The 67,336-nt window shown below is 38.7% G+C and overlaps 3 protein-coding genes across 17 annotated transcripts in view; 2 read left to right on the forward strand and 1 right to left on the reverse strand.

Moving 5' to 3' along the window:
- PHF20L1 (PHD finger protein 20 like 1) overlaps positions 1-721 on the reverse strand; it is a gene marked incomplete at its 3' end in the record, with an annotated part of 57,262 nt that extends 56,541 nt beyond the window's left edge. For 8 of the 9 annotated variants that reach the window (XR_013773616.1, XM_079300683.1, XM_079300681.1 and 5 more), the window contains exon 1: positions 603-721. Of the gene's footprint in view, positions 10-602 lie in introns of all 9 variants that reach the window. The other variant, XM_079300679.1, reaches the window with a different exon arrangement.
- Positions 722-13,177: 12,456 nt separating this feature from the next.
- TMEM71 (transmembrane protein 71) lies at positions 13,178-23,350 on the forward strand. 5 transcript variants are annotated; one of them, XM_079302800.1, is made up of 9 exons: positions 13,178-13,241; positions 16,312-16,369; positions 17,430-17,639; positions 18,448-18,617; positions 19,115-19,294; positions 19,813-19,888; positions 20,377-20,426; positions 20,611-21,878; positions 23,114-23,350. In XM_079302800.1, the coding sequence occupies exons 1-8, from the start codon at positions 13,229-13,231 to the stop codon at positions 20,685-20,687; spliced, it is 834 nt and encodes a 277-aa protein (XP_079158926.1). In that variant the 5' UTR covers positions 13,178-13,228; the 3' UTR covers positions 20,688-21,878; positions 23,114-23,350. The 5 variants fall into 5 exon arrangements, with proteins under 5 accessions (XP_079158926.1, XP_079158927.1, XP_079158928.1 ...); XM_079302801.1 differs by lacking the exon at positions 23,114-23,350 and having other exon boundaries at positions 20,611-20,683; positions 21,852-22,725; XM_079302802.1 differs by lacking the exon at positions 23,114-23,350 and having other exon boundaries at positions 18,490-18,617; positions 20,611-22,725.
- Positions 23,351-26,970: 3,620 nt separating this feature from the next.
- Positions 26,971-60,541, forward strand: DNAAF11 (dynein axonemal assembly factor 11). 3 transcript variants are annotated; one of them, XM_079300691.1, is made up of 12 exons: positions 26,971-27,087; positions 30,524-30,691; positions 32,615-32,692; positions 34,474-34,646; positions 35,668-35,867; positions 36,966-37,151; positions 39,809-39,886; positions 42,568-42,633; positions 44,254-44,323; positions 45,069-45,164; positions 51,284-51,369; positions 60,257-60,541. In XM_079300691.1, exons 1-12 carry the CDS (start codon positions 27,078-27,080, stop codon positions 60,441-60,443), a joined length of 1,398 nt encoding a protein of 465 aa, XP_079156817.1. In that variant the 5' UTR covers positions 26,971-27,077; the 3' UTR covers positions 60,444-60,541. The 3 variants fall into 3 exon arrangements, with proteins under 3 accessions (XP_079156817.1, XP_079156818.1, XP_079156816.1); XM_079300690.1 differs by lacking the exon at positions 26,971-27,087 and adding an exon at positions 30,117-30,296; XM_079300692.1 differs by lacking the exons at positions 26,971-27,087; positions 51,284-51,369; positions 60,257-60,541 and adding exons at positions 30,106-30,296; positions 49,593-49,829.
- Positions 60,542-67,336: the final 6,795 nt, after the last annotated feature.

Consider the following 67,336-nt stretch of genomic DNA (forward strand, 5'->3'; position numbering starts at 1 on the left):
AAACATGGCCTAAAAGACAAGTAAGACGGAATTAGCAAAAAAGAAAAAAAAAAAAAAAAAAAGCAAAAACCCATCTTGAGACTTTCTAGGCACTCTGGAGTCGCTGAGTTTCAGTCACAACTGCCTTCTAATTTTATATTGTAGCTCAGTCACTATCCAAAAATAAAAAACAAACCAAAAAACCCCCCAAAAAAGCGCCTATCTGTGCACCTACTGCCGCGACTTTCTGCGGTGCCCCCGGTAGCAGCCCAAGCGCACTGGCCGAGCGGGAGCGCCGGGAGCGGGGCCGGAGGCTGCGTGCCCCGCACTGCGGGGGCAGCGGCAGCCCCGTTCTGCGGCGGGGCTCCGCCGGCAGCGCCGGCAGCGCGGACGCACAAAGGGCGCAGCCCGGCCGGGCGGGCAGCGGGAGGGCCGCGGCCCGGCGGGCGCTCGCACGGCCGGGGGAGGCCCCGCCGGACCCCCGGCCGCGGGCGGGGCCCGGCGCGAGAGGAGCCGCGGGCGCCGCCCCGCCAGGCCCGGCCGCCGTGCGGGGAACGGCGGAGCCGCGCCGCCCGCGCTCCCTCCGCGCTCCCTCCCCGCCGCCCCGCGCCGCCGGCCCTTACCGCCCGCTCGGCTCGCACGGGGCCCGGCGCGGCTGCCGCGGGCGCTCCGGCACGGCCGCCCCTCACCGCCCCATCCTGCCCGCGCCCCGCGCGCGTCACCGCCGCGCGACGCGCCCCGCCCCCGGCACGTGACCGCGCGGGGCGGCGCGCGAGCCAGACAAAGAGCGGCGGGCCCGGCCTGGGCGGCGGGACCGGACACGGGGACACGGGCACTGCCATTGCCCTCGCTCTCACCCGCACCGCCACGGAACGCGGGAGAGACCCAGCGTGGCGAAAGGGACGCCTTCAATTCGTATGGGGAAAGGCCGAGGGAGCTGGGGCTGCTCGGCCCCAGGTCAGACGGCTGAGGGGCGCCTCGTCCAGGAGTACCTGAAGGAAGGTGTCAAAAGGATGGATCAGGCTCTGCTCAGTGGTGTCAAGTAATAGGACAAAAGGGAATGGGTAGAAACTGATGCAGAAGAAGTTTCAGCTGATAAGAACTTTGTTGTGCAGTGACCGTGCACTGAAAGATTGCCTACAGAGGGTGTGGAGTCTCTCCACTAATGCAAGTGGACACAACCCTGTGCAATGCGTTCTAGAATGACCCTGCTTAGGCAGGAGCAGATGAGCCACTGCTGTCCCTTCCTGCCTGACCAGTTCTGTGACTGGCACCTGTGATTCTGTGAGAGGGTGAAAAAGACTCAGGGCAGTCACCGAGATGACCCTGGAGGTGCCACAGCCTATGGCTGGTGGCCGCAGGACAGCCCCAGCCAGGCAGCAGCCTCACAAGTGGCCTGTCTTTGCCTCTGTTTTTTAACCCATGAGATCAGCTTCACCCGACCCACGGATTTTCTTGCTTTTATTCATCCCAGCCTCCCCCCATGATGCTGAGAGCAGAGTGAGGGAGCAGCTGGGTGGGTGCTTGGCAGCTGGTGTGACCAGCCCACTGCTCTCCCTGTGACACCCAGTGCTGTGGTGACTGCTCTGTTTGCTGCTTGCTGTGCTGCTTATCACTGTGTTCTGTTCTGCCTGAGAGACCTATGATAAAGGCAATGACCAAAGCAAAAAAAAAAAAAAAAAAAAAAAAAAAAAAGCCAAGTCTGGCATTTGGCCCCTGCACTGCTGCCATCCCAGGGCTCTGGGAACAATCTCGTGGAGTCTTTTCTTCTCCAGAACACAAGTTCCCAACCTTGTAATGGCAAGATCAGCATCATCACATCCCCATGGATGTGATCAGTAAAACAAATGTCAAGTTTCCACCAGTTAATAAAAAGGCTTTCCTAGGCATAGTGTATTTCTGGAAACTGCATTATCAGGATCACAGTCAACATGTGAGTCCTTTCCATTATGTGACCTTTAAGAACTTTTTTAAGTGCATTGAGTTTGTGTGGCAAGACTTTGGTAGTGAGGGGCTTCTGTGAGAAGCTTCCAGAAGCTTCCCCCGCGTCCACCAGAGCCCAAGCTAGCTAGGTCTAAGACAGATCTACCACTGGCCAATGCTCAGGCCATCAGTGACTGTTTTGCCTCTGATGGTAACTGGTGAATGATCTCAGGAGTAATCCTTAGGAGTGACCTCTCCTCTTGCCCTAGAAGTCTTTTGTTATGTTTACTCTCCCCGGTCCAGTTGGGAAGGGCAGTGACAGAGTGGCTTTGGTGGGCACCTGGTGTCCAGCCAAGGTCACTAAACAGCAGCAGGACAGACAGAACACTTTGTATGGTAGCCCTTGGACCTGTCCAGAGAGTACCAGCTGTGAGAAGCATGCTCTGTGCTCACCTGGAGCCTCTGGCAGAAAACACCTGGAAAGACCCAAGGCTCACCTCTGGGGTTCTGGAGCTGAGGGTATCAAGGGTCTGAGATGTACTAGATGTTCAAAGGAAGGGGCACCTCTACACATAGTGCCACTGAAACTACATGGAATAAGGAGGTGGGATTGATCACAGTGATGTCAGAGGAGGAACTCCCAGTGCCTTTAAATGCTGAAAGAGGTCACCATTGAGCCAGGAGGCAGAGATTTCACAGCATCATCTGAGGAAGTGACTCAAGCCCAAAAGTATAATAAATAGCAGAAAGTGAAAGACAATGTTCTCTGTTTACCAATACTTCCTGTTGTGTTGTGCAAAACCATCTGATGTGGAAAACCATCTAGGTGGAGCACAAGCCATGGACCAGATTAATTGATTGGACCTGTATGGATGTCTGGGGCATGTCCCACAGACTAAGGGAATGGCATCTGTGCATCTGTCACTGGACAGGAAGGGGATCTTGGTTGATGATGTTGATAACACACCAGTGAGGTGGCTGTTGCTGAATAACACTTCCACAGTGTCAGGACTCCTTTTTTGTCTCGCCACTCATCTTCCCCAGCAAGTAGGCAAGGGGTGGGCAAGAGGCTGGGAGGGGCAGAACTAGGACAGTTGACCTGAACTGGCCAAAGGGATATTCCATGCCATGAGACACTGACCTCAGAAAGAAAGCCTGGGGCAGAAGAAAAAGAAGAATGGTGGGACACTTTTCTTCCAAGGTGACCATTGCTGGGAAATAGAGGGATATAGGTCTGCTGGTGAAAACTACTGAGTCCTTACTTTTGAATTGCTTTGGGGGGGTTTTGTGTTGGGTTGTTTGGTTTAGGCATTTTTGCTTTTCTTCATTTATTAAATTGTCCTCATCCAGGTCTGCAAACATTTCTAGGGGTGCTGGTTGACAGTGACTGAACATGAGCCAGCAGTATGGCAAAAAAGAGCAATGGCATCCTGGCTTGTGTCAGAAATAGTGTGGCCAGCAGGCCACTGAGGGGCTGGAGTGTGTCTAGGGAAGAGCAGTGGAGCTGGGGAAGGGTCTGGAGCACAAGTCTGATGAGGAGCAGCTGAGGGAGCTGGGACTTCAGCCTGGAGGAAAGGAGGCTCAGGGAGGACCTTATCACTCTTTACAACTCCCTGAAAGGAGGCTGTAGCCAGGTTGGGGTTGGTCTTTTCTCCTAGGCAACAAGTGATAGGACTTGGAAAAGGCTTCAAGGTGTGCCAGGGGATGTTTAGATTAGATAGCAGGAAAAAATTGTTTACAGAAAGAGTGGTCAGGCATTGGAACAGGCTGTACAGGGAATCACCATTCCTCAAAAGTGTTCAAAAACACGTGGATGTGGAAGTGGGGGGCATGGGTTGGTGGTGAACAGAATGGTGCTGGGTTAATGGTTGGACTCAATTATCTTAGAGTTCTCTTCCAACCTTAATGATTCTATGAGTCTCACTTTTGTTCTTCCCATTCTCTTCCTGTGCCACTGCCAGGGGAGTGAGCGAGTGGCTGTGTGGGCGTTTGGCTGCTGTTCAAGGTCAATCCATCTGCTTCATTTAGTCCCCAGGAGGCTGCCTCCCACTTGAGGAGTCTTTATAGACAGACTGTTCAGTAGGATATTTTAGAGTATTTGCTATGATATTTTTTTTCCACCCTAGATTTTCCCTTGTTACCATTTTCTGGAAGGTGGTGGCAAACAGAAGAGACTGAAGAAAGAAAAAGACTTGAAGAAAAACAAAGGAAACAAAATGAGAAAACAAAGAAAAAGGACAGGAAAGGAAACAAGTTGGGTTTGGTTGTTTGTTTGTGGTTTTTTTTGGTTTTTTTTTTAAGTAAAAAAGTTGCTATTGCATTCATTTGAATTCTCCAGGTCTTACTACCTTTGTACTTTGGGTGCAAGCTTTGGTTTAGAGGGTTTGCTACAGGATAGTGAAGGTTGTTGTGTAAGTAATGAGCTCTCTTTGAGTGGCAATGAATGTGCAGCACCAGGATAGTTAGAAAACTGGAGGTACTTCTGTCCAAAGGGAGGGAGTGGGAGAAGATAAGAGGCTGTGAGGATGGGGCTGGGTACATGGGCGTCAGTGAATCATGTTCTTGACTGCTGAAGGCTGAGTTATGCTGAGGTGTGAGATGGGCTCAGAGCAGTGTGTGGCACCTTGAGCATCCCCTCGCTGCTGAGGCTGTTGGGAGAGGGAGGCAGAGCTGGCAGGAGCTGTCAGAGGCACAGCAAGCCACAGGTATTGATTAATATGGACTCAAAGCACATCTGCACACACACAAGAGCACAGGAGGACAAGTCCATATAATCCTTAGCCCTGGCAGCTCCCAGGAGCAATCAGCCCATCAAAGGCCCATTTCCTCAATGTCAGAGGAGCACAGGGGCAAATGGCAGGTGGGAACCAAATTTAAGACTTGCAGGAAGGGACACCTGATGCAGGGTGCCATGTGTGACTCCTACCACACTGCTTCAGAACAGCACAAGTCCTCTTGTGGTCCAGCAGTCCAGGGCAGCATTTCCTATCATCACTATTACCAAAACATTTAGGAAAACAAGGAGCCCCAGCCACTGTCCCCATTTCTTTGCTGCCATTTCATGTATACCCATCCCTGCCCTGCTGTAGCCCACAGGCACCCACAGCCTCTGCTGGCCCTGGCTTGCCTCCATAGCTCTCCCATGGCCCTAGCATCCCATTTCAACTATATTATTCCACCATAAAGTCAACAAGGAACAATTCAGGCCAGGACCTTTTTCATATTCATTTAGCACAAGACCATATCTGATATTTAGTCTTGTTTCCTAGGAAAACAGGGCCTACATGGCTGCATTGCCTGTCTGCCTTCCATTTTCCCTTTCTTCACTTACTCTATCTTACTTCAAGCTTGACATAGAGAGGGAGACATCACATTATCCCAACCTTTTTTGTTAAAGTGCTGAACTGGACAGGGGAGGGTGACCTCTTCATGATGAAAAGACTCAGTGGTTATTTTCATTTAGACACCAGAGCATGACAAGACAGAGATGCAGGAAAAGAGATTTCAATATTTATGCTCCACACAATATTTGGTGTTTAATCTTGTCACGAAGCATGTCTTCAGCTTTGTCATGAATATACAGGCCATAAATTGGAAACCAAACTGGATGGGAGATTTCATATTGCCAGTCAGTGACTCACTGAGAATTGGAGGGGGGAAGAGAGGATTTCATAATCAGCTGAGCATGAGCTCATGATGGCTGTTGATGCTGAAAAGACTAATGCAGTCCTTGCAAAGCACATGCACATGGAAACACAGAGTAGGAGTAGAGGTGACATTATTGCTGCACTTGGCACCAATACGTTGTTATTAAAATAACTTACTGTTCAGAAAACCCATCCAAAACCTGGAAGGGTTCAGGAAAGGTCTGGGAGAGTGATCAAACACCTGGGAAAATAAAGATATTATGGTGAGAAACCCAGACAGCAGTTTATTTATTTTGCCATTTGTTTTTGCTTGTGGGCGATTGGGTTAGGCCATTAAAGAACTACTTTAAATGTCAGATATTGCAATTGTGAGGTGACATTCAATAGAATAAAACTTCATTGTTGTTTTTACCCTTATTGTAGTAGAAAGGAATATTTAAAATTACTGCTGATGCTTGTATTCAAATGGTGTCTGCACAGCCTCAGTCTGGCAAATGTACAGCAGCACCTCTGCCCTGCTCTATCCATCTGCACAGGCAGCTTGGTTGTGGCCTGGCTTTGTTCTGTCATCATCTGTCCTTTTCCTGCCACTTCCTTGGTCTATTTTGGTTCCATATCTGACATCAAGCTGCTATGGCCCCCTCTTCAGTTTCTCTGCCCTTCTTCTTTCATCCCAGAAACTCCCTCCCTTCCAGAAATTCCTCCTTCCTTCTGTGAAGATTTCCATTATCTCACCAAACACTTCTCTTTTCCTTTTAAAGCCCTAAATTTTCCAGATGCTGGGAAATACCCTAAAGTGAACGAATTTTGAAGCATCTGGCCCTGAATGAAAAAAGAAAGTCACTAACATCCATTGCCATGGATACCATACAAAATAGTAACCCTGTGGGTTTGGGACATCCATCATTTTCTAGTTTTGAAAGATACTGAAACTGGACATTTTTTTACTGAATTGCTCACTGGTTCTTTGCAGAACCTTTAATTCTGTCAGTGGTTTCTGTCAGAGGACTGGCTGTTTGCCCACAGGTACTGTGTTTCACTGCATTGCTGGAGAGGTGACATGAAGCTGTAAAGCAGGAGTAAGGTTCCCTACTGGCAGTATTTTAAGGGTGAAGTACAGTAAGGTGAGAATGCTAAGGAGTGAGACCTGGTGAATCCAGGTAGGTAATGAAATTTGCATTTAGCAGGTAGTTCTGACATTAGTAAAAGGGTCCCAACTCCATGCAAAGAAAGAGAAAGAAGAGCAAACAGTGGCATTTGATGGGGTTAAAGGAAAGCCTTGAGGCAGAAGTTGCTGCTCACCAGAGTGGTGCTTCCTGATGCTCTGCATGGCTGGGAGGGAGCAGCTCCCTGTTTTGGATGCAGGCAGCTCTGCTGTGTCATGTTACAGCCTCACTAAACCACTTTCTGTGTATCATTTGATATTTCTTGGGGGTGCACAGAACATTCACCATGCTGTGAATATTGTTTTGCAATGAATGGTAGAACTCTTGAGATGTAATTGTGCTTTTGCCTCAGAAACAGTGCTGTGCAATGTGTCACTTACTTTTGTCTTTCATATTGCAGCCATATGTCTTGGATTGTGTTTTGGTTTTGGAGGAGATTCTGTAGATTGGAATACCTCAGTAAATATTTTACTGAATTTTCTTTTAAAGCCTTGATGAGAGCAGTGCTGAACAAAAGCTGTAGTAATAATACCTACTCAATGCACTGATTTCCTAGATTATTTCCATATGAGATTGAAATGCAGCATGAACTTTCTGGTGGATCAACAGAGCAGAATTTGCAACTTGTGCTGAAGGAGAACAGAATTCCAAAAATCATGTGTCCCACCTGGTGGAGTCCAGGAGTGAGAATGAAAAATACAGATCACCTCTGTCAGCAAGCAATACCAATTACTTTGTAAAACTAGTGTGATGTTTTCCTCTCTCCTTTGTGGTCCTGTGTAAACTGGGGTGTCCTTAGGGGCTGAAGGATGGCTGTTGATTGTGAGATTAGCCCTTTGTGCCCAACCCTGCCTGCAAAATGCCTGTAATGCATTTGTTCACAGGAGCACATGTTCATGGTGGGAGTCACTTGTTTCTTGGTACTTGGCCATTGGGTCTGTGCTGGGATCAAATGGGCTGGTTCCTGGAAATCTATCAGAGTTCTGCTCTCTGTCCTTAATTGCCTTGTAGGCCACATTCAAATCCTTGATCTTTATGCAATGCTGGACAGCATCCAGGCTGTAAAACCACTCTGCCTCTAGTGTGTCATGATCTTCCACTGGATACTGAGGCTGCCTCTGCTGTTGCCTCTCCCTAGCCATTGGAGTAATGCAGGACATCACTTTGGATGTAGCTGGAAATGTGAGTTGGGCGTGGGCAAGGCTGGAAAAATTGCAAACAATTCCAGAAAGGCCTGTGGACTCCCAGTACAAGCTTCACACATTTAGACTTTGCTTAAATACTGGTATACAGGCAGAAAGGGACTCAGTCAATGTCAGACTACAGAGAGACAACTGGTAATGTTGCTATCTAAAGACAGACGTTTTAAAGAACATTATTAGAGTAACACTTCAGTTATTACTGGTCTTCATTTATGCCTCACTCAGTAGGATTTATTATAGTAATGACCATGATACCAGAATGATCAGTATTTTGCCACTACTGTTGTCTCAGGAACCAGTGGTACCAATGCCTCTCAGCTACAGATTTTCAGAGTATGTAAAGCATGCTGTGATCCTTTATAATCATAAATAGCCAATAAATAAATCATAAGTAGCCAATAGCCTTCACTGTACATTGGTACAAGACCCTCTGTTCCATGTAGATCACATCAGGGTTGTCACAGAATCCACACAAGTTCCCAGGTACAGTGGGCAGCAGTGCATGGCCACCTCCAGAGGAATTCAATCTGTATTTTGAGACTCAAAATGTCACAAGAAAATCCCCAATCACAGATGAGATTTTATGTGTCTAGTTAGAGCACCAAGAAGGTCCCTAAAGCCATGTGTCTCTGTGTGCCTGTTCAGCTTTTAACCACCCAGATGCTGCTATGCAGGTGGTCTGTCCAGCATCATCTGCAGTGACATGGGAGACAGGAATATGGGCAATTGAGTCTTCTCCATGTCTTATGGGTTATTCCTGGGTTGGTCACATAGTGATGGGTTTTAACATGGCTTTTTACATGGTTTTAGAGCTGAGAGTCAGCAGTGTCCCCACACTGTCCTACCTGCTTTAGTCCCTGTCCTTTCCCTCTCAGCCCTCTGTCCTAAAATGTGTCATGTAGATTTGTGCTGGGACTGTGATGACCTGGGAGCTTAGGAACCATGGGTGTACACCATTCACAGGTCACCTCAAACCTGTTCCCACTCATTCTCTGCTCAGACCAGTGATCTGTCCATTAATATTTCTATTCTCTGCAAATAAGATGCTGCTGGAGCACAACTGGCCAGCAGCTGACTGTGCCCTGGCTGCTTGTAGTCAGAGCAGACACTGCAGAGTGCTGACTCATGAACTTTTGTCATTCTTTATAAAATTGAGTAAGACAGCTTTTTGTATAGATCTGTGTGTTTGTTGCTTTTTTTAGTGTTCCTACCGTCTTGTTTAGAACTCATCTGAGTTCTATAAGAAACATTGACTAAATTCTGCTTTGGCTGATAGATTTGAACCCCTTCCTTTTGTTTTCTTTCTTTGTTAAATAGGTTTTAAAGCAGTATTTTCAGATGCAGGGTGGGAGAGTTACAGATTCTAATGGAAGTACTTCTTGTATTTTTCCCATGCCTATTTTTACACTGCTCTTGTATCACGATGTGGCATTTTCCCATGTCTACAGCAGGTTTAGATACCAAGGAAATTTCTCTATGGTACAATATAATCAAGAAGCAAGAAGATACAACACAGACTGGTCATGGCTTTGTAGAGAGAAACATCATCGTACACACAGGCTTACTTGATTTAGATCTATTTAAAACATTTCTTTGTTTATCTGGACTGTGTCTGTGGAATAATACAGAAGTAGCTGACATAGCATTATTGCAGATAAGCTCTTGGGATCTAAGCAATATGGGTATATCAGCAAGCTCAGAGCTAATTCCAAATTTTACAGGCTTATTCATTGTACTCCACCATGCAAACAAGAAATATCCTTTTTTGACTGTTTTGCAGGAACAATTCAGCTAAAATAATGAATGTGGGGGGCAAAAATCAATCCTGGAACTCAGAAAGTCTCTGATAGAGTGTGATGGGATTTCCATGATAACATTAAAAATTTATTTGTTCCAGTTTAAGGCAAATTAATCTTTGTTCAGGCTAATTAATCTTTGTTCATACAGCTGACCTGATAATGTTATTAAAATCATATACAATGTGACAATTTTGTAACCTGCACTGAAATTCTAATAATGCAGGATCAGCCTTTTCTTAAAATTGAAATAAAATGTCTAGGTTGGTGAGTTTTGTTTTTTTTTTTAATTACTGGAGTCCCTCAGATATTGCTAAGTGTTTCTGCTGCATAAAGGAATGCACTCTAGCTTGAAATGTTGCCATTCACAAAGGTGAATTAAAACAGATCTTAGTTTGTCCTGCAGCAAACTGCAGGCAAGGAGAGATTCATAGGCCTTCATTTTCACCCAGTGAAGCTGCTCAGAGATTTTCATGACCAGCACTTCCCCTGCTGGATTTTTAAAAATTTTTAAATTAATTTTCAGATATCTCAGAGTATTTTTTGTTACTTTTGAGTACTATGTAAACAATATTGACACAGACCTGTGATACAGGAAAAATGGCCTGATTTGATGCTTACTGAGCTGATGGACAATTACAGGTTGTCAGGTTTCCAGGAGGTTCAAAGAGAGTTGCAGAAGCATCACATTACTCTCAATTACATTCAATCAATAAGCACTCTGCTCGCTCCACCATGGCCACTCAATTCACTCTACCAGGAAAATACCCTTCCTGAAAATTGTGTGCTTAGCATAACAGTACACTGTGTTGAGATGGCAAAGTTATAGTGTAATAGGTGTAAAAGCTCCTCTGCACACTCACAGAGGAGCTCAGAGGGATAGCAGTGAGTGGGGGGGAGCTCAAAGAATTCCCTGCACCCAGCTGTTCCTGTTCCAGGAGCCATCAGCCCATCAAAATCCTCTGATCAGCCAGGGGAGCCTGGGGGCACAGAGACAGGTGGGAACCTGAAATGAGGATTTCAGAGGAAGAGACACTCTGTCTGCTGGGCCTATCCCAGGGCTGTCCCAGAGGAGTCTCAGCCCTTGTGGCCAGGAATGGAACCCACCCAGATGAGTCAACACCAGAGCACCTTGGGCTTGGGAGGAGCTGCTGCCTGGGGTGTGGGACACATGTGGGCTGGGGTGTGTCAGTGGGTGCTGAGGACCTGGGGAATCCCAGCCAGCTGTGCCTGTGTGTGTGAGGGTCTGCACCACCAAACTGTGGCCCTGAGGGCTCAAATGCCCAGGTGCATGCAACTGGTGAGACTGGGATCTAGGGGCAGCTGTTGGGCAGAGTTCCTGAGCCCAGCTGCTGGAGGGGTGTGTACAGATGTGTGTATCTAGTGCACCTCTGCACCGTTCAGCCAGAGGGGTGAGAAGGATGAATGAGGCTGTTGGTGCTGTGTGGGTGCTCTCTCTGTCCCTGCTGTCAGTCTTGCCAGCTGTGTGTGTCTGCATCCATGTGGTTATAAATGCACTCTGTCCCTCCCAGGGGTACCTGCTCAGCCCCAATGCTGGAGGGACACCAGGCATGGAGCTGTCCCAGCCCCACCTCTCTTGGACTGTCAGACCCTGCACATTGTTGCATCAAAAGCAGAGTGAGCCTGGGAGAGGGTGTACAAATGTGGGTGGTATTTAGTATTGTAATTTCTAACTTCCTTCCTTTTGTGGGCTGAATAGTAATGTGTGCCACAGGCATTAAACTACTGCAAGTAAGCTTGCTGGTATACTCATTTTGTAAAATTTGAAACCAGGCTTTAGGATTTTATTGTTGAGACTGGGCTTGTGGTGCAGTGGGAGACTTGAGGAGCAACAGGGTGAAGAATAAAAAAAAGCTGTATATAAACCCTTGTGTGTGTGTCTGTGTTAACTATAGTCTAGCACTTGTCTATAAAATATTGGCCAATGCACAAAGTTTATGCATCAAAAGCTTGTGGAACAGTGAGTTTCAGATACAAATAGCAGTGATTAAAAAAAACAACAAAACACATCCAAGCCTGAATATGATATAGACACAATATGTTTTATACAGACAAACATGAAATGCCAATGTCCTTCAGAAAAGCAGTTCAAGCTTGGAATTAACTGCTTCCTGCTGAGAAGAATAAGAAAAGAGACCAAAAATATGCCCAAGGAGTAAATTTGTGTGTGTACAGAAATTCTTCTGTAGGTGACCTAGTTTTAAAGACAATTGGGAATTTATATTCATTGCCCATAGAGAGGCAGGGTGGCCAGGGAAATGCTGCTGCATCCATGGAAATAGTGCTGGACTAAATTTCCTCATTGACATAATTCCACTAAATTAAAAGAACTGATATGAAGATGGACTATGTCGCTATTTTCATGTTTGAGCAAAAGAATCATAAAATGTTCATTTTAGTTTAACTTACAAACAGAAGGTCTTTTGCAACATCCTAATTGCCTAATTCCTATTTTTGTTTCTTTTTCTGAGAGGTTAGGTTTCTACATTCCTTTTATCAGTGGAAGTATTTTTCCTTCTCCAGGGGGATAAGACCCCACAAACTATCATTAAATCAATTGTATTTTACTAGATCTATGCTTACATTTTTGTCAGTGATAAATATATCAGGAGAGAAAACTACTTCATCATTTTATCTATTTGGAGATGAAGTTTTACCCCCAAGGCTGTACAATTCAGTGTCAAGCAGCTACTTTTGTGTGTAGTAGTTCTGCAGCCAAATCCTTTTGATTGCCAGGATATCTTATTCAGGCTCCATTTCTCTTATGTGGATTTGACTTTATTTTTTACACTTTAACATATGATGAATGGATACCTTACACAGTATGAAACATTTAGCATGCAACAACGAATGTGTTTACAAATGGCTTTATTCCTTTCTCTTTTCAATGGAATTCATATTAACATTACAGGGCATATATTTGCAATGTTTGGAGCTGTGAAAGGTAGCTCTGAACTCTCACCAAATGTATCTTCTGTACAATAGTGCTTTTGCAAAATGTATTGTTATTATTTTTTTGGTAACTAGATCATTTTCTTACATCAAAGCCTGTCAGGCACACAAGTATTTCAACAAATGGAATGATTTGTATACACAACTTGAAAGTTTTCTGTGTGAGGTAGAAAAGCAAATCTGAAACAAAACTGTCACTGATGAGGAAAGGTTCTGTCTTTGTTCTCCATGGGCACTGGGGGAGGTGTTATCTGTTATCTGGTCGTTCCCTCTGGCAGCAGCCGGCAGGAGCGTTCTCTGGGCTAATCTTTATCTCGGGTTCGCTCTTCAGAACGAATCTTCGATGTGAGGCTGCTTCACAGGAAGCGTGACCTCACTGGGGCTCAGTGCCGCTGATTGCACGGGCTCTTTTCAAAAGCAAACAGGGCACTTGCTGGAGCTGCCTGTGCGAGCAGCCAGGGCTGAGTCTGCGGGAAGCCGCTCCAGGAGCTCCGCGGGCGCTCGGGCTGATGAAAACTTTTGCGCGCATGTGTTAATGTGGAATGGATTTTCCAGGTTTGAAGGATTTTAGACTTATTTATCTTTTAATATATTTGTCAGTTGAGGAATAGCTAAGCTTTGGATTCGTTTCTGTGCTGTTCTTCAGGAAGTTTTGAGGTTTTTGTGAATGTTGCTACCATTACCTGCAGGGAGAAAAGACAAAACTGCTCTTCAAAAACAACTGATATGTGTGAACAAATAAAACTCTCGTTGTAGACACTTGTGTTTGGTAGAAACAATAGAATAAAACTGGCTGCCTGGGTTCCAGCTATTTGAATAATTAGCAGTGTATTTTGGTAGGTACTAATGTAAATATTTAGATTGTACACCAAAGGCATCATTGGCTTAAACACTAATTTGATTTATGGAGGGAAAGGTTGTTAAAACCGACTGGTTTGGACAGTGACTTTTTGTTTATATTACAACATGAACTTTTGTGTGTTTTGAAATCCAAGGGGGGTTGTTGCCTTAAATTTTTATTTGGATTCTTGACATAAAATGTTGCCACATTCATCTCAGATTCGCTTTTAGTGAGATTTCATAGAGCTGCTGGCTTTTTCTCATGCCATAGTTTAGACGTGCTGTGTTGATGGCTCCTTTCGTGGATTACAGATACACTACCACTGCTCCATTGTACAGTGCTGGTTGAGAAGCTTTGTTCTGTTGTCATTACTATAGCTTCTCACATTATTAATAGCCCAGAAATAGGACTGAATATTTAATTAAAGCAGAACACTGTGCAGCATTGTCTACAACATGATGTTTCCATGTTTGCTCCATCATTGATTGAATTATTTTCAAGAACTCTCTTCATTATGCATGAGCCAAAGAACTTCATGATCAAGAGCAGCAAAAAAATCTGTTGGACTGCCTGTTCTATGACTGTTCACAGAAGCTTGATAATTTCATCACTTAAAATAGTTTAAAAGCAAGTTACAGCTACTTATTAACTGTTCTTGAAAAGAGGGAAACGCCTCACCTCCCCAGCAGTATATCTGCATGTTTATATTGCTCACTTTCTTTTATAAATAGATGAATATACTCTCTTTTATCTTAAATTTCATTTCTCTGTAGGGTGGCAAATAAACATCCTGCAGAGACATACCTTGCAATGTTGTGAGAGAATTCAAATGAGGAACAGAAGGACTGTGGTTTGTTCTGCCACTGTGATCAGTATGTGTCAACACTTTCTAGTGAAAGCACAACTCCACAGGAAAGCTGCCACTCCTAAAAGTTATTCTTTTTTAGACATTGCTACTTTTTATTATCATTGAAAGAATTGCATGCAATACACCTGTGCTGTGGGCTTCAGTTGCTGCAATGTTTCACTCTCAGATTAATAAAGAACTGTGATAAGTATAACTAACTAATCCTGACCTATACTTCTATATATCCTTTTCAAACTAGTTAGCCCTAGAATCAATTACTTTTCCCTATGTCAGAATACATTATAACTAATAATTAGACCTATATTGCTGATACTATCTTACACATCCTAATTTTCAAACAAGACAAAATAAAACATGCTTCCATTTCTTTTAAAACTCTTTTACAGATAATCAATATTCCCTGTTACCCTAGGGTGTATGAAACACACCTTAACTTTTCAAGATATATGGAACAACACATGTTGCATCAACTCCAGGGCAAATAAAGTTGGATAAATTTGTCAGAGTTTTAATAAAAATAAATACATTGTGGAGAGAATCTATTTTTACTGACAAAACTTAGGATTTTTGTTGATTTTAGTTTATATCCAGATCTACAAACTGAGTTCTTTCTGTATTTTCTTCTAGAATTTGAATACATTTCTTGGTTTTGAACATAAGATTCTTTGCACTTTTAAAATAATGATTTTGCCTAAAAACAGAGAAATTATTTCAGGAGGTAGCTGTATGTTAAAATTAGCTCTAATACATGTCAAACTGTGAAATACACCACTGGTCTCGCTAGTACAACTTGCTCTGTGGCATTCTGACTGAGGCTTCTTGATCTCTCTCTATTTTCCCCCAGATTCTTTCCATTTTCTCCTCCTCGAGTCATTTTTTTGCAGCCATTAAATCATAATTCATTCATAATAAAGTGATTATTTTTTTCCAAATGGGTAGAAGAAACAGTATGTATGGGACCAGGGTAATAGGACTGATTTGTAAAAAATACCCTGAAGGTTTCACTTCTCTTTTTTCGTCACCTTGCCTGGTCCTAAGACTGACTCAGCCTTCACACCCAGCCTGTGACTGACAGCCGAGTTCCTGAGGAGGATAAACAAGATTGCCAAAGTGGAAACCCTGACCTTCATGTCATTTCTTTGCCACAGCTCATAACTGAACATGAAAATATAGAATTCTCTTAGCCCTACCTCCTCTCAGAGGTGAAGGATGGGCATTTACAAAAGTGCTGTAAGTCTGAAGCTCTAAAAATCCAGGAGAGACAAGGTAATATGGGGAAAGATAGTATCTTTTATTTTTCCATGTAATAATAGACATAAATTCTCCCTATGGATAGTCCTTGCTCATATTTTGTGAGACTGATTCTGTCAGGTACAAAACATCCAGCAGCACTTTGCACACTTGAGCCTTGGTAATCCAGACAAATCCTATTTCCTTAGTCTCCTGCCACAATATTACTATCAAATATTTGTCACTGTAGCAATCCCTGTGCTCATTGTGTTATGTCTGCAATTTTCATCTGAAAAATACAATGTAGTGGCAGCCTTTCCATTCTGCTACTGTATCTTGTGCCAGTTCAGGTTCTAGCTTTGGCATGAAACAGATTTCTGGTAAAACACCTCAAAATTACTGTGGCTATTGTATTTGTGTCCATAATTTTTTCTCTCAAATCTATTATCTGGGCAGAGTATAAGTATCTGATTTCTGTTGGCTCTGATTCTGTGTTGTCCTGGTTGAGATGAGTTTGCTATAAGCACTAAGCCTTTCCCTGATTCTTCCATATGCTTTATCTCCTTTAATTCTTCCCCTAATTTTCTTTTCAGTTTTAATTTTTTTTATTATCTTTCTGGTATTCACAAGCTACCTGTCAGTGAATATGATAATGATTCCTTCTTATTTCACCTTTGCCTCTGCAGGTTCAACACCATTTAATGGAGAGCATAGACACAGCCTCTCAAGACACATTTTTCCAAGGTATTAAGGGAAGTTACACTTGATTAATTTTACTTTTGTTTTTGTGTAGATTTTGTAAAAATCCCTCTTAGGCCACTGAGAACTGTAGTGCTGATAATAATTTAATTACTGTTCTAAATGGAAGTTCAGAAGTACTGCTGTGGAGGTTGGAAACACCAGCTTTGCAATTACAGGGTTTTGGAGTATCTCCTCCATCTGCTTTTCCCTACACTGAAATTATGGTATCTCTGTGTGACATGCCATATGGGGTAGTTAAACTTCTTACTGAAACACAGGTCAGACACTAAATCAATCTGGTGTCTTCCTTTCTTTCCATGATGTCACTGTGTGGATATTTGGAACTCATAGGTGTTAAGGGGAAAGGCATAGCCATAAATTAAATTTTAGTCAAAAGTACAATGTCTACAACTTTTAGATCTTTTAACCTTTGTCATTACTCACTTCTATTTTAAACACCATAGAGTATATTTTTCTGTGCTGTATTCATCCCAAAGTCAATTGTGTTTCAGTGCTGGATGGAGCTATCACAATGTGTGGGCTTTATCCCATGTTGTTCCAGCTGCATGGCCCTCTAGGATTTGTGAGAGTTATAAGTCATGTATCCTTTAAACTTCACTAAGTATGGCTAGGTTATAAAAAAGCAAGTAAATCCTGTCTGGCTCAGGGGCATCCAGTTTGTGCCATGTAGAGCAACTCAGAGAAGCCAAATACTGGAATGCCTCTGATGGCTCCAGGTCAGTGTAGGTCTGGAAGGACTCCTTGGCCAAGAGCACTGCCACAGAAACACACTGAGCACTTCTGAGCTCAAGCTGGCTCCATGCTTCAGGAAATGCTCCCCTGGCATCTATCCCTCCTGTAATCTGAAGCTCTGGAACGTGTGGTGCACACGTCAGCTGGCTGAAACCCCCTAGTACAGAGTAATATCATTACATCCATGTATTTTAAATCTATGTCATTACCAGTCCCCATTAGCTGGGAATGGAAATTCATTACTATTAAATTGTGAGTTTGCTCTGTCCAGACCTTCTCTAAATTAGAGGCTTTCATTTCTCCTTTTCAGTTGTGCTTGTGCCTTTTTGGATGACGATCCTGCCTATGAGTGCTCCACACATCCTCTGACAGGCTCCCTTCCTACGTGCCGCCGCAGCCCTCGACTGCTTGCTAATGGTTATTATGTTTTGACAGAAGACAGTTTTCTGTCTGATGAAGAGGGCAACATAACACTGACACCATCCCACACAAGTGTTACATACAAAGAGAATTTAGTTCGGTAAGTGAACTATGTGCAGATTTTACTCCATCATCTCTGGCCTTATCTAGAAGTGTATCTGGAGGTGTCTCTGTGTCTGTCTACATTTTGCTTGGCATAAGACCAGCATTACTTCTGAATGGGAACATCTCAATTGCTTAAGAGAGTACAGTGAATGAAATTACCTGATTTTCAGTCACATCTTACTACCCAAAAACTCTTTAGTGCACAGTTTTTGCTATAATTGAAATTGTGTCCAATAAAACAAAAGAAGAGAGTTACAGCTCATTTTGCCAATGGGGTGTTACTCTGTTAAGGACTAAGAAAAGAGTGTATATAAAAATATCTTTGTCTAAAACACACACACACACACATATATATAAATAAAAATGTCTGGTCCTGGAATTCTTACTCAAGGAAAAACAGCTCTTGATTCAGAAGAAAAACAATTTAGGAAGGTATGTAAAATGTAGTTCAAAAAACTTGGAGTTCAGAGGATTCAGACTACCCCAAATAGGATATAGCAGGGTGAAAATAATGGCTAGCATGAGACACTCACAGCACTATCATAGACCAGGAGCTGTGATATCATGTGGTATCAGAGTATCCAGTATCACAACAGCATGGTCAGCCCTGCTGTTCATACATTCCCTGACATACTGTGTTGTGCAGCAGCCATTCCTGGTGACGTGCCCAGGCTCCAGAACAGGGCTGGGAGCAGCACCCAGAACCTGGTTCTTTCACGCCATTCCTGCAAGCTTTAGAGCTCTGTCCCTGCTCAGCAAGAATAATTAACTCTATTCCTTGGCAACACATCTTTTCTTTCTAGTGTGTTCAGGCGAAGGAAGAAAATCCGTCGCTCTCTTGACAGCTTGTTCAATCTCAGTGCCTCCAGCTCATGGCTCAGCTCCACCATTCCCAGCAGGATGGATTTCTCCCATGCAGAGGATCCTTGGCCTGATGGATACAGCAAACTAGAAGCCAGTCACAGTGATATTGGTAAGCCCTGATCAGGCTGGTAATCAAGGTACAACATTGCAGTCCGTGTTTAGTGCAAATTGGGTATCTCTTTCTGGAAGTTTTGCATGTGTTGTTTGCCAAGGTGTACAGGTAAAGGATAGAATGAACTACAGAATTCTAAGGGATAAATAGAGCTCCTGGCATTCTAACTGAGTAAGATTCTGCAAAGACCTCTGTGCCAAAAAGTCATTTTTTTAGTCAATTTGAATGCAAAGTCATCACCAGGAATGTTTATTCTGGTGTGATTAATACTTGGCATTTTCACCTAGCTCTTTCAATAACTTCATCTCTTATGCTCTATGCAGTTTTGTCTTTACTCTGCATATTTTCTCCTGCATACATCTGAACATGCCAATTCCCTACTCATAACAATTTGGAATCTCTCCTGTGATTCAGTAATTAATTCCTAAATTCATTAATACAAAGTCTCAGAGCTCTTCTTTTGTGCAATCTCAGTATATGTGCATTTCTTGTAGGTGATTTAGACTTTTCTTCTGAATATAATAACCATGTGTCACAAAGGCAAATTCCAGCATCTAATGGTGCATTTCTCACCAAAGATGACGAGTTTCTTCATTTTGAAGAACCATTTTGTGCTTCAAAATCCTGCTCTTCATTTATGATAAATGCAAATGAAGAGAACTGGAACAATACAGGTATGTTATATTCTTATTCTGGCATGCCTCATTTTTAGACTGAAGTGAAAATACATTGAAAATATGGATCTGACTCCTTGCAGAGTAGAATTTATTTACTAAAACATATATTTTAAATAAATGATTAAAAATAACAAAACCACAAAATCTGTATTTAGTTGATTACTACCCCCTGCTTACATCTTTCCTTCACCCATTTTTCAGAAAAAAAAAAAAAAGGAGTGAAGAGGAAAATGGAGGAAAGGGCATGGGAGCAAAAACTGAAACAGGCAATTATGCAGAAAGGCTTGTTTTCTGAGAGCATGGAGGGCATAGTGTTTCTGTAGTTGTGGGGGGAAAAGAGTCCTGAGAGACACCCAGTGCATGAAAATTAGGTTTCTGCTTTGAATCACTCCAGGCGAGTTCTCTTTAAAAGCAACTGAAGAGACTGGTCTCACAGGCTGAAGGTAGCCTTTGCAAACACCTCCTGTCATATTTACTTTCAGTAAAACCCATTATTTCCCTGATTTTTATTTTAGAATCCAGGACAGTGCAAAATGTCGTTTCTCAGATGGTTGCACTGATCATGTGTTTAATCATTTCAGTATGTACAAGGTAATTTTTTTTCTTTTCTGTTTCTGACATGAGTGCTTGCTTCATTGCAATTGGTCAATAAAGCTTAAATTAAGGGTCACAATTTCAAAGTTTTATATATCTTACTGGGAAAATATATTTTCACACGATGCAGGAAATGCAGAAAAATATCTGAGCTATATAGCTATGCATAAAAATAAGAAATATGTATGCAGATATGAAAGCTACTTTGCCAAGTGTGCTTTGACAAGGGTTTTGGCAGGCTGAGAAGAATCAGAATGGATCTATGTCTTTCTAAGTGGGTTTTGCTCTCAGTCTGAATGCTTTCCAAGAGATTATCTTCAATAGTTTACGTAATTTAAAGTTTCAAATTACAGTTCACCTACCAGAGTTCAGAGGGTTCATCTGCAATAATCCTTCCTCCTCCTCCCACCCAGGCTTCACCTCTTTTAACCCAATATGCATCCCTTGGCTTTTTTTAACCTGTTTGGGTATTGTTATGTTCTCAGATATTTTCTGGGAGGACTGTCTGCCACTTTGTTGCTGATGATTTTAGTTTGTAAGTATGGAATTTCTTTATTTCCATTTTTTTTTTTTTTTTACTAAGTCTCATCTGAGGACCAAATTCTATCCTTGGATGTATATCCATGCATCTTATTGATCCTAATAAGAGGAGTATATGGTCAAATGGGGGCAAATCTAACCTTCAATCCATTACAGCATTTTGCAATTTAATTTCACAGTTCTTTTGTCCCAAGATGCTGCTGTGACATCTTTCTTCAGTCTCGATACATTTTTCAGAACAACTAAGCTTTGGTAAGTGGTTACAGTGTCATGTGATAAATAGATGAATTTGGAAATTTTATATTAAGAAGAGGAAGTTGTTTTCATGTCAGAAGATAGAAGGTGGGATCTGAAGTTACTGATGGAGTGTTTGGCTTTTCCAGTTTTTGATTTGTATTTATAGAAACTTTGTGTTCATTCAAAAACCTGCCTTCTCATAATGTGCAATAAATGTTATAGCAGAAAAGGAAGGCAAACCTAATATGCCATGACATGATACAGACACAGACCAAGCAATGTAATTTATGATTCCAGAGGTGCACTTTCAAGCCTTGCACTGAAGTCCACTCCCAGGCCATCAGACCTAGCCTTTTTTTTAATTGGACAAAATAAAACAAGCTAATAATGATGCTCAGTACATCACCACCTTCCAGGGACTACAGCATTCATATAATTTGGCCTCTCTAGTCCAATGCACCATTAACTCACACACAGGCCTTCATGCTGAAAGCAATATGGATGTGCTGGATTTATTAATTACCATTCTTTCACCTTTTTTCTGCATCACAAAATTCTAAATGTCTAAAATACAAAATGCTTCTAAGACTAAAATGTTTGGGTTTATCTGAATTTTTATGAGGTGAAAGTGAAGCTCAAGAGGATCTTTTTTGCTTCTGAAGCTGTCAGGAGATCAGTGTATGCCAAGGGCACCAAGACAACCTGGCAGACTTCAGTCTTTGAACTGGATACGTTGGAAGTTGGAAACAACAAGAACAACTTGGACAGCCCTAGTGCAATGACAGTCCCACTTTTTGATGGATGATGTATCAGTTTGTTGCTATATCTCTAGTCTCTAAAACTTTGGTTTTACCAAAGCCACCAGTCAGGACCAGTGTGTTGCAAGCACATGCCCCAAAGTGCTTGCTTTCCCTCTTCCTGAATAGCTTAGCCCTGAGTCATAACAGAGCTGTTCTTCACAAGAAAAAAACACACTCTGAACTCTGAGTAAGCTTTTCAGCAGCAGGTACACAGAGAATGCCTCTTCTGTGCTCATCACAACTGAGAAGTCACCTGCTCAAACAAGTAGTCCTGCAGCTTAGCTGAATTTGTCAAAAAGGACCTACTGATAATATATCATGATTATAAGAAACTGGATTTAAATCAAGACATACAAAAATGTATTATTCTTTTTTCCCCACAGAAAATAATAAGAAGTAAAGAACAATAGGTGAGTACATGTTTAAGTTTAGAAAGAATTCCATATTTTTGAGGATGAGTCCTATTGTAGAACAGGATTCAAACATACCAGAAAGGTTCCACGGACTTTTCATTAAAATAAGGTTTAACTGCAGGACCCTAGCCAGTTCTCACTGCAAATTACTCCACTTTGATGTCTACAACTCTTTTGATATTGCATTTGGATTATATATTTTTTTTCTGTTGTCTGGCAGCAGTGTCTAAATAGCATAAGCTGTTAACAATTGCTATGCTTTAGCCCAGAGAAAACATGTTTTCCAGTTTTCCAAGCAAAACAAGTCTTCCTTTTCCCAAGTGTGAACTGAACAGCAGGACCAGGTGCTGTGCTGCTCTGAGTTTGGTTGCATTCTACTGAAGCAGTGAAGCAGCATCAACATTAATTGGTCCAGAGTATCTGAAAAACACTTAGACATTCTTCTATTCCCTACTCTTTTTCACTCAAGCCTCTTCCTCACACTCTAGTTTCTGTTTATCAAGCATTTCTAAGCCTTGCTGCAGCTCAAACCCTTAAAACAAGAGCACTGATTTATTTGTACTTGGAGTTGGGCATCCCAGTCCAGACTCTGCTATTTCCTTTATATCTTTACTTTGTACAGTTAAAAATGAAAAGAAGGAACCCAGGGGGAGCTCTGCCCAGATTGTGTTCCTTATAGTGTGGATAGAACAGCCTTCTTCATCAGTTTCCTGGTTGAGTACAGTTCAGCTTCTGAGATCTAAAGGCATCTGCACAGCTGCAGGCACAACCTGGAAAACCTTACTTCCATTTCTTAGAAGGAGTGTGTTAATCCTAAGAACAAAGCATTTTAAAAGGGAGTGCAAGTATTGCAAGTATTGTCCTACTCACAGCATGCCAAGGTAGGGGTGCCATGCATGGCACTTCTTAAAGTCAGTGGAACTGTTTATGGAAGGGCTGAAACACCAGAGCTTGAAAGCTCACTCTGGTTTTGAAAGCCACTATCAGCATTAACCAAAGCAGGTACAACAGGATGGAGTGGAGAACTTGGCACTTGTTGCATGGCACAACTAAACTAAACACAGATTGACACAGGGTACTGCAGGACAGGACCTTCCACAGCTCAAAAATGCACTTCCACTGTCTCTTGCACTTTGCAAAAACTTAAAAGCAGAGTTGTTACTTCTGTGCATTTTGAAATTAGTTCAATAACAGTTTTCGTTTTTCCTCCTCCTCAAATTTATTTTCATCAGCTCTTCAGCATTGAACTCCTGGATACCTCCTTATGGCCAAGTTTACACGTTCCTGTGGGGAAAAAAAAAGAACAGATTGATAGTATTCTTCCTCCAAAACACAAATAATTTTAGCTTTATTTTTCTTCTGGTCAAATGTGATTGAGGCCTTAGTTCTTGATGACTGCCTGAAAAGAAGTGCTGTACTTGTAGGATCTTTATCTTGATAATAAAAAGTGTTTTTTAAGTCCTGTGAAATATTTTTAAAATAAAAATTATGTATCCCATATTTTATATAATGATTTCTTGTTACAACATACCATCAAAGATAATGGATTTGGATAGTGGCTGAGTACATGTGATAATTGATATATTATGTAACTAAAATAGTATTTATAATACTTATCCTCATATTTACTTTTAGTTAATGCACTTGAATAATATTGTAAGTGTTAAGTAATTCCTCTTCTTTATTTGAAGCACAGAGACAGCTGAGAGTAAATATCACTATGCAAAATATGTAAATATTTTGTTATCTATTTTATGCCTATTGTAAAAGGTCCATTACTAAAATCACTTCCAAAATGAAAGGATTATAAAGATCTTTTGTGTTTAAATAATCTCTTGAAATAATAATCTGGAAAGTTAAATCCCATTCTGAGAGAAAAGTCTAAGACTGCAATTACCCTGCAGTCATCAAACCTTTTATGCTGAAAACTGGAAGAGTTCACTGTAAACTCATTAGTGCACTGGAAATTATCGATGAAAAATCTGATTGAGATTGAAAAAAAAAAAGATCTATAATAAATTAGTCCAGTTCTGCAAAATCTGCTTTTTCATGTACATTTTTATGAATTGGCTGCACTATTTTGTAAACCTCTTTGTACTTTTCTATATACACTGAACAAAACTGTTACTTCATTTATACTGGTCCTTTTTTTACAGTTTCTAACATTGCTTTTTTTCCCCCCCATCTCTGGCATTTCCATATCAGTGAACTTGTTCTCATTTCTTCTTGTATTTGAGAGTGCTTTTCAGTAAGATTATTATTATTATTAGAAATTGCATATATTTTAGTGGATTTGGTATTTGTGAGTTCATGTCCTGCCCTACAGATTGTGTGCTCTTTGGGGGAGGGATTTTTGGCACTTTAGTACAAACATAAAACCTTGCTTTGCACTGGTGACTGCATTACCTAGCACCATGGGGAAAATAAAATAAAGAAAAATATTTGAAAAAAACAGTCATTCAATAGGAAATAAATAAAAATACATAGGTTTAAATTTTGAGTGGGTATCAATCAGCTGATCTACACCAGCTGAGACACTAAGCTGCAGCATTTCAACAGCTTTGTCCATGGATATCAATTTTCTGGGGTTGAAGCACGTTACATGAGTGTATATATGAACAAAGTCAATACTTTGTATTGTGAAAATCCTTCTGTATTATTAATACTATAAATGCTATAAATCCCAGCACTGTAATAATAATGCTATAATGCTTGTTTTTATCATTATACCTAAATACATATTGTTTTGTTTTACACATGTAACAAATAAAGTTATAATGTATTAAAGCAGTAAACTGAATTTCTTCAGGAAAGGCATGCCAGAGGTGACTTCTTCCTTCTCATCTCCACTCTTCTGTTTGTAATGGGGTTCTTTACATTGTCTCTGGCATGGACATTGCTTCATGCTAGGATTTCAGGCTTGTGCTGCTGTAAGCTTTTGGTACATAATTTGAGAAAAAAGAAACTCAAAAAACCTGTGAAAATAAAGAACACCCCAAATAACATATCTCAGCACCTAGCTCTGCCCTGCGTGTGCCAGACCACCAGGTGAGGACCAGTGATTTGCAAACACATGCTCCAAAGTGCTGCTTACTGTCTTTCTGAATAATTTAGCCCTGAGTAATAAACAAAACTGTTCTTCACAAGAGAAAAACAAACACACTTTGCAGTCACTGGTGTACAAAGAATTTTTCTTTTGTGGTCATCACAACTGAGAAGTTACCTGCTTGAAGAAGTGGTCCTGCAGCTGAACTAGATTTGTCAAACAGGACCTATATACATATGGATGAAAACAAACTGTGTCTTAACTCAGGACACAGAGGCACAAGGGTTTGGAGTGAAATTGAGCTGGGGAGAAGGGAGAAATAAAAGGAGAGTGGATTTAGATCTGTCATGTCTCTCTATTCTACTCTGTGTAATTGGCAAAAAGTTAAATTAATCTCCCCAAATTGAATCAGTTTTGTCCATGATGGTAATTGTTGTTTGATGTCTCTGCCCTTATCTCAATCCATGAGCTTCTTATCATATTTTTCACCATCTTCTGTTGAGGCTGGAAAGTGAGGGGGGAAAAAAAACCAAACTGCTGGGCACCTGGCATCCCGCCAAGCCAACCCACTCACCTTAGTATTTGGTAATTTAATTAATTGCATATTTTATAATCCTTTCTTCAGAACTATCATCTAGGATATCTGAAAAAGGAATGAACACTCTGACCCTTTGCTTTTAGCTTAACCAAATAACAGGCATTCAATGCAATACCACATAAATACAGGGTTTAAAATACTGTACGCAGCGAAAACAAGATTTTTTACTTGTTTGAAATTAATATTTTGATTGTGAATTCTGCTCCCAAGTAAAAAATTATTGTTACTAGCAAAAAAAGTGATTATTTGAAGTGGCCTGCAATTTGATATAAATGTGTAGGTAGGAGGATTAGTGGCCCTTCTTTATTGTTTGTGATTCTATGCAGGGACCCTGGGCCACATCCAACCAGCTGTGTAAACCTCTAAGCAGAGTGATTATTTATCCAGTCAGATAGGCCAGGATAAATACTATGGAGTTAAAGTGCATAAACTATTTCTGCTCCTTTGTGTCTCTCATCATTTTCACGAATCTCAGGAGTCTCAACTCAATGACACCTTCATACTCCTCTAATCAGAAAGGTGCAGAGTGGCTATGGGGATTGCATTTACATCAGAGGAAAATGGCAAATAAATTAATTTGATCATTGTAAAAATTCCTATTGTGTAATTTAAATTTACAGGTGAATATCCTGTAAGTTGAAAATGACCTTTAGGTTTGATTAGACCTCTAGGTTAATGAAGACATGTAGGAAATACAGACTGACTTTCCCAATGTTAGCACTTCGATCTGATGCCAATTGTGATCCAGAATTGGAACAGCTGCTCAGGGAAGTGGTGGGGTCACCATCCCTAGAAAAATTTGAAAGAGATGTAGACCTGGCACTGAGGGACATGGTTCAGTGGTGACTTGCTAGTGTTGGATTAATGGGTGGACTTGATGGTCTCACAGGTCTTTCCCAACCTAAACTGCTCTATGATTCTAAAATTGTACAAGACTGTGAAACACTGGGAACAAGCTGTTTTCACAAACAACGGAAAACAAGCTTTCAACCCAAAACGTGTGAGGCAAACTAGCTGACGGATATGCAGGAGGAGGACAGAAGTGTCATGCAAAGGACGAGGCGTGAGATTGATGCCTGAGGAGAAGACATTCCATGTCCGCCTGCCGGGGGAAGGCAGGCCCGGGATCACCGGGGCGGTGCAGCGCCGGGTTAAAGCCGGGCCGGGAACCGGGACAGTGCAGAGGCCGCCGGGCTAGAGCCGGGCCGGGAACCGGGACAGTGCAGAGGCCGCCGGGCTAGAGCCGGGCCGGGAGCCGGGACAGTGCAGAGGCCGCCGGGTTAAAGCCGGGCCGGGAACCGGGACAGTGCAGAGGCCGCCGGGTTAGAGCCGGGCCGGGAACCGGGACAGTGCAGAGGCTGTCGGGTTAGAGCCGGGCCGGGAACCGGGACAGTGCAGAGGCCGTCGGGTTAGAGCCGGGCCGGGAGCACCGGAGCCATGCAGAGGCCGCCGGGTTAGAGCCGGGCCGAGCGCCGCCCTCAGCGCCGCCTCAGCGGGGCCGTTGCCGGGGCAGCGCGGCGCGGGCGGGAATGGCGGCGGCGCCTGAGGGGCCATGGTGCGCAGTGAGTGTCGGACTGCGCCGCTTCCCTCCCCTCCCCGGCCCCTGCCCTCCTCTCCAGCACGGGCCCCGCGCCCTGCACTCCTCCTTCGTGTCCTTGGAAGGGCAACAAAGAAAAAAAAACATCCTCTGATGAGGAGGAGCTGAGGGTGTTCAGGAAGGTGTTCCAGAGGCTCAAGGGAGACCTTACCGCTCTCCACAGCTCCCCGAAGGGAGGCTGTAGCAAAGGGCAATCACCCTCTGCTCACTTATAACGGGTGACAGGACAAGAGGAGATGCCCGCAAGTTGTGCCGGGGGAGGTTTAGTTTAGGTGTTGGGAAAATTTTGTTCGTGGAAGGGATTGTCAAGCGCTGGAACAGGCTGAGCGGAGAACTGATGGAGTCAATATACCTGGAGTTATTTAAAACTCCTGTGGATGTGGCATTTTGGGACATGGTTTTGTGGTGGATTTGGCAGAGCTGGGTTGTACTAGATGATATTAAAGGTGTTTTCCAATCGAAACAATTCTCTGGTTCGCATTCCCACTGGCCACAGTTGTCGCCTTTCCCCGCCATCCCCACACTCCCCTGCAGCCCCTTGCCTCCTGCTCCCTTGGATGATTGCCACATTTTCCTCCTCCTTGCAATGACCCCCCATTCCACCTCCCCGCATGGAGCACAGGGGTTCCTTGCCTCTGGAAACAGCCCCTGAGAGGCCAGTGGTGGGCACTGGGGTGGGGACCCCTCCTGTGTGGGGCAGCCCCTGCCAGGGGGGATGCTGGATAGGATGGCTGGTGTCTGAGCCCAGGTCTGCCAGATGTGCAAAAACCCCAAATGAGCTAAAATACTCCATAATGTTACTTACAAATTGGTCATCTTTTATAGGTACAGCAGTATGACCCAAACGATGGATTGCTCACACCTTTTACTCATGAAAAAGGAGTTCCCGTCCTCTGTGATTTTTCTTGTTTTGGTGTGTGTTATCACTGCCAGTCCCGTGCTTGGGACAGGAGCTCCTTGTCCCTGCAGGAAGCTGGCAGATCCCCTCTGAGCAGGCACTGCCTGAAGGAGAATGACTTTATCTCCTGAACAGCACAGCATGAATTTGAGTCTTTAAGTAGTGGTTGCATACTTCACTTTTCTGAAATGCAGCTTCCCCCACATCTCGTGATGCACCTGCAGCTGCCCATCTGCTTATTCTTTCAATTTCTTTAATGTTACCTTTCATTTCCGCTTGCTTTTTTTGAGTAAGGTGTGTACTTTTTGGAAGCCTGGGCATTAGAACTTCAAGATCTGTTCTCTCCTGATTGATGCCATCCCTCATTTCCTCCTGTGTTCATGGGGACCTGGAGTAACTGTGATCTCTCAGGTCACTGCTCCTGTCTCCTATTACTACACACAACAGCAGAAAATCTGATTAATGAACTTTTTAGTGAGTTCAGAGTGTTTGTCAGTGTCCTGGAGATGCTGTTATTTACAATTTTATTTAATACTTGTTTTCTCTTGCAAGCTTGTTTCCCTCATTCCTCTTAAATGAACTAGATCTTGCACAAATTGTCAAGTATTCAGGCAATTTCCTACAACACGATCTCAAATTAGGTTTCTGAAGTTTCACTGTAGCTTCTGTTGTGAATTATTGTCTCTACTTTGCAAATCATCTGTTAATGAAAATGGACATTTTTGCAGAATTGCTGCAAAAATAATTTCAATTTTCACCAGTGAATGAAAATTGGTCTGTAATTAAGCTGTCAGGAATAGTTTGTATGACTTATTTTTCTATAAAGGGTATAGAGCACAATGTTGCCACCAGTGTGTTTGTATGCAGATTGAGGAGTATTGTTTTCCTGCTCAAAATTACCTGGTAATAGTGGCATTGAAAAATCTGCCACCAAACACAGAAATAAGCAGACTTTTTTTTCCCCTCTTCTAATTTCCAGCAGATTTCCCAAGTAACTTGCTAGAAATGTCAATATTTTTTTTAATATTTAGTGTGAAGACTAAAATATTTAGTCATTATTATTGTCTTTTTTTTCTCTGTTATTTTAATCAAGTTCAAGTGGGAGTTTGATTGTTCAGATGCAATAAACCTGCTCAAAGTGGTTAAAAGAGACAAAGACACTTTTCCCAATATGATTTATGTGCAGACAGGTTCCCCCCCTTCAATCAATATCTGTATCTCCACATTTAATTCTGTAAATTAATTCTGTCAGGTGAAACACTGTTGGGCAGAAGGGAGATTTAAGCCTGGACATCTATAAATAGTATAATATAGACACAACCAGTTTCACCCCTTCCCCAAGACTGCAGATAGAGCAGATGTACAGACACATGTGAGTTTGGGCTGTATTGGTCCATAGTTTGCTGGTCCATGTGAATGTGTGCAGCCATTCCAGGACCACCAATAAAACTGGATGATTTCACAAAACTTCCCCAAAACAAAGTGAAATAGTACTCTTAATTAATGCATGGCAGGAGCAGTTTGTTTTCACAGATCTTCAGATTTTTTTTCTTTTTACTAATTTTTCTTCATATTCTTTTTGAAAGGCTTTTTTCTCTTTTCCCTATTAAAAATCATGAAAATACCTGTGCTGACTTGATAAACCCCTGTGTTTTCCCTCAGTACTTCACTGTAGTCCAGTGCTTGTTATGGAGAGGAAAATGCTGGCACTGTTTGGTGCAGTGTACTGAAAACAAAGTTCTAGCATCTGCCTCAGGAGTGAGCACTGCCTTCATTATACAGAACCTTTGCACTGTTTGAAAGGCTGCCTGGCATTAAATATTACAGCATGATAACTGAACCAAGGTCTCTGGTGTTTTTCAGCCACTGAAACTCCTTTGCTGGCTGGCTCTGATGAGCTTGTAGTGCCTAAGAAAGGCCAGGTATACATTTCATTCTAACATAGACATCTATAAGTATGACTTAGTTATGGCATAAAAAATATCTGTCACTTTCTGCGTTTATCCTGCTTATTTCTGTGCACGCTGTGCTGGTGGAAGAACATGATGATACACTGTAGTTTGCTTCCTCCCCACCCCCCACTGCTGTCTGTGATGTGAACATCTGGCATCTGGAAATAAAACAGCATAAAACACTCCACTACTTGTCTACATGAATCAATCTGCAACCCAAGCTATGCTGAAAATAGTGGCTGCTGGATTAATTTCTGCAAGGGTTTTATCACATTCTTATGGAAGACTCAGCAGTTTTCATATGGATCTTTCCAACTGTTACAGGTGACGTGATTATGTTTCACAAAAGATGTTTACTGTGGCAGAGTGGGTTGAAGCTACTTGGTACTTGATATCTTGATATCTTTTCTGGCAGATTTTGTTTATGTTGTCATTCCTACCAGGCTATTTGGTATGATAGAACAAAATATTCTAATGATTTTATAATTTTCTCATAAGTCAGATGGGAGAAAATGATTAAAGGGAAATATGACATCTAATGTTTCTTTCAGTCACTGAAGACCTTGTTAGAAGACGTGCAGAACATAACAACTGTGAAATTTTTTCACTGGAAGAAATTTCTTTACATCAGCAGGAAATAGAAAAGCTAGAGCATCTTGATAAATGGTGTCGAGATTTAAAAATTCTCTACCTTCAGAATAACCTAATTCCAAAAATTGGTAAGTCTTTTCTCAATATGTTTCTTTTAAAATGTATTCACATACATAATTTTGAAATCAGAAAATTCTGTTATACTTAAGGGAATGTACTCCTAACAACAGTTCCTTTCCTGGTTTCTTTATTAAATTTCTAAGAAGCTCAGAAATTTGAGAAATTTTAAATTGAAAAGATTCTACTGAGATACAGGTCACTAGGATATGAGTGTGAAACAGCTTTTATAGATTAACATTTCAAAATCAGGATACAGTTTAAATATCCCATCTTGTGGCAAACAGAGAGATAAAGAGTTTACCATATACCATGGACTCTGGTATCATCAGATTACCTTTCAGGCTCTTTTAAAAATTTCATTTTCATGCAAATAATAATTTTTTGTTAATATTGAAATCATTTTTATTCAGATAAAATACTTGCTTGTGTGCATGAGTCAAACTTTCTGCAACAAAACCTTAATGCTCTTCCTAGACAAAAGGAGAAGATATAATTTCATATGGTTTTGTTTCATGCTGGAAGATGTGACATCAAGCCTTGGGCTGGAAAAGCTTAGATTTTACTGTTATTGTCTGGATGAACAATGGAAAGTTGGAAGTGTTCAGAAACTGTATTAGTATATCTCTTTGAAGTTCCTTAAGAGGAATAATGAAATACTAAGGTTATAGGAGGAAATTCTGTGCTCAGAGCTTGGAGGCAAATTAGTTTTCTTGAGGGACTCATCAGGAAACTATCTCTTCTGATAATATATGCATTTCCTAAAGTGGAGTAATCTTCTCCCAGAGATAACAAGTTTTTTTAAACTACTTTGTGCTTCTTTGCCCCATCAAAAGTGGGACTAAAATAAGTTGGTTTTCTCTCTGTTAATGTGTCCTTAATAAGGCACAAGATTTTTTTTTTTTTTCATTCAACTCTCAAGCCTCCTTCAGGTTAGCACAGGATACCATATTCAGATTATTGGTTTTTAAACCAAATTTTTTTCAGCATTTTAATTTTTGTGACGAGCAATTTTTATGTTATCATAATCTTAACTGAAGGAGTTGAGAAAGTATGCAGCTTGGTGATTCATGTATTCTTGTATAATGTGACAGCTTTCTGAGGTAATACCTTAATAACAAATGAAGAAAAAAAGCAACCCCAAAACAAAAAACAACCAATGCAAGCACCACCAACCCCTTCCCATTCTATAGTGGTGACCAAATATTTGTCAACAGGGCTTGAATTACAGAGTACTGAAGTTGAGAAGATTTCTTCCCAGTGGATACCAGCATGTCCTTGCAGAGTTCACAGCAGTTCCAAACCAGCTTCTGAATATGATAGAGAAATGGTTTATATTGGCTCTGTTGTGCTTTGTCTTTCCTCTTCTTAAAGCAAACCTTTATGCAGCCCTTGGGATCAGCCCTGCCTCAGGAGCAGGCAGGGGCTTGTCAGGCACCCACTGAGTGCATGGATCCCATCATCATGTGCACAGACACTGCCCTTACAGAAAAATTGCAGCTAAAACAAACATCCAAACTAAGCTGCACGAGTTCCTGTTGAGAAATTGATGCCATCATTTGTTTGTGAATTATGTAGAAAATATCTCTCCAAGTTCTTAGTAAGCTGTGGTAGGAATCTGTAGATCTCTCACATTTCCCAAGATGGAATGTCTCACTGTGCTTTTTCAGCCATTCTGCTTGAATCAGATATGTGTTTTATGAATTTGTGATTAAAATGTGTTTATAACTTTCCTTTTCTAAAATTTTATTTTATATTTTCAGAAAACTTCTTTGTTTTGTCTTTTTATTAATATTAAAATATTGATATTAAATATCTGATCTGTTCTTCTTATTTTCTGCTTCATTATTTCTTTGAAGTAAAGTAAGCAAGTGAAACTATAATGTCCTTTCCAGTGCTGAAAAATGAAATAATCCATCTATGTTTTGTTACAGAAAATGTGGGCAAACTAAAGAAGCTGGAATATTTAAATGTAGCTTTGAACAACATTGAAAGAATTGAAAATCTGGAAGGTCAGATTTTGAAAAAAGCCATTTTACCTTTTAATGTTAAAACTCTTAATTTGTTGCTTGGTGTAAAAGAGGGTGGAAGCCATTAAACTTGTAAGGATGTTTTGTGAAGACTTAGAGGATCTTTGGGTGCAGGGTTTCAATAAATGCTTTTTTCTTGCAAGTGCTTCTTTCTGATGAATTTTTCTCATTGAACTTTCCTAAATGTCTCTGGGCCACATTTCATCTTCAGAAATCAAATGTCACACACAAGAAGGTTCTGTACTCAGCATAGGTTGCATTGAGGATCTGGATTTTTTTAGAAGAGGTTTTCAGAGGATTTTTTTTCTCTTTCAGTGCTTGAAATCTTGTCTGTTTTATCTGTGGTTAATCCTTTATCCTGTCACTTTTGTACTTTTTCATGTGCAAAATGTGGCATTTTCCAGTATTAAAATTTAAGACTTGGAGCAACCCATAAACACATTCCATATTACTTGAAAAATTTGTGACTTGATTGTTTTCTGTTTCTCAGTTCTGATTAGGTCAGTTGCTGAATCTTTAACATACCCACCTTGACAAAGGAACAGTTAAAAACAAACAAACAAACAAATTGGTTGATTGGTTGGTTATTTATATGTGTGTATGTTTTGGTTTTGATTTTCTTTGGTTTGTTTACTTGAATGGTTGGTTGGTTTACTGTGTGTTTCTAAGTCAGTGAGCTGGTTCAAGAGGATAGCTTAAATAAGAAAAAAGCAAATAGTCTAAACACAAATTTGAAAAAGTTGAAGAAGTAGGTAGTGTAGTATATATTTAGGAATTTGTTGAGAAAGTTGCATTTGTTTTCATGCCACTAAATTTTAAATTCATCTATCAGGCTGCATTATTTATTACTGTGATTTGTCATTTATTTAGGAGTTACAACCTTTGGGATTGGCCCTTGCATAAATTTGTGTTATTTAAATCCCCTAATAAATTGTTCTATGTTGTTTACTTTCTTACAGCTCAACTGTGCATGAAACTTAGCAGACAGACCAGGACAGGAAAGTGATTACAGTGATGTGATTCAAAGTTGAGCTTGCTTTCAGCTAAACATTTTACTCTTAAGAGTCAAGGTTATGATTCATGGACACAATATGATAAAAGGAGAGGATGATAAATTATGAAATCAGATTTTCCAGAGCATTTTGTTAGCTAACTTGGAGTTTCTGTTTTTAATGACTTGTTTCAGTACAAATACTTTCTCACTGATATTTGCAATTTAACCAGTGATAAAGTATTTAAAATGACAGCCAAGTTCACAGAGTGGAAAGCCTGACTTGCAGTGAATTTTTGGGAAGTCTTATCTTTGTACTTGAATAATATTATCAGAGATTAGCCATACTCAGAAGTGAAACTCATAATTTATCCTGATGTCCTTAAGTAATTGGATTGGATTTTAGCCTTATGATTGAGACTTAGCTGAGAAAGGGATTTCAAGACAATCAGACAGTTAAAAATGAAATCCAGCTTGTCTGAAAATTAAATATTTAATAGCTCTATAAATGTCCAAAAAGTTTGGATACTGATAAAACCAGTAATGTTATGGTGTTTTGTATTTTATTGAGTTTGTTTTATTCCTGTAAATATTGTAAGTTCATAAACTTTGGCTGTGAGTCACTCTTTTAGAAACAATGTGTTCTGATAGAATGAAACCACTTTGCAGAGCACAAATGGAGAAAGTTTTGTATCCAAGTGTGTACATGTGTGTATGTATATCGTGTGCATTTATGTTATGGACAAATTGAATTAAGATTTCTTTCAAACAGGCTGTGAAGAATTGAAGAAACTTGACCTGACAGCAAATTTCGTTGGTGAACTGTCCAGTATTGAATCCCTAAAATGCAATATTCATCTGAAGGAATTGTTTCTAGTGGGTAACCCATGTACTGAATTTGAAGGTTATAGACAATTTGTAGTGGCAACTCTTCATCAATTAAAAGTAAGATTTTTAAAACTTAAATTTAAATCCAAACAAAACATGAGTACTGTCAACTGAACATGCTTATCCTAAACAAAATAAACACCTGTACTTGGAAAGCTATTACTTTTTATTAATGTTCACAGGAAATTAAATTCTATTGCAATGAATAAATGACTACAATAAATAATGTGATAGTAATTTGTTCTATTCTGATGGAACCACAACTATTCATTAACTTTCCTGTCATCTTTCTTGGAGATTCTTAAAAAAAGGTTTTTATTTTTTTTTTTCAAAAATAAATGTATTGTACAGTTCTGGTGCTTTTTTCCTCATGATTATTATATACAAAGTATTTTTAAATTATTAGCATGATTGCAGGAAGTTAGTGGGTTGTTGGTACCATTCCAACAATATATACTAAACCTGCAGAGTAAGACAGTAAAAAAAAACACCTGCAGAGTAAGACAGTAAAAAAAAACACAAGTTGATGGAAAATTGCACTACATTGCATTGGCTGTAAATAGATACTTTGAGTATCTATTGTGGTTTTGTGCTATGACTGAACTGATATAACAATCTCCTGTCAATGAAACAGTTTCTAGCCTGAAATATTCTCTCACAGTTTTCCTCAGAGAAGCACAGGGACTGCTTAACTTATTGAGAGTCAATTCAAGTTACTCAGTTGGCAGTAAACTTACAAATCAAAAGAAATAATTTTGGGCTGAATCAAAGCCAGACAAAGAAATGGCTGAAGGGACTATCTCTACTGTATAGTCTAATAAGACTAATTAAAATTCCTGGAAAAAGCTAAAAGCAGATTTTAGACACACAAACCCATTTTCAGATCTGAATAGCAAGTTATCATTAATTCTTTGTAATAAAGTGTAACTTACAAAGTGCTATTGATATGTGAAAGATGCATTTCTAATTATAGACAGAACTTAATTATCAAAATTAAACTACAATCTAATAGATTTATTGATTTGAGTATGTTTATAATTTCTCACCTATTTATATTGATTTTTTCCTCTTTGGGAAGTACTTGGATAGTAAAGAAATAGAACGTTCTGAGAGGATTAAAGCACTTCAAAACTATCCAGAAGTGAAATGGAAAATCAGAGAACAGGAACGAGCTTACCTCCTCAAAAGGGCCAGAGAAAAGGAAGAGGCTCAAAGAAGGATGCAAGAAAAGAAGGATGAGAAACAGAAACAGATGGACTCTAAGCTTGGATTTGACAGGTAACAGTAAACAACAACAGTTTTTGAATAAATATTATTATTTTCTGTCTTTATTCACAAGTTTGTTTTTTTTCATTAAAGAGTTAATATAATTCTACTTAAATATTTTTGTTCATCTTTGTTGTTGATTCAAGCAGAGTTATATCTCCTCATGCATGTTATCTCTAGTGAAAAATATAATTAGTTACAAACATAATTTATTATTGACCTGCAGACACAGTTCAATAGAATTTTTACTCCCAAAACTGCAAGCCAAGTTGTCTGGGTGCCAAAATAGTGTAATTAATAGTTTCTTTCAGGAGAACAGCTGGAAATTGTTATTTGAAGTAAAGCAGGGGTTCCAGAGAAAGCAGCTGTTCACCTATAATGTCATTTGCCTTAGTATTAGAAGATCTGAAGACTGAAATGGAGTATTGCAGGCCTTTGGTGTTGACTTTCCTACTTCTTCCACTTCATCTCACTGATCTTACCTAGACACCAGCAGGGTTTTTGTCTGGGCTCATCTTCTACTGCACTTGCCACCCATCTTACTTTCAATCCAATAGAAACTGTTTCATGAAGCTATCTGCAGAACTTTGTCCTCATAGATCACACCTGCATCATAAATTTAGTTTTCTCTCTATATTGATAGAGTTTTACAGAAGGTTAGAGCTAGGGAGAAAAAATAATTCATGCATTATGATTGCATTTGAGGAGATGCTCATTGCTACCTTATAAATTTCCAATCTGTTGCTGCCTGATATTGGGAATTCTTAAACAGCACATGGACTGAAGTTTTTCCTCTCACCTGAAAGTTATGAGAGTATATAAAAATTCTTTTTATGAAATTAAATCTGCTGCACTATCTATCAGGATTTTCAGGGGATTTGGTATAGCTATACTATCACTTCATAGTCAGGTAAAAAAAAAACATTGTGTCAAAATATGCTTTGTTGATTGACAAAAGAAGCAGAGCAGAGAATGTTCTCCAGGTATATAAGATGCCAATCTTGGTAAGAATTGTGCAGTTATTGTTGAGTTGAAAAAATATTATTGCAATAATTTATTAGCAAGTTACTCTTCATTTCATTGGGATAATATTCTGGTGATCTTGTGTAGCCCAGACTCCCCACAGGAAAAGCCCAACCAGGCAGAAGGAGATGGAGAGCAGGAAAGATGCAGAACAGTTGAGAGTGACGATGAAGACAGAAAATTTTGGGAGGAGCCTACACCATACACTCCAGAATCTAGATTAGAAACTCACAGATATATTGAAGAAAAACGGAAAGCTAAAGACAATATAAGGTACTTTTTAGTTTTAATATCTTTGATGAATTGAAGAAGGAGAAATTTTCAAAGGTACAGGGAATAGGAAGGTGGTTGCCTGACATTTAATATTACTGAGAACTGACAGCTTAAATCCCTGTTGCTTGTTAAATAAGCTTATACAGTCTAAACTAAATATTCAGATTGTTCAGATTGTTAATTTTCTAAATTTCATTAGGTACTCCTTATTTTATTTTTCCTCAGAGTTTTAAAATATAATTTGTTTTTTCAACTTTATTTTATGGAGTTTAGAAGTTTCACTTTTCTGTCAGCTAACTGCTTTATGTAGTTCAACTTTTAACATTCTGTTAAAAATATTTATCCATAGTGCAGATTGCATTATGTAAATGCCATACAGGCCATGCTACAAGTGTTTTGCACAACTGGCATTTCAGGCATTTTTTCCATGTAACTGAGAATTTCTTTTCTCATACTTTATCAAAGATATTTGTCACAGATTCTTTCTTTTATCTGTGCTATTTGATATGGTGAATCTGAAGAAGTCTGGTCCCTGAAAAGCCTTTAAAACTTTATAAAGTTGTTACTGGTTTTGCTGAACATGCAAAATACATGCAGATAGTAGCAAAAAAACTCCAGTATTTTTATTGCTGCTGGCTTATCAGTTCCATAGACATTGTAAACAATGACTTTTTGTTTTTCATTTATTTTTCTTTCTTTCTCTCTTTTACTTATATAACATAATTTGTGCCAGATTTTTTCTTTCCTTCTTTTTTTGTTGTTTCTCTTAAGGGCTTGTTTATTAAAAGTTTTGTCAAGGCTAAGTATTGAAAAAGTAAGTCCTAGGGAACTCTCCAAGAGATCTGGAAATGTGTATAACATGTTGCTATTATTAATTCAAGTTCTAGCACTTTCCTGGAAGAAGTATTAAGAAACCCAGATTCTAGCCAGTTCAAATTTTGCTGTGTTTGGAAATGCCTTGCTCTAGTCTAAAGTGAATGTACTCCAAATGCTTCCCTTTAAAAATTCAAGGACAGTCCAAATAGTGTTATATTAAATATAGAATAATTAATTTATGGATTTTTCCAGTTTTCCAAGGCATTTAAAGAGTTTACAAATCCTTTCATGGCTCATTTTGATTTGGTGTTGAGAAAGTTTTGTGGAATCTCCTTAAAACTGTTCACATGAAAAGATCTGGAAACAGATTATTAAAAGCTAACAGATGGTAGAATATAATTTGTGAGGTGTTTCTGAGAATATCTTTAGAACAGTGTTGTGGTTCATTCACTTTGCATTTTAGTGTCAAGTCTAGGAATTCAGGTGTGGAGACTGGCAGCCCACAAATCCCACATGAAAGCTGATTTATATTACAGAGCAGTGTTTAACACTTGGATAATTGTCTTTCTTAAACCAAATTTTTGTTTTTATGTAGTCATTCCAGTAGGTCTATTTAAGTGTTTTTATTTCTTCTCCAAATCCATTGTATTTACAGACCAAATCTTTTGAGAAATGTTTTCACTTTTAATATGCTGGCTGAAGTGGCCATACCCATTTTATGGATCAGCAAAAGAGTGGATTAATGCAACTTGGCAATTACAATGCTGTATTTTTTTTAAAGAAATTCCATATTTTTACTTAGGTGCAAGCAGACTTTTCTTTTTCACATTACTAAGATTCCTTTCTCTTCCTTCACTTGCTCATAATCTAAACACACTGGAAAATACCAGTATTGCTAGTCTTAATGATCTTACTTTGATCTACTTTGTTTGGGCAGATAAATTTATTGTAGCTAGTTGATTGTACTAAATGAAAGTCAGATATAGTTTAATTGCTAATAGCTGGAAATGGATAGTGAATATTAAAGTAATATATCAGTACATCATCAATACATCAGGAATATGAATTGCATTTTTGAACAAAGAACACAACAAAAAATGTAACATACGTATCAACAAATAATCTATATATCTGCCCTTTGGTCCCACTGTATTCTATTTGATGCTGCTTGTAATCTTTTGACCATTAAAATTCATTTTGCTAGAGCAAAATAGTGACTGAAAGACAGATGATGTTTGAAGGTAGGCCAAGCACTTGTTCAGTGGCAGTAATCAAGTGAGCATGAATAAAAATTCTTCAGAATTGCTTGCCCATACATCAAACCAGTTATCAGTGGCAACACCTTGTGATGACTTTGACCATTCCTAACTGGAAAAATGTTCCATTTCATACTTTTAAGCCATCCATGGTTTTCTTGTGATAGGTAATTTGATATAGATAATTTGATATAGATAATTTGATATAGATAATTTGATATAGATATTTGATTTAGATATAGATATTTGATTTGATATTTGATATCAAATATTGATATAGTATTTGATTTGATATAGATAATTTGATATATTTCTGTTTGATAATGGACATGGTGACATGCAGAAGAAGTTACTGTCCATGTAAGATGTGACATTATAAGTTTTTTGCTCACTTTTAGATGTTTTTAATGTGCAGTTGGACTTGTGATGCAATCTTCTTTGTTCCTGAACTAAATTGTAGCCTTGACATCAAATATCAGATAATTCTTACCTCTTGCCATCCTCTTCTTTATTTTTGCTATTAAACATAATAATGCAATTTTTAAATTATTAATGATAAACAATTTTTCTTTCTGTTTTGTTAAGGGAATCAAAAAAGAGAGAGAAGACTGCTTGGACATTAGTCACTGCAGAAGGAAAAGTTCTGAATGTGAATGTGCCTAAGTATGTAAGGTTAAAAGGTTAAACAGTCTAATCTCTCTGTAGTTAATTTAGGTAACTATTTCAATGTATGTGACAATCCAAAAATAAGAGGGCTGAGAAATTCTTGTTGCAGTATTATATTCCTTGTAGGAAAACTGTGTTCTAAATTAATATTCTGATGTTGGAAAAAGGATCAGTTTTCATTGAATTAAGTGCTAAAGATTGTTTAATTTAACACCATTGTCTTTAAAGATTGAGGAACTTATTTTTCTGTAAAGGATGTAAGATATTTTAGTATTTTCCCTTTTATAGTAAGGCTCTTTCTTGAAGCATCTTGCTAACAGTGTAAAAATTTAACTGTTGAGGATAAATGTTTATGAGAAGCCACTTTGAATGTGGAAAAATACATCCCAGTAATATTTCTGGACAGAATCATTCTGTCCTCTGATGACAGATGTAAAACTGGCAGAATTGGGAAGGATAATCAGCTTCTTTGGCAGGAGGCTCTGTGACCCTGAGAGTCTCCAGCAGCAGAGGATGGGGATACAGATGTGTCTTGTGTTTTACCATTGACAAAGGCACTTAGTTTTTGAGGGTTTTGGAATGAATTTCCAGGGATATCAGCCATTGATTTTACTTGAACGAAACCTTCATTTTCTAAGGGAAAGCAGGAGACTGAGTGCAAACATCATTTCCTTATAAACAGCTCCCCATAGAGCCTCCTGCAGGAGACTGGGATGAGAAATTGGCCACTTACCTCTGCTGTCCTCTGAACGAGTTTTTCCATTTAAGACCGATTTAGCTGCAAAACCAAATCTATGAACATGCTTATCATTGGCATGAAGACTGATTTCTATATCTTGGAAATTTAGAAATCCTTGCAAATTCAAGGAATTACATGAAGTGCACAATTTTCAGTAGAACAGAGAATTAAAGGTAGTGCAAGAGTTTAGTGTCATGTTTAGTGTCATGTAGAGCCATGTTTAGTCTGTCTATCTCTTGCACCAGGAGATACTTTCCATTTTATTGATGTACATTTTTAACTAAAAATGTGTTGACTGAAAAAAAGAATTGTACCATTTGCTAATCCAAAAAAAGACAAGCCTAAAATAATTTGAATCTTGTGTTAACAGAATTTGATTGTGCCTCTAAAAAGCAGAGACATTTAGACTAAATCTCTAGCTATCTTTTTTAGAAGAAACAGAGTTCACCGTTAGTAGCATCCCTGTTTGTGTCACCCAAGTTTTCTGAATTTAGTATGTGGGTGTGCCCACATAAAGCCAGACCAATGAGCATTTTTTGTCATGGCTTCAACAAGAATGTCACAGCTGTTCAGTGCAATCTGGCAGTGTATTGGAGAGACATAAAGAAATAGATACAAGTAAGCAGATGGTGTTCTCCAAAGTCTTTGCTTCAACATGAAAGTCTCATGTCCATAAAAAATGTCCAAGCTTCTCTGATGTTCTTTTGGAAAGTTAGCAAGAGGAATGTCTGCTTGCTGCTGAGGACAGACTATTTCTCTTCTTCAATTCTAATTAAGATTCCTCCTGGAAAATTTTATAATTCTGCCCTCTTGTTCACCCTTCATGTTTCAGTGGATTCTCAAAATCAGTGATGCAGTAAGACAAAAAACCTGAACAGGAAATAAACCTGTTTTGTATTCTTTGCACTTTTCCGTTAAATAATACTTGTAAACTACAACCTCTGTAAACTTTCTTGCAAATTGACTATCAGAATATAGGACAGCAGAGAGTGAAAAGTATATCTGGCACATATTTTTGTTGCTGAAGAAATTTATCGTCTAACACTTAACATTTAACATTTGAGCATCTTTCCATTACCTGAACCAAAATTATCTAAGTATTTTAATGACACTGAAATAGCCTAGATAACTTATATTAAGCAAAATCTTTTCATTTTATACTAATAACTAATTTATCAAAAACTTCTCATGTGTAGGCAATTTCATTCTATTTTTTCTCTGCTTTCACACATGGGAAATTTGAGCATATGAGCAGAACTTCTGAATCTAGACTAGATCTCCTTATAGTTATAGTAATAGATGGCATCGATTTATAACTGCTAAAATTCATTCTCAATTTTAAGAACACAGCCAACAGATCACAAACACAGAACTAACACAATCTACAGGCTCATTTTCAACAAATGTAAAGCTTATAGAATCAAAGATATTGTGCAAATCATGTTTTACTTTGGAAATGCGAGACAGATATTTATACTTGGGGTAAATTAATTACCATGAACAAAAGTGCATTTTTTTTTAAATTTACCATAAGGTTAGAATAACAAAGTTCTGTATTTTTCATGCATTTTGGAACTGTTTTTTTTCTATGAAGATGTAATAGAGCAGACAGGTTTCACCAGCAGGTGTCTCTCGTTCTGCATTGTCAGAATAAGCATAAATTTTACTGACCTTCAGCAGAGGATTTTTTTTTCTTTTTCTTGTGGTTTGAGTAGGCAGAACAGAAAATAGATGTAAGAATGACCTTCAATCAAATGCCAGTATTTTTTTTTTTCTGTTCATGGTACAAACTGGAACTGTTTCTAAATGATCATATGACATATTGTCTAAATGGTGTTTGTATCAATCTAGAATTGCTAACATTTGAACTATGCTGTAATGTTTGCTTATTCACTCCAGTAATATTTATCGTGGAGGTGTTTCTTGTCATTGTTATTAGGCTTCATTTCTCTTTGAAAGATGATGAAGAAAACAACCAGATCATCTTGGATCTTGCTGTTTACAGGTCAGATCTTTTTTCACCATGATTTTAGCCACTCATAAGATGTAATACACAGTGTTTCAATTATACTGCTCTTTGTAATGGGAACTTTTCAAGAAGAAAACAAATAATATAGTGGATAATGAAACCCATCTCAAAACTTGTGCCAAAGAAGTGATGCTGAATAAGTCAAAGGCCCTTCAGACTGTTCTCTTAATCCTGAATGGAGGCTGTCTAATAGTCCTTTTGGGGACTGATGTTTTTTGCAGTCCACAGAAAGATGTCTTCCACACCTGTTCTTTTATACATATGTAAAATCTTTTCCATTCTTCCTTTGCAGATAAGGGCTGTAGGGAGTGGATTTTTTGCTCATGCTTTTGCCCCAGTAGTTCTTCAGTACATTTCACCTGCTTCTAGTTAAATTCTTCTCCCTGAGACAGAGTAGAATAGTCTTGTCTTATTTTCCTTGATTAGTGGAAAGAGTCCATGGCTGGTGCCTGTTCCTGAAATGTACCAGTGTTGCTTGGAAGAAATTTGGTTGAACCAGGCAAATTATGACAAGGAGATAGTACATAAACTGCTAAGCATTACAATGACTTTTTCCATTCTTCAGTAAGGGGCTGGAAACCCACAATTTTATCTGTCCAGAATAGAAACTTTTTACATAAAACTTGAACTAGTTTCATAGCACAGAAATACTATTCATGTATTTTTCCCTTGAAAGTCATTAATTTTCCTCAAAAGAGGTTTGCTCTATGTTTCTGACTTATAAGATACAGATATTTTTCTGGAACCTCTGAAAACCTATTCAGATACAATAAATTGCTGGATGTACTACAGAATCACAGAATCATTTATGCTGGAAGAGACCTTCAAGATTATTAAGTCCAGCCTTTGATCCATCATGATCTTGGTTAACTGCACCGCATTAAGTGGCATTAAGGGCCACATACAGTCATTTCTTGAACACTTTGGGACCCTGGGTAGTCCATATTTTAATAGTCTGTGCTTACTTGTAAGAAATGCAGACTAAAACATTTGAAAAATTCACCTGCAATGTTGTAAAAGAAGGGAAATGGGAAATACATACCTGTGCATTCCCATGAATCACATCAGGTGTCACACAGTGAAGAGGAGATGTAAAAGTGGAACTTTTACAGGTCACAAATTTTGTTTGAAAGATTTAAAATTACTATGTTTTCTGGGCATGGAAGTATATCTGTTCATTCTTTTCCAGCAAATTCTGTGCAAAAAAGAGAAATTCTGGTATAAGTTTAGTAGTAAAACCTTCAAAGGAAAAGTAGCAAAATATTTTCACAATTTTAAATAGCATGTGGATTAATCTTCATATTAGTGTGAAGCACTGAGATAACAGATGAAAGACTTCTTTGTTTTCCTCAAGGATTTTGAATTTTTGCAATTATACAATAGCTGATGTCATGGACTTGACAGAATTTAGACATTATTTAAAGTGATATTCACAGGAAGATCAAAGGGTGTGACTCCCCAAAACTTTGCATCCTAGTAGTATTTTGGAAAGTTTAATAACTGAAATTTAAGTTTGTGCTTTATAAACTGTGAACTTTTGAAAGAGCTGTATGGTCTATTGTAGATTGATTAATTTATTTATATTTCATTCTGAAGACATTTGGACACTTCTTTACTTGATGTTGATGTGCAGCCAACTTACATCCGAGTACTGGTGAAGGGAAAGGTTTGTGATTTCTTACTACATTCATTTAAATCAAGAGTTAATGTTTGCCATAGTTATTCAGTGGGCTCTGGATCTGACTTCTGAGTTAACAGTCATTTGCATCTATGCTGAGAGAATGTTCTTTTAATACCAACATCATTTTGAACCACACATAAACTGTGGAAGCCCTAAACAGAAGATGTACAAAGCCTGAAATAAAATTTCACTTTCCTTCTCTCCTCTCTTCTTATTCCCACCACACTGTGTATCATATTTCACTTTAGAAAAGAGCTTCCTAGTTGCCTTAGGCTAGAATTTAGCAATTTCACAATCTAGAATTTATAGCTGACAGAAACCAATGGATGTATATTCTTTTGAAAGGGCATTTAACTAAAATCCCTATTTTTAACTGAGCCAACTGCATAAACAAAACTTGAGAATTGCTTTACACCTAAATAGACTGGATAATCTTTCTCATTTAATTGCTAATCTAAGTCAAGCATCATTTTATAAACTTCTTTAGAAATGCCACTTCAGGAATGGCAGCAATTCAGGAACATATATCTGAATCTACTTGTAAGCAAAAACTACTTAGCATAATTTATTAGGTTTAGTAACACCATACATAAAGTGAAAGTGTTTAAACCTGTAGTGTCCTTAAAAATCAAAGGATGTGATAATGGTGGTTTTGTATTTGTTGTATCCATGTGAAAGAAAGAAAAAAATATTTTAGCATGATATACTTCAATTCCATATTGTCTCATAGCCATTTCAGCTTGTGCTCCCTGAGGAAGTGAAGCCAGACAGCAGCTCTGCTAAAAGATCACAAACAACTGGTCATTTAGTTGTCACCATGCCAAAGGTAGGTAAAATAGGAAACATCACACAAAGGTTCTTAAATGTTGTGAGTACTTTGGGAATGTTTCTGAGTTACAGGTAACATCTGGCTTGCTAAAGGTATGCAGTCTTGCCTTTGCCATTGGGGCATATTTTCCAAAAAAGGAACATTGCATAAAGACAATTTAATTGTAGAGCCAAGCCTTAGTATTTAGAATCCCTCTAAAGGAACATAATGAAAATCACTATTAATAGAAATTTATATTTCCTTTACTTTAAACAAAAGTAGCTTTTTATATGCTAAAACAGACTATGCAAAACATGCAGTATTATGCAAACCTGTAAGAAGATAGCTTTTTAAAAATAATGAAATAAATATATATCTACTTCTTTTTTCCACTTGTGAAATAAGAAGAACAAATCAGTTTATCAAAATTTGTGTGGCACACATATATATGAAGGTTTCATATTTGTTCAAATAAAGGGATGATGCACTACTCTCATTTCTCATGTGTTTGGAAAAAGACTTGCTTAATTAATTTTCCCTTCATGCTCTGCCTGGCTGGAAAGGAGCCCCTGATCCCCAGCTGTACTAACTGCTGTGGCCATAGAACAAGAAGGTTGTGGCAGCATGGTGTTTCAACTGAAACTGCTTGGAGCAGACAGGGAGATGGGAAGTTCTAGGGAGGCAGAATTCTAGAGATGAGAATGGATTATGTGGTGGGGTTCTGGATTCTGGGGAAGAAATTAATCCACTGCAGCATCTTCTTTGGGAACTTTGGGTTACTTTGAAGGCTTCTGTAGGAATCTTCTACTTTTGGCTTTTGGAATACAGTAAATCCCCCCCAGGGATAACTACAGTAGAAATATAATCTCTTGGTGCTCTAGCCATACCCTTCTGGCCTTTAGGAAGTTTCTCTGTTGTGTAAGGGCAGGGGACGTGTGAGTTCACCAGAATATATCAAATACAGCATTTCCTTCTGAAGAAAGAAGCTCTTTAGCTGAAATATCTTCACCTGCTATATGGCGTCATTTATTTCTCTTTGTGCTCTGATTTAATTCTAAGATTATGCATCTAGTAGTTTTAACTTTAGACTTTTTCCATTTGTGGTTATTACCTTCTATGTTCCCTTCTGCACTCCAGTCCCACACCATCTGTCCTCCCTATGAGGACAGCCCCTCATTGAATCACAAATTGTCACTCTAGTATCAAGCATGCATTTTTGCCAAAAACTGAAAGAATACTGAAAATTGTACTTATTTGGTTAAGGTAGATACTTTCTCAATGTTCAAAATTCACTCTAATGAGAATTTATGTTTCCATAAATTTGTTTGAAAATGAGGCCTTGACACTTGCCATTTTGAATAGTGCAATTTTCAAATGTATGTAATTTTTTTTTGTTTAATAATTACTTGTCTTTGGGTTATTTTAAATACTGTCAGTTTTCTATCCCATACCCTGCTTTTATTACTCATACATCTTGCTAGTCTCTTTGTAGATGATCAATGCCTTAGAATATGTAAATATTTCCGAGTGTCTCTGGATATATATTAACTCTGCTGCCTGCCTGTAAAATCATACCTAAATCAGCAAAATGAATATTCTCTCTTCATACTGTGATTGTGAACTGCCATTATTCCATTATTAACTTTATATTTAACCTACCTTGATATTTTTGCTACATCTACATGTTTTTCCTAGTCTGAGGCTCTGGAGCATAATTCATCTCAGAATACCTGATTCTCAGATATTTGTAAAGCATGAGAAGAGAGAAGCACTATAGAATAACTGGGTAGATGTTCTCAGCTTGGCCTTGGTTTGGTTAAAAGTGCTTGAGTAGTGCTTGGACACAGCAAGAGATGCATGAATGGAATGCTGCAGGGTGTCTGTTGTCAGAGGATTCTGGAAAGCAGCTTTGAAGAGAAGCACCTGAGAGTCTTGGCTGCCACAAAGTTGAACATGAGTCAGCAATGCCCTCTTCTGTCAAAGAACACCAGCAGTATCCTGGGCAGCATTAGGAGTGATGCCAGCAGGTGAGGGAGGCCATCCTCAGTTCAGCATTGGTGAGAGACACGCAGAGTGCTGCTCCAGTGCTGGGCTCCCCAGTGCCAGAGAGACATGGACATGCTGGAGAGAATCCAGCTAAGGGCCACAGAGATGATCAAGGAACAGCAGTACCTGTCCTATGAGGAAAGGCTGAGTGAGCTGGGACTGTCCAGCCTGGATAAGAAAAGGCTCAAGGGGATCTTATCAATACTCAGCAATACCTAAAGGGAGGGTGCAAAGAGTCAGAGCCAGGATCTTTTTGGTGGTGCCCAGTGACAGCACCAGAGACAGTGGGCACAGACTGAAACACAGGAGCTCCCTCTGAAGACCAGGAAACTCTTGCTGTGAGGGTGACCAGGGGCCTGCACAGGTCACTCAGGGAGGCTGTGAATCCTCCATCCCTGGAGGTACTCTAAAGCCATCTGGATGTGATCCTGGGGAACTGGCTCAAGCAGGACCTGCTTGAGCAGGGAGCTTGGACCAGACAACCTCCACGGGTCCCTGCCAATCTCCAGCATTCTGTGATCCTGTGAACTTCATGGATTACTTCACTACAGTTGCATGTAATGGATATTAATCCATTGTTCATGCTTCTTTATTACCAGTCTATTAGTCACAGAATCTGTTCTCTTCCCCTAGGACTGAAATAGAGTGCTCAGTTTGAATTTTTGTGGCATAGATCCTCTTCATATGATCGCTATCCATGCTATTATCATTATTATTATTATTATTAAATATAGGAGGAAAGGTAAATGAATAATGATTGACAACAGGAAGGCCAATAGATATTTTTCTTGCAGAATGTTGTGGCTGATTTTATCAAAGCTTGAGAATACTAGTTTGAGATTGCCAACTGAATGGGAATTCCTCTTAGTAAAATAATAGGAAGACCAGAATACATTCAATTTCTTTCATGCTGTATCAGTGACAAGAAAACTTTAATGACTATATTACAATGTATTTTATTCTTTTGTTCCTGAAAAACACTTATCAAAATAATATTTTTTTTTGCAACTAGAGAAATGGCCTAACACATTCCTTACATAACTGAAATGTTGTCCACTAATCTAAAAATAGTCTCCTAATAAGGTTCATGCAATAGTATCCTAAAAGTATCTCTATCTTCTCAGTAACACAACAGAAACCTATCTGAATTCTAAGTGCTTGTTTTAGTGAGCTCCTGATCAGGTTAATAAACTTTTCACCATTTATTTTGTAGCCTGTTTATAGTTCCCTAGTCTTTAAAAACAAAAACAAAACCTCTTTCCTTGCCTCTCTGATGCCCTTGCCACAAAAGAGTAAATTTCACATGAAGTGAAAGGAATAATTTTCATATTCATTACTGGAAACATTTTTAACCATATTACTCTCTGCACAACAAATCACCACAGAATGGGTGCCTTTCTAAGGCAGTGTTTACCAACATTTCTTGGAAGGTCATCAAAAGAAACTGAAGGGCACAATGTTCAGTGAAATAATATAGTGGCACTTTTAAAGTGTAGTGTTTATAGTGCAATAATCCTTTATATGGAAATTTGGCATGAGTAAGGTGTTGATAGTGACTACACTTTAGATGTCTTGTATTCTGGGAAAAGTATTTGTGACATGAAGCTTCTCAGATTTTGAACCTCTGCTCTGGCAGCATCATCTTTACAGATGATGCAAGAAAATGAAAAGCTGGGAGGTTCTTTAACAGCATTTGACTAAAACTGGCATATTAAATAAATGATTTCATAAAATGTCATCAGTAGATTACACCAGCATTTTAATTACTGCCTTAGTAAAAGCATCAAACCCCAGTGTTATTAACAAGCAGGTTTTATTTAGGGTTCTGAGACATTCTCTGTCATGTTTTAAAATTTTCTTGATTTAGTGAGTCAGAGAGAAAAATTTGGACTTTTGATTAATTCTTTATTATATTACCAGTGACAAATGAATGTTGATAGCTTTTTATTTCCTGGGCTTTCAAAAGTGATTAAAAATTTAAAGATCAATGAGAGATTCCTTAATTAATCTAAAAATAGGAGTGCTATGTATTATGCATGTCAGTGTTATTTGATAGGATTACTTTGTATAATTCTAACCTACCTAGATATGGTAAATGCAGTAATATTTCATTACCCTCAAAGGCATATGGAGATACAGCTGTGGAACCCTAGAAATCTAATAATCTTTCATAAATGTGTTTCAGGGAAAATCTGCTACTCAGAGGAATTCCCATTGTAGAATAAGAAAGCCATTGTAGGGAAAAAAATGTGGACTGAAAATATGAATAAAAATATGGCTTTCACATACTCCTTCTGTTTTCTCAAATATACTCTGTTTTTAATTTAAAACATCTATATCTAGAATCCTTTGATAATGATCTTAAAAGGGATGCATTTTCTGTTTTCTAATTGATCACAGTGGTGCCTGGAAATCATAGGATATGCTGAGTTGGATGGAACCCATCAGTATCATCAAATCCAACTCCTGGCCCTGCCCAGGACACCTCAAGAGTCATACCATGTTCCTGAGAGCATTGTCAAAGTGCTTCTTGAGCTCTGTCAGCTGTGCTGCTGTGACCACTTCCCTGGGGAGCCTGTTGCAGTGTCCAAACACCTTCTGGGCAGAGAAACTTTTCCCTAATATCCAACCTAAACATCCCCTGACACAGCTCCAGGCCATTCCCTTGGGTCTTGTCACTGGTCACCAGAGAGAAGAGTTCAGTGCCTGCCTCTCCTCTTCCTCTCGTGAGGAGGTTGAAGACCTCAAAGAACCTCCCCTCCATCTCCTCCAGGCTGAAGAGACCAAGTGACCTCAGCCACTCCTCTTTTGGCTTCTCCAGATCCTTCACCATCCTCGTGGCCTCCTTTGGATGCTCTTTCATAGCTTTATGTCTTTTTTATGTGGTGCCCAAAACTGTACAAAAAATGTAAATATTAAAAATCATAGTATTAGTATCATCAATATTGGTATCACAGAATAACTTCCAGAAGCTTCATTATAATTCTTTAGTCCATTTTCTTATATACCACAGGCTTCAAATTTCACATTGTTATCTTCCTGCTGATCCCAAGGCACACAAATCCTAGCTCTTCCCTAAGTTCCAAGGTCAGTTCTTCTCAAGGATGTATTTTCTTATGAGTGCAGAATCAGCACATTTCTTCACCATCCTTGAGTGTGCTCTGAGGACAAAGTAAGGAGCACGAGTCTCAAGGGGATCAATGGAATGAATTTCTATTAAAAAAAAAAAAAGAGGGAAAGTAGAAAGGTACAAAGCTTTCTTTCCTTCATCAGGGCATGTACAGAATCAGAGGGGTTCAGCCTCTTGACACTGATTTCCAGGAACAGATGACAAAAACTACACATCTGTCTTTATATCATTTGGGGTTCAGAATGGAGACAAAATTCACAAGGCTTCTGGAACAGACTACTCTCAAATCAATTGCACTATGAAACAGTCAATAAAATAAACTATTTGGTATAGTTCTGTTCTTCTTCCTCCTTTCAAGTGCTTGAGGGATTCCTCTGCCACGCTGTTTTTATGAAGGGAAAGAGATCCTTTTACAATGAGATACCCTTTTGTTAATAACACATCTTCCAAAAAATGGTGGACGTGTTCTCTTTGAGAAGGGGAATTAATCTCAACTTTGAACCTAAGTTTCTGTTTTAGCAAGAGGGCTGAGGGAGTTTGTGGTCACATTGTTATTTGAGTGAGGACAAGTCCAGATTGCAGCTGATGTTTAATAAAAATATCAGAACAAATACTTGGACACCAGAAACAACATGCAATCAAGTAATGTGCATTATTAACATGGTGCTAAACCAGACAGTATATATTAAAATACAAGTAGATGTAGATATTTAAATATTCTTTTATGTATAATTTTATAAATGTTTGACTGTATTTCCATTCAGATGATTTGGTTTCACTTGCCTTATGTCTGTGTTTCATGATGAGTGAAGAGTGTTAAAATGTAACAGAAAGAGTAAATGTCGCAAGAGAAAATTTATGCAGACACTCTCCATTTTCTATTTTTGAAAGATTATTTAAATGCTTGTGAGCAAAAGTGTCAACTTTTATGAGAATTATGTTTTGTCTATTTTTATTTTAGGCTAAAGAAATAATCCTGGCTAAGCAAAAAGTTTCAGCTTCAATTAAACATTCTGAATGCAAAACACAACAAAAAAACACAAGAAGGTAATTCCTTTTCTCTTCTGCATCTGTTTTATTTTTATCAGTGTGTTACTCACATGCCACAATATGTGTTCTTTTATGTTATTGTTGAAAATATGAAAATATTGATTAGTCTAGAGTAAAAGTATGTCTGAAAGCTGTAGATTAATAACCTATTTGGTACTGTTCATTAAAAAGTGATTTCATTGTGTTGAATCTTGTTACAAAGACTAAATAGTTAGTCAAAAATGGCATTTTGGATTGTGGCTGTTCTTGGTCTCAATATGTAGGACATAAGCAAAATGGTTCTGCAGGAGTCAGTTGTAATTAATTCTACTTGTAATTTCTTAATAAAAATCATTAACTTATTTTCTTGATGATCTGCCTTATGATAAGATGATAGGGCAGCTGCAAGAATTTGTTGAGGTTACTAGTGAGCCCCAAGTGAGCCCTTTCCTTAAGTAGCAGTCATTAGAACAGTGCATTACTCTGATTACCAAGAATTTCAAATATTTTTAGAAAGTCTAGGTCAAATGGAGGATACTTACTCTCCATTATACCTGCAAATTCATGGAAATCAGGTGAAATGGAAATATTGCACCCATTTAAAAAAGAGTAGGAAGAAGGATGCTGGGAACTTGTGATCCATCATGCTCACCTTTGGGGTTTCTACTCTACCTGAAAATCATGGAACAGATCCTCCTAGAAGCTGTGTTGAGGCACATGGAGGACAGAGGGGTGGTTCAGGACAGCCAGCACAGCTCCACCAAGGGCAAGGCCAAACAAGTGACCTTCTGTGATCAAATGCCTGTACCAGTGAACAAGAGAACAGCTGCAGCTGTCATCTGTCTTCTGTAAGGCCTCGTTCATGGTCTCCCACAACACCCTTCTCTATGACTTGGTAAGATACTGACTTGATGGATGGACTGTTCAGTGGTTTAGGAATTGGTAGGATGATTGTGTTCACAGGGGGATAGACAATGACTCAGTCTCTGGATAAAGATCACTGACAAGTGATGTCCCTCAGGGGCCCATACTGGGACCAGTACATTTTCATACTATTTTCCCCAGTACATTAAGCACACTCCCAGCAAGTTCATGGGTGACTCCAGGCTGGGTGGTGCAGTTCCCATGCCAGAAGGTGGGAGGTCATCCAAAGGGATGTGGACAAGATTGAGAAGTGGGTTCATGTGAATGTCATCAGGTTGAACAAGGTCAAGTGAAAGGTGGTATAAATAAAGGCTGAGGGAAGCAGGCAGTGTGCACTTGCAGGCCAGAAAGCCAGCCATGTCCTGGGTGGCATCAAAAACAGCATGGACAGCAGATTGAGGAGGGGATTCTCCCTCTCTGTTCTGCTCTAACAAGACCCCACCTGGAGTTCTGCATCCAGCTCTGGGATCCTTGGTACAGGAAAGACATGATTCTGCTGGAGCCAGTCCAGAGAAAGGCCACAGGAATTATCAGAGGGCTGATAGAAACACCTGTCCTATGAGGAAAGGCAGAGAGAGTCTGGGTTCTTCAGTCTGGAAAAGATAAGGCTTCAGGGAGACCTTCTAGCAGCCTCGCAAATCTTGTAAAAAGATGGGGACAGATTTCAAGGCATAACTGTTTTAAAGTAAAAGAGAGGAAATATATAAGAAAAATTACTGTGTTATGAAGGTGGTGAAACACTGGCACCTGTTGCCCAGAGAGGTTAGGGATGCCCTATCCCTATAAACATTCAAGGTCATGTTGAATGGGACTCAGAGCAACCTGATTTAGTTGAGGATGTGCCTTGCTCATTGCAGAGGGGTTGGACTGGATGATCTGTAAATTTCCCTTCCAACCCAAACCATTCTGTGAATCTGTTCTGTGACTCTTTGCAAAAGGTATGGTGCTTTTCCACAGAAGTGTAGCTAAATCTTTAAATTCATTACAAGAAATAAGTTGAAAAAACAGCTTGTGGATTAGGAAAATATATTTCCTTAGAACCCTTTGTTTGCCTTTAGTTTTGGCTGCATAGTAAAAATTTAAATAATAATGGAAGTAATAATGTGAAATACTGCCCTTTCCTGCCAGCAAATGAACTAAAGGTATTTCATGGCATACTGAAGCTCCAAGAATTTGTGTTTGATTTCTATGCACTTTTAAATAATTATGAATATGCTTCCTGCAGATTTTGAGAGCTAAAATTTTACAGGAATATATGCCACAAAAGCAGAAGTAGGAAAAGAGTCTTTGAATTATAGTCCTTTCTAAAAATAGTATGCTTTGACCTCTTTAGCTGAAAAGTCGCTGACTAGCCAGATGTTAAAAATTTGCTGAATAGTTGTCTCTTAGATTACAGAAGAACATTCATTACAGTGATTATACTTGACAGCTACAGATGTCTTAGCTAAATGCTGTCAGACATATAATCTGCCAAACTGTAATGCAGAGCTTTAAATCTCTTAAACTCTTGTTACATGAAGATACTGTCATTACTTCTGCCATGTATGAGAGATTTCTTCTGTGACTATATAAGAAACTGTACTTGGAGCCTTCAAAGAGTCAAGTTTCTGTGGAAGGAATTTGACAGACTGATCTATTATATTTACAAAGCCTCTATTAATGTAGTAGTTGAGTGTGCCATTCCTTAGTGGAATTGGCCTCATGATTCAGCTGTAAGATACTAAAGCTGAGTTCTCCACAGCTGCATAGAGGAAATTCAGAGGTAGATAGAAACTGACTTTTCTGAAGTTGTACTGGAAATCTTAAGAGTAACAGTTACATAAAGTCAATAATCCTTGTCTCATGCCTTCACCTTTAGATATTCTTCCTTCAGCATGTTGGAGAAGAAAGAAATTAAATAAAACTCAAAATGTAAATATACACACATTTGAATTCCTCCAGTAGTGAAATATTCATGGGAATACAACTTTTTTTTCTTCCAGTTTTTGAGTTTTATTCTTTTGCTTTTGTTTTGTTTTTATAATTTTATTTTATTTCTGTAGATCTTTATATACAGAGAGGTTGAGAAATGTAGCCAGTGAATGGTTTAATTTTAAGAGGTAAAGGGATGCCAATTTCTGCAGAATTGAAAACTAATCAGCAAGTTCTAATCTATACACACTTTTTAGATTGATGTAAGGGATGTAAGGTAGAGATGATTTCTATCTCTGTAGTTCAGGCATTGCAATCTGACTGCCCTAAGTATCTTTTCTCCTCTTAGCAGGAGTGCACTGGGTGACAAACCAGCCCATGTTCTAGAGAGTACCATGTGATACATTAGGTTGGAAATCTGACTTACATTCTACTGGAATCAGTTCTTAATGGCAGTGAATAATGTTTGGCTTTTGACAAGTTTTTGGTTTTTTTTCAGTTTTGTTTAGTTTAGGTTTTTTTCATCTTAAGGAGATTGTTAAGGAGAAAAAAAAAATGCTCCTAGATTTTCTACCTCTGTCTCCTGGTAAACCTAATAATGCCTTTGTACAAGTTATCAATTTCCAGCCAAATGTCACTAATTGTGAGAGACATAAAATATATAAAATTACCTGTTATATTAAACTTGAGACTGAGAAAACTGGAAAGTTTTTAACCACTATATTGGATCTTAATTCCAATCTTTTTCTGGCAAACATGTCATGATAAGTCTCATTAATGGAACTTCTTTTATGGTTTGCAGTTTCAATGATAAACAAGCATTACTTTAATTGTCTTGGAGAAGTCTTTGGGTTTCATTGAGCTTTTCTTTGCTTATTAGCAAATAAAGAATAAAAGATGGATTATTTCAAAAATTCTATGGCTATCTCACTTGAGATGTAAGTGTTGCTGAAGATGAAACATACTGCAAAGATCTATTTTACTGGATGACCCTGATTTAGCTTGGTTCATTTTGGTGAAGAAGAGGCAAAGAACAAATTTCTGGGAAAAAACTGTAGATGTGAGAGTAAGAATCTTTCTTGGGGAGTGAGAAGTTGTAATTTGAATTCTTGAATTAGTGCTGGTGAAGTGTTAGAATCCTGCCTTTCCACAGACTGAATGTCTGAAAATCTCTTCTAGTCTTAGATTTCTACAGCTTACGCAGAGGGATGTGATGAGTTGGAAGGGAGAGAACTCTGTGCTGTGAAGAGAAATACCATAGAACAAAATGAGTCATTTCCTCAGGTCTGGGAAGGGGAGGTAAGATGAGGTCAGAAACTGAATGGATTGCAGACAAACTGATCTGAAAGAACTGCAGGAGGATTTATGTGTTCTTTCAGAACCTAGATGTTTAAACCAAGCACAAAGATTTTAATGTGAAGAAAGCCAAAAGCATCTGAAAAATAAATTTGTGCAAAGATCACAAATGACAAGTCAGTTATCAGTTCTCTTGAGATGTAATGCCTTTCATAAATACCTGGGATTAGATCACAAATCTTGAGAGCTGAATAGTTCGCAGAATTAATATTTTCTGGCAATGAAGTTTGCTAGTTGTCATGAAGACACTGAGAATTTTCAGAATGCAAGTGATATTGTATGGGAAAGGAGGAATCATAGGAACTGGAATTCAGTTGGCTTCTTAACCAGAAAATGCAGTCAGATACGACTAAGCAACGTGTTAAAAATGTTTTTTACTCGAATTAATCTCAAATTATGGAGTAATTTGCATTCTTATAGAGGCCTGGAACTAATCAAAGTAGAGGGTGTACATCTCCATCATTTGACTAATGAGGAGAACAAAAGGGTAGGGTGCCTCAGAAGTGATTTGAAAATTAATTTGCACACTGGCATCTAATATTCCTTAACTGTAATAAAGGTGAGAAGTTTTCAAAAGGTGCCCTTCTGGAGAAAGCATTCTCAAGAGAACACTTCAGTTAGTTCCTGATCACTGCAGTCCAAAGTTATCTTTTGTTGTACATATGGGACAAGGACAAAAGTCTGAGGGCAGTGATGGACTTTAAAGTTGCTTTCTAACATTCCATAACTGTGAGAAAAGCTTCATTAGAATAAAGTGTGTTTTCAGTATATGTTTCCCAAGTGTTTAAAGGCTTCAAGTTTGGCTGAAAAATTTGACAGTGAAAAGAGAGAAAAAAAGATGATATTATAGCCACATACAGAAATTCAGTGTCACTTTGCATATTGCAGGTATTGGAGCATATTTCTTGCTTGCAGACAAGGTCAGTTTAAAATTTGGTATCTTGAAGTGATTATTCAAAAGAAGGAAAGGGATGGAACAGTGAAGTTGAAAATGTCACAGTGGCTATGATTTTCTGTCCAGCTTTTAGAAACATGGACACTGGTAATATATACATTCTCAGTCTGATAAATTTGTGAAATATATTTGTCTTTTAGAACAGAATGGCCTAGGTATCATCAGCCTTTTATTTATCAGAATATTTACCACTAATTTGTTAGTTATTCCTCACTGTTGTTTTGTCCCTGAGAAATGCATTTGATTCTGCCAGTATTCATGTCTTCCCACTGATTCTGAAGACTGCAGTTACAGCTTCATTTCAGATTACACACAGATACAGAGATTTAAAAGGTATCTTACATAATGAAAGAGGAATTAATTTTATAGGTACTTTTAAAAAAAACATAATTATTTATTTAGATTATCTAGTAGATTTTTTCTAAGCTTGTATTTTCAAAAATTGAGACCAGAGTATGACAAGTATCCCACATTCACTATCAGTTTTTAACATACCTAAATAAAGATTTGTCTTTCTCTAAGCTCTCAAATAAGATATACTCATTCCATATACTGGAATCACTATTTTCTTATTCAAGAAAAGGATGTATTAGTACTTTGTTTAGGGTGATAATGATTTTTTTGTCCTGTTTAATTCACAATTTTAAAAGATTTGACAAAGGGCCTGAAAAAGTGGTTGGTTGTGACTCCTAAATATCTTTAGATACTCTCATACCAGAAAGGAAACTTTCAATGACATGTCAATAACCATATATTCTGAATCAAAGACATGAGAAATCTCTAGCAATCTAAATTTTATTGAAATTCAGAAGTTGACACAGGGAAGTGTAACTATCAAATCAAATTTAAATATCAAGTATGGGGACTTAAGACTGAGTAAATTAAAGTGTAAATTATCAAGAAATACCTAATTATCAGATAGGCTGTGAGTCACACACCAGGTTGTTCAGCAGGCTGCTTCAGTTATGTAAAACTTTCTTTATTGTGGAGTCTTCTAATTTTATTCTTTAAAAGCCTAGCCAAACTGTGTGGAGGTAGAAATAGCCTTTCAAAGGGGAAAAAATGTCAGGAAGAAATAAAGGATTTAGTTTATTTTTGTGTGGTACTCTAGTGTTTGACCATAATTTTTTAGGTAGAGAACACTCAGCAGCAGGAAGTGCCAAAAACTGTGAACTTTATCTATTTTTTAGACCTGAACTTGAAATGGTTTGCAAACACTGTGATTTTCATATATATTCTCTAGCTGATTCTTCAAGGAATATTTTTGTTTCCATAACAGCTGTTTTTGCTCATGGAAGAGCTTCAGCCAACAAGATGAGTTTCATTCTGCCAGGTGGAATTACATGGAAAAAACCCTAATTCTTTCTTAAAAAAATATTCAGGTGGTTCCCCTTAACCTCATCAATTCCCACCCTTTTTTGCATAGATTGTGTGATGAGAGCAGTAGATTTGTGTTGCAGCTGCTCTGATTTCAACCTGAGTCTTGCTGCCAGCCAGTTGTTGTATCATGGTAGCTTGGACACCTCTGTGGAGCTTTACTAAACAAGTACAGAATGTTTGATCATGTCCATGTAAATACATGAAAATCCACTTCCTTTCTGGAAAAATTCACCTGTGCTTGACTCTCAGGCTTACCTGTTGCCTGTTGCTGACACTCTCTGAGATTATGTGTGTTGTTGCAATTTTGAGAATGGCTGATGCCATAACCTTTTCATACTTGTTGATGTGATTTGTTACTTATGATACTCACTGTAAATTCATTTCTGGAGTTCTGAAGTTTATTCTGCTACTAAGCAATAAGATATTCAATCTCCATTATTGTGTCTTCATGAATGATAATTTGTACAATTTTGGAGCTATTCAACAAATGTGAGATACCACTGCTAATTGAAATACTTCAAATTAAGGAAATTACTTTCTATCATGTGATGGAGGCACTAGCTGAGCCTAATTTTTTCTCATGTTTATGCTTTTTTAGTTTTTTCTGAGGCTCCTCAGATTAGTGGTAAATGGTTAGTTTAAGGGACTGTTGTCTTTGTGATCTCACCAGCAGCTATTGATAAAGTGATTACAGGTCACAGCACATTTCATAAATTACACAGGAGGAAAAAATGCCCTTTATTTTTGGGGGATGAACATTTTTCAGAATGTTGCCACAAACTGAACATTGTTTTGTTTCATTAAATTGTGCAGTGCAATATCAGAAAATAATCTAGCTTTATAAACTGAAGAATGTTCAGGGTAAAGAAATAAGACTTCTTATATTTGTTTTCATTACCCATAAAATTCCACTCTGAGTAATTTTTGCTTATGCCACTATTTGGAAAAGATTTATGCAGATTATTAAAGCAGGCAGCTTCTCTGGCTGTTTACTGTTTTCTGTTCAGAAAAAAAATGATCAAATGATTCTTTTAGTACAAGAAAAATCTAGTGGCATAGAGCTGAAAGAGGTGGCACAGGAGGAACCTGCCAGGAGCCCCTCTGCATCTCTTCAGTGGGACAGAGACCCTGCACTCAGGTGCTGCCTGCTCACATCTCCCAGAGCCTTGATGGAGCAGCATTGGCAGAATCTGGAAGCTGCCTTGCAAAACACTCTCTTTTCTAACGACTAAAGATGGTGTGTTTTCAGTTTAAACTCTTTTATCGTATTTTTAATACAAATTTTAATTTCCTGTGTTGTCATCCATAAAATGCATTCTGTCATGCTGTGACTTTGCCTCCCCCTTGTTTGTTCTATTTCTAAGGAGCCTTTCTGATCTCCTGGGTAAACACAGTTTTCTCACATCTCTGAGGGCTGAAGCACTGACTTTTCTAATGCTGAGCTGAGAACTGTGACTCAATATAAAACATGAAGATGTACAAATCATGTACAACTGGAAGAAATTAAACATAATTTTACAATTACATTTCTGTTTTGCCATTTTTTCATGTAAATAGTTACTAGTTGTATGAAAGGTTAGATTTTTTCCATTGAATCATTAAGCTCCTCTATGAGAAAAGAACAATGAGATTAAATGCTGCAAGACAAAGAGTATGTTTCAAATCTTTGATCATCATGTGACATGGATAGATTGCCTCAATGAGTGGCCAGTACACATTTCTAAGTGCCATCTGAAAGAGTATTCTTAATAGCAATAGAATCTTAAAACTTTATTAAAAATCTGACTTTTCCTATAATTTCTTTTCATAATAAAAAAATGGTGCAGATTAATGTTGTCAAACTATAAAAATTAGCTGATCAAGGCAGACAAGTTCCTACAATTGTATTTTCTCTATAAATGAAATTATTTCTATTTTCCAGACATGGACCTAGAAATTAATAGAAAGGAACTGTGTAAAAAGAAACAGAAAAAAAAAATTAAAAAACAATTGAATTTTAAAAAATTACCTTACATCAATAGCCAACCATTTGTACTGTGTTACCAATAGTCACCATGTTCTGATATAAAGGGAATTACAGCTATCTAAAATTAACTTTTGAAGTCTGGAGATTAAGGATTCTTCTGTACAAAATTGTAGAGATTTTGTATTACTTTCACATGTTTACACTTAGAGTTTTTATTTAGCAATCAATTCTCAAGTTACAAGAACTCTTAACCCTGGTTTAATTGGACTCAGTAACAACCCTCATACCAAAGTCAATGTGTTTATAAGCAGGCACCCAAAATAGAACCATAGAATCACACAGTAAATTCAGATGGTTCTGTTATATTTGACAGTGAAATTAAGTTTTTTCCATTTCTTTCCCTCTTGTCTCAGGAGTGGACAAGTTGAGAAGTTAGAAGTGGATCCTAGTAAATATTCATTCCCTGATGTGACAAAGATAATCCAAGAAAAGGAACGAACTGGATGGGGACCTAAAAAGCTCCAACCACAGAAGGTTACAGAGGTTAAGAAGAGCTGTGTTGATTTTGAAAATAATGAAGATGTTCCTCCTTTGATTTGAAACATTCCAAAATATCTCCTCTTTAAGTAGCATGAATGCTTGTGTTGAATTCATGACCCTATAAGTAAATAAAATAAAATAGAGCTGAACTTGGCAATGTCATTACATTTCCTATCAATAATTGTTTATCCTGGTGGTTTTGGCTGCATTTTATGTTGGTATATTGCTATATAAATTCCTTTTTCTAGATTGTTTACTTAGTAACTCTGAAGTTAGAATAGGGGCCTTTTATCAGAGATTGTCATTTCTTCAAACAAATTACTGTCTGGGTTTAGAGATGGCACATAACTGCAGAAAAAGAGAAAAAAAGGAAGAAAGCACTTGTAACAAGATTTGTGATTTTTCTCATTAAACTAAGGATAGGAAAAATCTCTATGTATTCCTTCAGTGTTTTCATTTTCATGACAGACAGCAGTAGAAGGAAAGGGCATGGTTAGAGGGAGAGATGCTGCTGTAATTCACCATTCATCACTGAATGTCCAGCATAATGCCCAGCTCCTGGATTCTGGAGCTTGCCTAACAATGCCATTCCTGAAGAATCTGGGAGAGAACAAAGAGAAACTTCAAGAAAAAATTGAGTGACCTACATTATCTTCCTTATGCATTGGTAATTGTTTATAATGGAAGATTTCATTTGGAATAGAAAAATGCTTCAGATTCAAATCAGCTTTTGCTTTTAGTCAAGAGCAAGCAAAGACAGGAAAAATTAAACAATATTTTCTGTTTAAAACTTGTTTTCATCCTTATGATAGAAGATTAATATGTTGCAGCTGTAACTGAACCTCAGAGTTCAGATAGTCCCCACAGTATCCTCAGCACACGGTCATGTTCATAACACAGCCTTTGAAAGTGCTAATTGTGAAAAAAATTCCCAAATTGTGAAAAAAATAATGCAAAAACCTCAGCAGCTTGAATGAAAATATTCCCGTTGAATTCTGGGAATTTTTAGCCACTCTAAAGTGCTTGATGGTTCTTCACAGATGTTTAATGTAAGATAAAGATAAATAGTCTATCTTAAAGTGCACTGAAGAGAAGCAGAAAATATCCATCAACTTAGGCTGATGGCTTGAACCATTGATATATTTTCTTCAGTTGCAATCTGAAATGGATATAGGGTAAAAAATGGAGTTTCATACTAATGCTGGATATACTAAAAGCTGAAAATAAATTTTGTATGTCTCAAAGACATAAACCAAAGTTGAATTTGGGCATCATCTGGTGGACTGTCATATCATCTTGGATTTTTCTTTTTCACTGACTCAATTTTTCCAGATCCAGAATAAATTTTTCAATGATACAAGCCTCTGAGCTCTGGAATATATTTGATCAGCTCTGCTCTGGTTAATGGAGTATAAAAACATCAATTGCTTTTGCAATATGTCCCAATTCAGTAGAAATGCCTAACCTTGCCAGCTAACTATGGGAAAGACACATTAAATTTTATCTCTTGATCTCACTGAGTACTAATATGCCGTGGGGTGAGCATGGCTCATTTTCTGGATTGCACATCAAGGTTCTGTATTTGAGTTTGCACAGGGTGTTCCTGCCCCGGGGTGGCAGTGGGGCTGCAGGATCTTGGGGACAAACAGGTTCCAGCAGGGGCAAAAGGTGCCAGCAGTAGAGGAGGAGGAGCTGAGCAGGGGCCCAAGGGGAGCTGGAGGAGGGGGAAGGCAGGAGGGGCTGCAGGCCCAGAAAAGGGGTCCCCACCTGGCAGCTCCAGAGAGAGCCCGTGGAACAGACACCCCCTTGCAGCCCAGGGAGAGCCTGGGAGTCCTGAAAGCTGGTGCTGCTTCATGAAACTGTGCAGCCCTTGTAGGAAAACAGGCAATGGATAATGCAATTTTTGGCAGTCAGATGGACGATTTATGTTTTTATTCCTTTCAAACCTACTTCCATTTATTTCAGAAATATGAATTTTGCTAACCTTGGGATAGGTGAAGAGAAAGGGCTCCACCACTTTTTTGAAGCTAAAACATGAGTAAATTTTGGCAACAGATCCAAATTTATTTTCATTTCCTGTAATTTAATTGATTGCTGTGAGGATTTCCTGATGTTTCTAAGAGGTAAACCTTTTACAGGCTTTCCTCTTTTTCTTCACTGATTATTGCTGAAAATCTTGTAGGGACAATCAAACTTTCCAACCTTCAGCCAATATGCTCGAACCTGTTAAGAGTTTCAGATAATTGTGGAAAACAGAGGCATCCATGCAGCCTGGTCAGGTATGGTTATATTATTTTTTCATAAAAAGAAAGCTATAAAAATTAATCTCTAATATCAAACCAAAGGATACTGTGATTGTGTCTTTCCCCATTCCAACTCAGTTCTCTTTTTCATCTGGTTTCATTGTGAATAGATTTTGCTCTGTTTTGGGGGGAAAAATAAAAAAATATATTGAGACACAATTACACCTCTTAGGAAAATTAATAGCAGGTATCAAAACATTCTTGGAACTACTGAAGAAAGAATTGTTTCATATGGTAACATAATCTTAACATAACAGGGATCCAGCCTGAAAATGGAGTGTATTCTAAGAATCAGATTCATAAACCTCTCGATTGTGTATGGCCATGGAAAACACAAGCAGAGGTTGATCACAGGCAGATGAAGTGCACGAGCACAAGATGACACCACAAGAGATAAACACACAAAATTACTGATTACTGTAATGCAATTTTGAGAAAAGAAAACAAAAGAATAAAAAGGACATGCAGCCAAACATAGATAAAATATCCCCTGCATAGGGCAAATTAAAAGATAACAAAAAGAATTAAACCAGAGAAAGGAAGACTGAGGAAGAAAACTCCAGCATTTTCTCCCCCAGTTAAGGACATGGGAGCTGATCAAAGCCACTGTGCATCTGGAACATGACTCTTGTATTTAGAGGAGACAAAAACAGTGCTGCTTTTTTGATTTGCCACTTGCCTCATTCTGCCACTGCAGACTCAGCAGTTGGACATACAGCATTATCTCTTACTATGTAATTGGGTTAAGTAGATTAAAATTTCAGAAAGCACTGAGTGTGTGTTGTGATATTTCACCTCTAATGAGATGACTGGAAGAATTTTAGTAGTATGCAGCTGATGGATTTACTCATCATCCAATAGACAGGAGATGGATGGGGTTAATGACGAATTCTAGCAGTACTGAGAGGAAAGATGTGTAGCAGTTCAGAAATGCCCTTGGATTGGCCACAAAATCTTCCTCTTGTTCTAAAAATTGGGATGGGATGTAAGTTTTGGATTTGCCATCAGAATGAGAGTTTTGTTGATGTACTAAACAGAAAGTGTCCGGTTCCTTCCAGCACTAAATTGATTCATCTTGGTCAAAAAAAAGCAAAAGAAGAAGAGAATCTGTTACACTATGGCAGGGTAAAGCTATCCTGTACTTCCAGTTCCACTTGTAGTGCAGAACAGTGTGCAATAAAATAGCAAACTTAGTTCAAAACTACCAGAAGGTCTTTTAGTCTTGGGTAGATTTCTGAATATACTCAGTCAGAATATATAATATATACTGGACAGTATATACAGTACTGGACATGCAAAATATGCTTTCCCACTGCACGTTTCAAATGACAATAAAAATTCGCATAAGGGGGAACTGGTGAGTAGCAAATACATTTCTTAGTGGTTAATGAACATAAAAGAAAGCCACAGGGGCCCTGAGCATTGGTCTTTTCCTGAACAGTTAAAAACCAGGTGTTTGCAGTCAGTGCTGGACTGGGTAACTTCACCCAAACTAAATCACAGCATCACAGAATGTTGAAGGTTGGAAGGGACCTGTCATGTTTGAACCGGAGCCAGTTGTCCAGACCACATACAGGTGGCTTTAAAATACCTCCAGGGATGGAGAATTCACAACCTCCCTGGGTGACCAGTGCAGGCACCTGACCACCCTCACAGTAGTAAAAAATGTTTCCTGATGTTCAGAGGGACATTCTGTGTTCAGCCTATGCCCACTGTTTCTGGTCCTGTCACTGGGCACCACCTATTCACACTTTACTTGCAAATTATTCGTGAATAAATGTATTTCTTCTCTTACAGAGTCATCCGTAGCATGCTGAAGCTTATTGTTTTCATTTGCAGCATCTGAGCAATACTGGCATAAAAAGTTTTTTCTCCTTCCACCTCTGATACACCCAGGCAGAGTGAAAGCTCAATGAAGCTGAAATCTAAGAAAACAGCATATGAATTAACAGGAACAAAAGATATGACATAATTTAGAAAACACAGTTTACTCAGAGTGACAGTTCATGTTTAACTTTTGAAAAAGCAGAAATGATAAAAGGTATTATTAGTGGCAGAAGTGCTGCTCTTGGTTGCACAGTTGTGTACTAGAACTAATAATCAGGTGGGATCCCTCTGAGGCAGGTTTTGTACAATTTGTTCCTGCATCAAACATGTCACAGTCAAGACACTGTGACAGCCACAGAGTACATCAGCTCTGGAGACTGTTTACTCTGTTGGTTTCAGATTCACCATGGATTACATGAGCTAGGTATAAAATACAGACATTAGGAGGAGCAGGGAAGCAAGGAAATAATGTTAGCCAGACTGGGCATAGTTTCTTCTGCCTTACAAACCCTTCCTACAGACAACAGCAACCACTCCCATACAGAGCACAGAAATGTGAGCCACAGATCCATTTAAAGAAACTCTGCAGCTCCTCATAGAGAATTGGCCAGGGATCAAGAGTCAAAAGCCCATTCCCTTAAGGAGATGGGCTAGTACAGAGCCAGCCCTCTGCTTTGTGTAGGTGTTAGCATGATAGTTTATCCTTGGATGAGTTCAGATCTGCACAAAATGTCAATTTTCCCACACAGGGCACTATACAGAGGTGTCTCAACTTATAAGGCACTTTTCTGATATTTGATAACAGCTTTTCTAGCATGATGTATAGTAAAGTCATAATAACCAGGCCGACACTGGGGATTATACTTCTGTTACTGGAAATACAACATTCAGTGTAGTACAGCCTGAATGTCTGGACAAAAAAAGATCTCAGAAGTTATAGCATGTGTCATATGAACAGAAGCACTTAAAAACTCCACAGCTCTAAACAAAAAGCATCTTTCTCCTCAGAAACTTTACAGGAAATATATGTATAGCAGAGCTGACTGGTGAACATTTGGCTAGAAAGATGTGACCTGTGGTTATGTTTTGACCCTTGTTTTTGTGCTCTCACTGCTAACCATCTGCAAGTCTACCAGCAGCATAATTATGCCTGTTTGACAGTGTACATAAATTAGTGTTGGCTCCCCTGGTTTTGCAACAAGGCAGGCAGCCATCTGACTTTTTAATTAAAGGATTTCACTGAGATTGATAATAAAGTTCCAATATGCTTCCATATTTAAATGAAAGTGCATCGTCAGTATAAGATTTTCAAAGGGAAAACATCCACGGAGATTTATCAGTCACCTATGAAGTATAGCTGAAGTGAAGCATGACATCAGCTACACAAGGAAAAAAGCTGAAAACTGTCTGCTTTTCCTCCACTGAACTCCATTCTGCAGTGGAAATCCTCTAAGGGAATCAAGTCCATTTTTTTTCACTCATTTTTTAAATTTTCCGTGAACATAAGACTCTGTACTGTATGTCTGAATATTTAAAGATGCTGATATCCTGCACCATTTTCAGAACTTCCTTATGTGTACTTCTGCTCAGTATCTAGTTACAGCTTCAGCTATTTAAATGCTTAAAAGTGGCACCCTTCCTTATGTCTGTAGTAAAAGTTATATTAATCTCACTAAAATTATTTTTCAATATGCTAAATAAAAATGTGTGCCTTTTTAAATTTATGCTTACAGTTAGCTCAATCTGGGAATTTATGTATGAAATTAAGTCACTGTCAAAGATTCTTAAAACTTTTCCAAGTGTGCCTTCAGTATAGGTCTAGACTATCTTAGATAAATCAATTAAATTTTTTTAGCTTCTATCCTACAAAACTTGAGTTTCAGTCTGAATATTGTCACAGTGGCAGTGAAGTATCAAAGGGCTTCTGTGACATGATAATATGTACTTATAGATGTGAAGATGTCATCAGATTACCTGGTGCTAATGTGCTGGGGGGTTCTTTGGGGCTGAAGGTAATTTCTCACCCTTTATCAGCTGTGTTGAGATACATAATTACATGTCTGTGATCTGTAAAGCAAATTCTCCCTCTTTATCAGTGTTTGACAGTGGATGCTTAACAACCTGGTTAATCAAAAACAGATTATACTGCTAGAATTAATGAGGCAATGAAAGGGTTTAATGACTGAGGGAAGCTTTTTAATGCCTGTTTCAAAGGGATTACTCAGTCTAATATTTGCTCATAAGTAATAGAGAAATGTGTGGTATGGAAGTCACATTATCCAGACAAATGAATTTCTCTGGGTCAGCTCAAACCTGCTATCTCATCATCAAAAACCTCAAATCTAGTTCACGTTCTTTTGATAGACAAAGAAGCTCTTTTTTCTTTCCCCCTGTATTAATTCAGGATTCAGTGTAGAAGATTCAAGGACAGTTGGAAAAAATGATCATTTAATCAGCTCAGGACTCAAATAGGAGAGATTTTATTACTGGGTATATCTGAATCACAGGATTAAAGAAAATTACTACATGTGGTTAGAGAGAGAAGTCTGCCTATTAAATGAACTGTGAAATTAGGTTTAGCAACTGATAGCTCTTGAAATATCAGAACTTGAATTTATGAGTGGGATCCTGAATCAGGAAGAAAAATGCATAGTTTGGTCAGACAGACTGAGGTTCCAGGTTCCCTTTGGCTGTAAAGACATTACAGAATATTCTTTGACCTGGATCTTTACTCACACTGAGAAAGAGGATCCAAGGTATTTTTCAGTCTGTCCAAGGAAGGAATACCTGTGTGTGAATGTTCTCCACATTTCTTGTCCTGCA

The sequence above is a fragment of the Erithacus rubecula genome, assembly GCF_903797595.1.
Source record: "Erithacus rubecula genome assembly, chromosome: 3".
Classification (NCBI taxonomy): domain Eukaryota; kingdom Metazoa; phylum Chordata; class Aves; order Passeriformes; family Muscicapidae; genus Erithacus; species Erithacus rubecula.

Bases quoted from the DNA above. Each gene is read 5' to 3' on its own strand.
- TMEM71 (XM_079302800.1), top strand. The intron at 17,640-18,447 runs GTAAGTGAACTA...TTTTCTTTCTAG, and splicing joins TACAAAGAGAATTTAGTTCG to TGTGTTCAGGCGAAGGAAGA. The intron at 19,295-19,812 runs GTATGTTATATT...TTTTTATTTTAG, and splicing joins AGAGAACTGGAACAATACAG to AATCCAGGACAGTGCAAAAT.
- DNAAF11 (XM_079300690.1), top strand. From the start codon at position 30,251: ATGGAAGACTCAGCAGTTTTCATATGGATCTTTCCAACTGTTACAG. The intron at 42,634-44,253 runs GTCAGATCTTTT...TTCATTCTGAAG, and splicing joins TTGGATCTTGCTGTTTACAG to ACATTTGGACACTTCTTTAC. The intron at 51,370-60,256 runs GTAATTCCTTTT...CTCTTGTCTCAG, and splicing joins CAACAAAAAAACACAAGAAG to GAGTGGACAAGTTGAGAAGT.